This window comes from Anabrus simplex, chromosome 1 (genome assembly GCF_040414725.1).
Source record: "Anabrus simplex isolate iqAnaSimp1 chromosome 1, ASM4041472v1, whole genome shotgun sequence".
In the NCBI taxonomy this organism is placed as follows: Eukaryota; Metazoa; Arthropoda; class Insecta; order Orthoptera; family Tettigoniidae; genus Anabrus; species Anabrus simplex.
The window spans coordinates 1,590,234,466-1,590,306,554 of record NC_090265.1 but is presented as its reverse complement, the minus strand read 5'-3'; positions in this window follow the sequence as shown (position 1 = coordinate 1,590,306,554).

Below are 72,089 nucleotides of genomic sequence, written 5' to 3'. Positions count from 1 at the left end.
GGGCTTATCTCCAGGCTCTATTAGGCATTTCTGCCCCATTAGGTGATTTTATTATGTCAGGCTTTGGGGATTTCATGAAGTATTGAATTCCTATTTTTTCTGTTTTCGTCCTTTTTCTAAAAACCATTATTTCTTCTGGTTTGCTGTTAAATGTTCCTGTGGGAAGTAATGTTCAACGAGATTAGCTCTTGTGTCTCGGGCAGAAATCCCAAACAGGTTTCATTTGTTCTGGTACTGGTTTCATAAGTTAGTTACCTCTAGAATCTACTGAGAACCTGATACAAGAACCTCCTTGATGGTGTATGCCTGTACTAGGTCTATTATTGTCTCGACCACGAAATTAGGCGGGTCAGAGAAATTACGCTGTTGCCAAGGTTATGTAGCAACTGGCGAAGAAATGTCTAACTGAACTCATAATTTCGGAGCGCGAGGCAGATTGTTCTCACTCAAGCTCCTGATGTTACTTCATACAATGTTTCAAAACAAATTATAGTGCAAGCTTCAGAAAAGACTGCTGATTTCAGTGGTACAACTATTTTTCATATAAACCACTTTAAATAATTATTAAAAATAAAATCTTGAACGAGTAAATTTAAATGCGTGGAATCATGTATTGAAAATGTCAGTAAGCGGCCAAGTTTTTATTTCTTCAGCCAATAAAATTTTGTCTGCGGGAAAAATGTAAAAAAATGCCTGTCTTATATTTTTTATCTGAAACATATTTCCGTGAGTCTTGTAGTTCGCCTGGAAAATGGCTCGAAAAGCGATCATGTAAATATCGGTAGCTACGGCAGTTCGGGGCGCGCGCGCCAGCACAGGCTGCAGAACGCCGTAAATACTTTCTGGTTACATATTAATCTGTATCAGTTTTATTACATTATAACTTTAAATATTTGAATACTGTATATTGAACTGAGTAGAATAGGTTTACATTAATTTACAAAGAATTAAGAATCGGTTTCTAGCTACAAGGCAGTCTAAAATTTTTTAGTCACTGTTATCACTCATCTCACTATCTGTCGAGTCGTCATTTACACTGATGATGAATGGATCCATTCTTTCGTCCCTTACTATTTCCTTGGCCCAGTCGTCTGTTTGAAGATTTTTTTCGGGCGATTGAAGCACTTTTCCCAATCTGCAGCAGTCACACGGTCGATGGCTTCTGACGTGAGTTTTTCTACGTCCTTTATTTTGAATGTCTTGTTCCTCTCTGCCACTTCTCTCTTGACTTGAGCCCAAATGAATTCAATTGGGTTGTATTGGCGGTGGTAGGGTGGCAACGTTACTACCTCATGGCCCCAAGAGAGAGCTAATTCATCAAGTTTTTCCTTGGAGATGAAAGTATTTTTTGGTTGGGTGAATGTTTCGCTTCATTTACACATCTCTGGACTGAACGAAGGTTAACATTACACACTGTTGCAGTCAATTCTTGGCTTTTCTTGAAGTTCACAGTCTGCAAAATGTTTGATTCAGCGAACTTCTGCACGTATTGCAATACATTCACTATTACGGATTTTGTGTGGCTGGCTAAATTCTTCTTCTTACGCCCTTCCAACCGACGACGATTCAAAAGAGTTTCTTGTTCGTTTCTTGCACTTACTTTGTCCTCTTTAGATGATAGACCCGAAGAAACACCAGGCTGAACACATTCACTATCCATCTTTAACGCTGAGAGCTCAGCAGCTGCATGGCAGGGAATGACTCGGGTTAAGGTGGCCTGGAGCGGATGGGCTTCAACTAGACAGCACTGCACGATCAGCGTTGCCAATCCGTGCTCGGAGGTAAGCGACTCTCGACCATCTGTCGCTTCGCCGTTCCCATATCTGACGACAGCGCAGTTTTCCTCGCCCGCCTAATTTGGTGGCCGCGACATAATAAGTAGTAAAATGTGACTGTAAACCCAAACTTGCGTGCACTCACTCACCTTATAATCAATTTTTATTTTTACAATTTGCTTTACGTCGCACCGGCACAGATACAGTAGGTCTTATGGCGACGATGGGATAAAAAAATGCTAGCAGTGGAAAGGAAGCCACCAGGGCCTTCACTAATGTACAGCCATAGAATTTTCTTGGTTTAAAAATGGGAAACCACGGTAAACCATCGGCAGGGAGTTCGAACCCACTATCTCCCGAATGCAAGCTGATAGCTATGCGACCCAAACCACGCAGCCACTAGCTCGATCTTTAAAAATGTATCATTAATCTGAGAGCATGAATCTTATTAACTAAATTCCAAATGTAATATTTGATAGGTTTTCTAGTTTTATTTATTGTTAATTACATGGCGTTTATTCTTCATTGGAACTCCCTTTACGTTCGTTTTCTCTTGCAGATGTTTAATTAATTCTTACATATTTCTTTAATTGTTTTCAAAAAGAAAAGAAAAAGCATCAAAATTGTTAAATATATGGTAAAATTGAAGTGTACGCTTCTCCTCGCAGCTACCTCGTCCAGCCCGAGGTCTTCGTGCTCCCTTTAATCCCACCTCTGCTGCAATAGGAATATCTAAGGAACTAGATGAATACTTTTATTAGAGCAATAGGAGTGAAAAATCAGAATATTTTGAAATGTAGACTAGTCCAAGTAAGGAATTTTCTCACATCAAGCTTACATATGTATATCTATATATATAAAATAACTTGTCCTGACTGACTGACTGACTGACGGACTGACAGATTCATCATCGCCGAGCCAAAACTACTGGACAAAAAGAAATGAAATTTTGGGGATAGATTCATATTAAGATGTAGGTGCTCGCTAAGAGAACATTCTTGGATATTCCGTCGCTAAGGGGGTGAAAAGGTGGTTGAAATTTTAAAATGAGTGTATCCATATCTCAAAACTTTGAAAGTTTACAGATATAAAAATTGGTACTTAGAATCTTCTTTAAAAATAAGGAAATACGGATTTTCTTGTTTTCGGAAAATCCCCATAGGAGGGGTGAAAAAGGGTGAAAAAGGGGGTTGAATGCCTTTAATCAGGATACCGGTACTTATATCTCAGAACCTGAGGATATTACAGACTTGAAAATTGGTAATGTTGACCTTTTAGAAATAAAGAAACGTCCTTTTTTTTTTTTTTTTTTTTGAAAATCCATTTAATGGGATGGTGAAAAGGGGGGTAAATTTTTAAAATGAGTGTATCTATATCTCAAAAGTTTGAAAGTTTACAGATGTAAAAATTGGTATTTAGAATCTTCATTAAAAATAAACACCTATTTTTTTGTTTTCGGAAAATCCCAATAGGAGGGGTGAAAAGGAGTGAAAAGGGGTTGAATGCCTGTAATGAGGATACTTATATCTCAGAAACTGAAGATATTACTGTGCCCGTTGCATTTTCGGACGTGTTCCAAAATGGCGCCTAGGAAAGGTATAGACCACTCAAACTAAAGAGAGTATACAACGAAGTCTTAATATTTAGATACAATAGGAGGTCATGACTAACTTGGAACAACAACATTTCAAAGGCGGTGCAGAACAGAGCAAGGTCAAGCAAATTGTTTTAAAAAACAAGTAAAATAGAATAGATTATTGTAAAAAACTTGAAAAACTGAACTCGAGGGGATAAGAAGTGAATTGCTGCTGCTCTGTAAAAATAAGAAGATTGTCAAGATTTTGGTGGAAATTTTTAGGAAAAACGACTATAATTTAGAAGAAGACGGCAAAACAACCTGTTAAAACACTGTGGAGGATATAAATACGGCGAAATATACGAACATTTATTCAAATACGTATACTCATAATCCCGAGGCGCAAGATTGGCGATACTTCGGAAAACGTAAACTGGAAGCCGTAAGAAGAGGAAAGGGATAGGAGATAATTACTCCATTAAAAGAAAAGAAGAGGAAGGAGTAATATTTTTGAAAATTAAATAATATAAATTTGAAGATTTTCCCAAGATAAGGCGAAAATATCTTACGCGGACTTAGAGAATTGGTCGATAATAACGCAAAAGAGGGAGATATCATCCGAACAGCTGAACCTACCCGAGATGAGAGGAGGAATTCGCCCAGCCGAACCAACCTGAGATGAGATGAGGAGTCCAGCCGAAGCTCAAACCATGGCCGATGAACAAGCGATGTGACGAGCAGAAGGAGAGCAACTGACGGCTGATATGATGAAAGACGAGATAAGTGTTTACGATAAGTAACATAATTCTTAGTTTAATTTGGCATATTCCGTAGAATAGAATATTCTAAGTATGAAATATTTATGTGTGCAAGTGAAACAGTGAAGTGAAGTGCATTACATTTAAGCTGCTAATGCTATATTAAGTCAATGTAGAATTAGATAGATATCTCGTGAAGTATGATTATGTATGGACAGGTGATTCAACGAGGTAGTTGAGAATACGATTAGGAAGGAAAGTAATATAACGGCTGGTCGCAAAGATTGTCATATGATGAGGAATATCTATGAATCTCGCGAAGCCATTCAGGTGGATCGCGTGAGAGAAGTGATTATAAAGAGTCGAGTTATTCCTTGTAAAGCAATATTGTTAAATGTACAAATACGGTATTTTAAGGTTATGCATCGTAATTTTTAGAATAGAATTGATCAATGTAAAGGAGTATTTAGGTACAGAAGAATGTTATGTCTCAATAGTTGCAAATAATATGAGGAAGGTTATGAATGATAAAAATAGATATTCAGAAAGTTGAGATGGAATTAATTGAAGGTTGTATAAGATAATAGGAAGTTATATGAGTGATTTGAGTATTATAATGTGCGTCGTAGTAATTATGAGACATATATATGGATGATAGGCGTTAAATATGAATGATATTGAATCAGTTAGACGATGCAAGTACTGGAAAAGAAATACGCTGCGGGAGTGACTTGAAATAAGGTACGGATGGTGAATACTCGTATATGGTTGAGATTTACGAGGTGATATAGTAATTAATACAGCTGTTAATATACAGGTATATGAGTTTTGTGACGTATTCTCAAAATGTACGAAATGTGAGGTAGGCCAGAAGTTATATATAGTGGAACCGACATATAAACATAGTATTGAGATATCATACCGCAGATACTTGTTGAAATTACTTGCACACACGATATATTTAAGTTAAACCTAACGGATGAAGGCATATCGAGCCAGATTGCAATGAATTAAGAATTATGTAGATAGAATAGGGAAATAGATTATTTTATATGATGAGCATTGTTTTATAATTCATGATATAATTTTAAATGACAAGATAGTAGGTTAGGAGCCGTGATTTATGAGGCAGTAGGGTCGAAAACCTTAGCACGTCAGTCGTCATAATACAGTTCTCCAGAACGATATTCTACGTTAAGGAATTCAACACATATACATTGTATAAATTATGAGGAGGAATTCAAAATTTTCCGAATGCTAATGGAATTGTGTCACATTGATGTAAATGTAAATGATTAATTCGATTTTTCAAGGATTACTATAGATAATTTGACTTCATTTCAGAAAGACTGAATTCATAATATTTATTAATATTGAATTTCACGATTTATTTATTTGAAACAACAATTGTGAAAGTTCATAATGATTTCATTTCTTTCAAGATTTTCTTAGTATAATAAATTTGTTTCTTCATTATTTTATAATTCAGTGAGTGATAATTTATAGTAATAGTAGATTGGCTTAGTTTGTAAGGTGATTTTCATATGATTTACGTTAAGAAATTATTGTTGGCGATGAAGTTATATTTTATATGTGATAGGATGGAGATGTTCATCGGTGATTATCGCTTACGGTCGCCTCGTCTTTCTCGGAATTCACGTAAAGCCTGACCTACAGAAAAATTAAATATTTTTCCTATTCGATGAGATACCCTGAGATTACATTTGACTAGCGGGAGTGATAGCTGTGTCGTACCTGGACGAGGGAAGGGCTCATTACAGGCCTGAAAATTGGTGTTTGTGATCTCCTTTAAAAATAAAGAAACATGTATTTTTTCTGGAAAATCCAATTAATGGGGGAGGGTGAAAACGGGGTGAAATTTTAAAATGAGTGTGTCTATATCTCAAAACTTTAAATGTTTATAGATTAAAAATAGGTATTTAGAATCTCCTTTAAAAATAAATAAACACGTGTTTTTTGTTTTCGGAAAATCCCAATAGGAAGGGTGGAAAAGGGTGAAAAGGTGGTTGAATGCCTTTAATGAGGATACTTATATCTCACAAACTGAAGATATTACGGACCTGAAAATTGGTATTTGGGATCTCCTTTAAAAATAAAGAAAAACAATTTTTTTGTTTTTGGAAAATCCAATTATTGGGGGGTTGAAAAGGCGGGGTGAATTTTTAAAATGAGTATATATATCAAAACTTTTAAAGTGTACAGGTGTAGAAATTGGTATTTAACATCTTCATTAAAAATAAAGAAACGCGTATTTTTTGTTATCGGAAAATCCCAATAGAAAGGCTGAAAAAGGGTGAAAAAGGGGTTGAATGTCTTAAATGAGGATACTTATATCTCAGAAACAGAAGATATTACAGACCTGAAAATTGGTATTTGGGATCTCCTTTGAAGATAAAGAAACACGTATTTCTTTTTTCTTTTTTAGGAAAACTAATGGGTTAAACAGGAGTGTCAAATTGGGGTGAATTTTTAGAAAGACAATATCTACAGTACATCTCAGAGACGTAAAATGTTACAGACGTAAAAATTGGTATTTGGAATCTCCTGTAAAAGTAAAGAAACATACTGCAAGTGATTTGTTTTTTGATACGGCACTTAAGGGGAACTAAAACGTGTGTGAAATTTTAAAATGAGCATTTCTATAGTATATCTCAAAAACTTAACATATTACCGAAGTGAAAAATAGCATTTTTTATCTCTATTGAAAATAAAGAAACATGTGTTTTTTGTTATCTGAAAAACCACTTGGGTGGAGGGGTAAAAGTGACTGAAAATGGGGTTGAATTCTTTTAATTAGGATACTGGTATCTCAAAAACTGAATATGTTACAGACGTGAAATTTAGTATTTGGAATTTCCTTTAAAAATAAGGGAATACGTCTCTTTTGTTTTCGGAAATCCACCTAACGGGAGGGGGGAAATTCAAAAATTATTTGAATTATTTGTATGAGGATACTATTATCTTAAAAACGAAAGACTTTGCAGACGTGAACATTGGTATTTGGAATCTTCTTTAAAATTAAACAAACACGTATTCTCGGAAAATCCAATGAAGGGGTTGGGAGTGAAAGATTGAAAAATTAGTTGGAATTAATTGTATGAGGATACTTACATCTAATAGGAACTAAATGTGTTACAGACGTACAAATTAATATTCGGATCTCCTTTAAAAACGAAGAAGAAAGCGTTCTGGAGCGAAATTATTTTGGGGGCGGGGGTGAAAAAGAGTTGAATTCCTTTTATATGGCCACATATCTCAAACACTGAAGATGTTAGAGTCGTGATAATTGGTATTTACAAGATCCTTTACTATTAAAGAGACAAGTATTTTTAACGGGAAATTCACTTAAGGGGGGAAGGGGAGTGTGAAAGGAAGTAAAAAAATGTGAATTCTTTTTATGGGGATACTTATATCTCAGAACTGAAGGTAACAGACGTGAACATTGGTATTTGGAATCTCCTTTAAATATAAGGAAACACACCCTCTTTTTTGGGAGGGTGGGGGGGAGTAAATCAACTTAACGGCAGTGGGGTGAGAAAGGAGTGGAGACCAATTTATTTTACTGTTCATAATGTACTTATTCTGATCACAAACTGATCATTTTTAATCTTTCCTGGGTTCGTTTTCAAGAAGCACCTTTTCCTTTGGAGTACATAAAGTTAGATTGCAGTAGATTCTCCTGGCATGTAAATAAAAATTTTAACACATTTGAAATAAACGATATGAATGACATTGACCGTGAAATTGTTCACCTCTATAACAAGGTCAATAATTCACGGAAGTATATCATTCGTGTCGCCAGAAATCTTGCGCACTTGCCTACGCGCGACGATGGTGCTGGTCACATTGTCAGCAATGACAATGGCAGAGGATGTAATTTACCGCCCAGTAGCGGCCTTGCTTCTTGATGTGGGTTTTAGACTAATAATAATAATAATAATAATAATAATAATAATAATAATAATAATAATAATAATAATAATAATAATAATAATAATAATAATAACAACCGTGCCCGGTCAGCTTGCGTGGGGGTCTAGCTGTGAACTGAGTAGGAGTTAGGCATAACTCTATGTAAGACACTGGGGTGGGGGCCCTCAACCCCGACACGGCGCGTCCCAATGGCTGATAGGGAAAGTTCCTGTAGATATGCAGGACAGGTGCGAATAAGGCATACTCAAATAAGCACCCGCGGATCAACTGAGGGAACAAGGAAAATGGTCAACGGCCTCGACGGCATAAGAGGATTCATCCCGATGGCGGAGAGGGCGGAAGAACTGACTGAAATCCACTTCGCGTCTGACTTGCAGCAAGCGGCAAAGTGGTCAGCGTCTGTTCACCAGAGGTGCGGCTGGAAATGTATGTTCTGGAACTATCCACTCAAGTCCTATGAAACTGGACTACGGTCCAATACTTGGATAATCAAGTACCATGAGGCGTGGCAGAAAACAAATTTGTACCCCAGGTGGTAACCAATCCACTGCTGACATTAGCAGCACAACCAGACTATCGGATTCTGGGGAGTCTGGCTGGACACGCAAACAGAGGGAGTCGGAGACCTCTGGCCAACTTCGCCCAAACAGCAAAACATTTTTCGGAACACTGAACATAAATTCTCTCTTGCGGGCAGGGAAGTTGTACGAACTAGAGCAAACCCTAAATGATCAAAAAATAGAAATACTGGCACTCCAAGAAACGAGGCTGACTGACTAACACGCAATGGATTTCGGGAACTGCAGGCTCTTCAAAAGTAAAACAGACAAACGGATTCTCAAAAACATTTGCAGTCAAGAAGAGCATACTTAACTCAGTAATAGGTGTGAAATGTGTAAACAATAGGCTAATGACAATCACCCTAAAGTGTGCAAACAAATCATACACACTGATCAATGCACATATGCCAGTCAATGAAGACAATAAAACAGATCGCGAGAAGGTAGACAAATCCTGGGAAATACTAGAAGAAACAGCATCAAAAATTCCTCAAAACCACGTCAATCTTCTGTTAGGAGATTTCAACGCTCAGCTAGGCAAGGAAAGGAAATACAGGAAAACAGTTGGAAAATTCCCAGCACATAAATGGACGAACCAAAATGGACGGAGATTAGTCGAATTATGCAGGGCATTCAACCTTAAAGTCATGTCGACTCACTTCAGGAAGAAACCTTCTAAACAAATGACATGGTGATCACCGAACTCCCTCTTGGGCGAGTTTCAAATTGACCACGTGGCAATTTCGTACCCAAACCACAGAGAAATTATGAATGTCCAAGTAAGGAAGGGTGCAAACATAGACTCAGACCACTATCTGACAAGAGTCAAACTACAGTTGATACCCCAAAGGTTCAGAAGAAGGAAGCAAATAATTCCGAAATTTGATACTAGTCGGATCCAGCCATCTCTCACCGAAGAATTAGAGAAAAAGCAGTCCAACAATTGGCAGCAACTCAAGACCAAACTCATTGAAACAGCACAAACACTGATTCCTCTGCAGAAAAGATAAAAACACCCTTGGTGGAACGCAGACTGCGAACAAGCCATCCAATCCCGGCAGAATGTATACAATAAGTGGAACAGCAAAAAGACCGATAAGAATCACAAAATGTTTTTGGCAGTCAGGAAAGAGGCAGCGTAATTAATCCGACAGACCAAAAGGAAGATCGAGAAAGATCAACTACTGGAAATTGAAAAGGACTTCGAAAAAAACCACACACGAAATTTCTACAAGAACTTCAAAACAAAGCTAACAGGGTATCAGCCACAAAACCTTTGCTTTATGAAAGTAAATGGGCAATTTGCACTGAACAATCAAGAAAACTGCACCGAACTTGCAAGGTATTTTGAAGAACTGCTTAACTGCCCAGAGCCAACACAAAGATTTCCACCGCAGGAACCTGACTTCACAAACCCAAATTCAGTACCACCGGCTGAAGAAGAAATTACCAGACAGATAAAACGACTTAAAATGAATAAAGCTGCAGGTGAGGATGGGATCATAGCAGAAATTCTCAAATCAGCAGGCCCAAATACTAGAAAAGAATTCACCGGTATCATCCAAGAGATTTGGGAAACAGAACAAATTCCAGAAGATTGGAAACGTGCACTAATTCATCCTTTACATAAGAAAGGAGACAGAACAGACGTAAATAAGTACAGAGAAATCTCATTGGTATCTGTTGCCTACAAAATTTTATCTCAGTGCCTTATCGATAGAGCCCAACAGCAACTAGAACCAAAAATTGAAGAATATCAAGCAGGTATCAGACCAGGCCGTTCATGTCCAGAGCAAATTTTGAACCTAAAGTTAATCCTAAGGCATCAGAGAATTTGTAGCAAAAATGTAGTTTGTACTTTTGTTGATTTCAAAAAGGCCTATGATTCAGTTGATCGTCAATCACTGTTTCAGATATTAAAAGAACAGGGTCTAGACCGGAAAACACTCGCAATTGTAAAAGAGACATTGACAGACACAAAATATAAAGTTAAATTCATGGGGGAAATCTCAGACCCTTTTTCGATCAAAACAGGAGTAAGACAGGGAGATGGGCTCCCTCCACTACTCTTCAACTGCGTCCTTGAAAAGGTAATACAGGAATGGCGCAAACAGAAGTCTGCCCTCAAGATTGACCAACCAATCACTCTTGGTAGGGGCAAATTAGCAGTAGACCGCCTGGCATTTGCGGACGATCTGGCAATCTTAACGCGTGACGTTTCAACAGCCATAAACCAGATCGAACTCCTGAAAGAAACAGCGGAAAAAGTCGGCCTCCAAATATCGTTTGAAAAAACTGAATACATGACCTGCAGCAAAGAAGCCCGTAAATTCATGGAGACAAAATATGGCAAAATAAAACGGGTCCAGCAATTGAAATATCTCGGTGAAATAATTCAGGAGAATGGAATGGAAACAAAAGCCAATGAAGTTAGATGCCAAAAAATGGAAACTGCGTATAGACTCACCCAAAATATCTATAACAAAAAGTGTCTCTCCAAGCATGCTAAACTAAGACACTATAATACAGTTATAAAACCAGAATGCCTCTATGGATCCAAGACACTAATTTTGAACAGGAAAACTGATCTAGAAAATATTCAGAAAAAGGAACGCAAGATCATTAGAAGAATTTTAGGCGCAAAACTCGTAGATGAACAGTACCGCCTTAGAGGGAAACAGGAAATCAAAGAATTTTCTAACATTCACACCGACATCAGAAAACGCAGATTAAGATTCTTTGGACATATAAAAAGGATGAACCCAGACAGACTTACCAAGCAAATAGTTGAATTTTATGAAAACCGAAGTAAAGCTGAAACGGACACAATAAAATGGATTGGCGAAATTAAAACAGATCTCAAACTGGCAGGAATTACACCTGAAGACATCCAAAGCCGGGTTATCTTCAGAACGAAAGTTCATAAGTGGCAAGTTGACCAAGAGGAAAAACCAAAGAAGAAGACCGGAACAACATGGTCTCAAGAGAGAAAAGAAGCACACAGCAAACGAATGAAGGAAGTGTGGGCGCAAAGAAAGGCAAATGCCTGTCTCTAAGTACTTTGCGTAGTCCTAATGGGCTCATTCGCAGAATAACTGCCCAGAGCCAACACAAAGATTTCCACCGCAGGAACCTGACTTCACAAACCCAAATAGTTATAATAATAATAATAATAATAATAATAATAATAATAATAATAATAATAATAATAATAATAATGTTCTGGACCGTCGTCAAAATGTGCGCACCGTGCTGGAAACGCGTCCTGCCCGGGTAATGACTACGATTGCAGTCCGGCCGCGGGTTCAGTACCGCCAAGGCACCCAAGACGACACCACGCCGGATCTCCTCAAGGATTTGATCCATATTAAAATACTTATAGAAAGAGATGGCAAACCCAACTGGCCGGGTGGAATACCTGGACCTAGCCCGTGAAGTACAAAATCGATTGCTGGAATGAAAGATTGAAAAATGGGAGGAACATTGCCGTAATCTCTCAGAAAACGAGTTAGATCACGAATTTCAGCGGATTATATATAAAACGTTAAGCATTCAATATTATAAATTTCATTATAAGACCGTAGCGAAGCACGGGTATCTTGCTAGTTATAAATATATTTCTGAAAATTTGTACAGACTTGAGTTAAATTTGACAATTACTAATATAGAAGGAAAGAAGGAAAAGTAACAGCAGTCTTTGAAATGCGGTGTTACCAAAACATGGGGAAGAGTGGATCGGATAAGAAATTAAGTGTTCTAGTTATTATTTTTGTTGTAGTTTCTTTATTGTTGTGTGTTCAAAGACTGGTATCATGTCAAGTTAGTAATATTGTGGTTTTATAAATTATCACCATTGTTGGAATAGTATAATGACGTTACTGCAAGATGAGGAAAGAACAATTTCGTGTTTTTACCAGCTACAAGTGTAATCCCTAGCATAAAAGATATCAACATCACTTTTTCAAATGAGGTGAAGAGCTATCGAATGAAATTGGCGAAAGGAAAACGATTTAATGAAATTTGACCAGAAGAGATCTACTTATGCGATATGAGAAGCTCAGAACTTCATGAGTTGATTCTTGAGGGAAGTGTAAAGGTAAGAATATTAAGGAGAGTTAAAGATATGGATATGACGAAGGTGGCGTGGTAGATGTAGGGTGTATTAAATCTATACTGATGTAGAAGTTAGGGACAACAGCGACGACAGATTGACTAGCAATAACATGACTGAAAACTGATAACCATGATGGGTAAGAGTAGCAGATGTAGACCACGGTCACGATCGTTGGACTCTCATTTTAAAATCTTAATGAAAAGAGGTGTGGAACTAAACCAGGCCACAGAGCTTATTACAAATAGAGGATTGTAGAGGCATTCAGTTAATTTACAAGGTTTTGCAGACTGAACGCTGGAAGGCATAATATTCTATAATAAACATATTGTGTGATGTACACACGTACACGCACGTCTCATATCCGAAGATACTTTACTGGATGGTACGATAACTGAAGTGCTATAGTGACTGCGTTGTCTCTAAGCGGCTGTGGATGGAATAAGGAAATTAAGAATCATGATCCTGTTGTTCGGATTCCATGTAAATGCGAAGATCCCATTGATGTGATCACGATATCAACAGTTACGTAAAACTACAAATTGCCAGGCTGATTCGCTCAGACGGTTGGGGCGCTGGCCTTCTGACCCCAACTTGGCAGATTCGATCCTGGCTCAGTTCGGTGGTGTTTGAAGGTGCTGAAATACGTCATCTTCGTGTCGGTAGATTTACTGGCACGTAAAAATAACTTCTGAAGGGCCAAATTCTGGCACCTTGCCATCTCCGAAAACCATAAAAGTAGTTAGTGGGACGTAAAAATTAAATGGCGTATGGCTTTTAGTGCTGGGAGTGTCCGAGGACAAGTTCGGCTTGCCAGATAGAGTTCTTTTGATTTGACACCCGTAGGCGACCTGCGCGTCGCGATGAGAATGGAATGATGATGAAGACGACACATAAACTCAACCCCAGTGCCAGCGAAATTAATCAATTAAGGTTAAAATTCCTGACCCCGCCGGGAATCGAACTCGGGATACCTGTGACCAAAGGCCAGCACTCTAACCATTTAGCCATGGAGCCGGACAGTGGGACGTAAAGCCAACAACATTATTAGTAACCTAAATTCGTTTTTGCTTTTCAATTATTCACCAAAATGTTATTACCAGGTACAAGTATTACAGTACATCAATAACCTGAGCAGGGGGGATGACGGTGAAGATGGGATCTATATTGCGGCTGAATACTCCCGTCACACTTGACAATAGAGCGAGCATGTCGCGTGTGCAGGGTGCAGGGAGCCAAAGGAGTAAAGACAAACATTGAGTCGCACCGTCAGCATCGTGATTATGTGACAGTTCAGCTGACATGTATTAAAACAAAAGAATGGAGGGGAATCCAGCACGCGTAAGACGAGGGAGTCATTTGGCGAGGGGAATTCTGTTCCTGTCCTCCGCAGGAAGTTTTAATTTCTAGGGAGGAATCTTCTCTTTTGCTTGGAACAGAAAGAGAAGGTAACTGAACAACATCCAAGTATTTTCTTAATCGCACTGTACTAATACACCTACCAGTCCATGAGTCCACATTAATATGCTGTCTCGCTTCCCTACTGTTCTGTCCGGTTCCACGGGTGAATGGTCAACACCTGGGTCTTTGTTCGATATTCAATTATCGGGATCCCGGGTTTGATTCCCGGCCGGGTCGGTAAATTTTAATCTAAAGCGGTTAATTTCTTTGTCTCGGGAAGTGGGTGTTTATCCTGTCTCCAAAATTTCTGCAACGCATACACAACACTATTCTCCAACAGCCTGACGCGCAGTTTTCTATACATACCTAATTGCAGGTACTACCTTACAAGGGTTGCACGAGGCGGTCAATAGTCACACGAAGTTATATGCTTCAATTCTGGCACCACAGAGTACCATATATTGTTGAACGAGTTGGCTGCACGGCATGCTTTGTATACCTGTAAAGTTGCATCTGGGAGATGGGTTGTTTTAACGCCACTGTCGACACCAATGAAGATAGTTTTCCGTTAGGTGAGTGTGCCCAAGCTTAAAGGCATAGTTACTGGCTACTCAGCAAAGCGACCGTTGTTCGAATTTTGGTCAGTGCATGTGGGATATAGTCCGCCTCTGTGGTGTAGTGGTTAGCGTGATTAGCTGCCACCCCCGGAGGCCCGGGTTCGATTCCCGGCTCTGCCACGAAATTTGAAAATTGGTATGAGGGTTGGAACTGGGTCCACTCAGCCTCGGGAGGTCAACTGAGTAGAGGTGGGTTCGATTCCCACCTCAGCCATCCTGGAAAAGGTTTTCCGTGGATTCCCACTTCTCCTCCAGGCGAATGCCGGGATGGTACCTAACCTAAGGCCACGGCCGCTTCCTTCCCTCTTCCTTGCCTATCCCTTCCAGTCATCCCATCCCTCCACAAGGCCCCTGTTCAGCATAGCAGGTGAGGCCGCCTGGGCGAGGTACTGGTCATTCTCCCCAGTTGTATCCCCGACCAAGAGTCTGAAACTCCAGGACACTGCCCTTGAGGCGGTAGAGGTGGGATCCCTCGCTGAGTCCGAGGGAGAAGCCGAACCTGGAGGGTAAACAGATGATGATGATGATGATGATGATGATGATGATGATGATGATGATGATGATGCATGTGGGATTATTTGAAATAAAAATTCTTGTCCCCGTGTTTCGGATTCCATGTAAAACTGCAGGTCCCATGACTATATTGACTATATCAACAGTCACGTAAATCTACTAACTTGCTTTGCTTACTTTGCCATTGTTTCTCATTTTCACTTCAGGCTAATATCAGTTTTATACCTTAATAGAAGCTACGACTTTTCCTTCCTTATTCTAGGTCTCTCTTATCGATCATGCCCGAATTCCTGTGTCAGTGAGATGTTAAACCACAAGCAAAAAGGAAATAATAATGCTATTTGCTTTACGTCCCACTAACTAATTTTACGGTTTTCGGAGACGACGAGGTGCCGGAATTTTGTCCCGCAGAAGTTCTTTTACGTGCCCGTAATTCTACCGACATGAGGCAGACCTATTTGAGCACCTTCGAATACCACCGGACTGAGCTAGGATCGAACCTGCCAAGTCGGGGTCAAAGGCCAGTGGCTCAACCGTCTGAGGCACTCAGGCCGACAGCAAAAGATAAAAGTCTTATACTCCGTCTCACGCTGTCTAAAGACAAAATAAACTAAAGATTCCTCGATATCCCATACTTCTTTACCTTGTCTTAGTGGTATTACAAGTTCTTCAGGAGTTCAGAGTATTGTACCGGGTGAGTCAGTTGCGCCTGACTTTTTCTCTTGTTGGCTTCCCAACGAACTGATAGAAGACGTGCCTTTGTGAAGTGGAATTTGTTGAGTATCAAATAGGCTTTCCATTAAACTACTGCTTGAGTCGGCGTGATGTGATGGGTTAAGTGGGGTGTTGCTAGTAAAACTGGGTTTGTTAGGTAGGTTCAAATCCCAGTTGAGCCTGATAATTTTATTAGCATTTTGTACTTCGAGAATGATCCACAACGCCATTGTATCCGAATGCCCTCACGTCATGGGTTATTAATTAATTCACCGGGCGAGTTGGCCGAGCGGTTAGGGGCGCACAGCTGTGAGCTTGCGTCCGGGAGATAGTGTGTCCCAGCCCCACTGCCGGCAGCCCTGACGATGGTTTTTCTATCCCATCGTCGCCATAAGATCTATCTGTGACGGTGCGACGTAAAGCAAGTTGTAAAATAATAATTAATACTGCTTTCTATTTTTCTTTGTCTGTTTACACTCCAAGTTTGGTTTTTCCGTTGGACTCAGCGAGGGATCCACCTCCAACGTCTGAAAGGCAGTGTACTGGAGCGTGATACTTTAGGTCGGGGACACATTTGGGAAGGAGGACCAGTACCTCGCCCGTGACCTTAAGTCAGGTACCATCCTGGCATTTGCCTGGAGGAGACGTGGCAAATGACGGAAAACCACTTCGAGGATGGCTGAGGAGGAAATCGAAATCCCTTCTACTCAGTTGACCTTCTGAGGCCCGTTTCAGCCCTCGTACCAGTTTTCAAATTTCGGGGCAGAGCCTAAAATCGATCCCGGGCCTCTCGGGGTGGCAGCCAATCACACTAACCACTACATCCCAGAGGCGGATATTTATTTATTTATTTATTTATTTATTTATTTATTTATTTGTTTATTTATTTATTTATTTATTTATTTATTTATTTATTTTCGCACTGCTCTAGGCCACCAGGGCTGCTTATGTGGATGTTTTATAAGCACGGCTGGACGAGGACAGAATGTACCGCACGCAGCGGTAGCAACCCTCTAGGACGATGCCTCCATTCCTGTATAAACATCCGACTAATTCAGGTTTGGGCTGATAAGTGGGTTGGTTGTCGATGGGCAAGTCTAAAAGTCGAGTTTCTCACTTAATTATAAGTAAATGACAGGAAAATGGAGGTATGACTCGAATGAGAAACAATAATATGGGGTAGGATGAGTTTATTCACAAAATAACCCCGAATCATGCTAACATAAAACAAGAAAATCATATGATAAAAAATGATAATAACATTATCTCAAATTGAAAAGAACTGGACATTTAACGTTAATTATTCCAATAATTAAATGTAAAATGAAAGTTCAAGCACAACATTGAATACTTGTGATCTTTAAAAATATTCTTCAGATAATTGTCCAAAGTTCATATATATTGTACCATTCTGTTAATTATAAGATTGGATATTTAACGCTGATAAAATAATGCGCAGCAGGACGCTAACTGTAAAGGCGTGATGCTATACCAAGCGCGGGAACTGAAGGGGATTCCCGAGGCAAGGCGTGGTCATGTGTGACGAAGAAAGAATATGCGAGGGAGAAAGAAAGAGAGATGGGATTTTGTCTGGGGAAGAGACCTGCCATCTTAACAGAGATTTTCAGCGGGAACAGACAGGCTCACCACGCTACGGAAATTGAGTCGTAATTCCTATGTTTGAAGGTTTTACATGAAAGTAATAGGATGGAAATCAGTGCCAGAATTTTACGAAGCCATAGGTACCTCAAAGTCTATTAATATATAATCGAATAAATAACTACGTGGGAGGCCGACTGCCGTGAGAAAAAGTTTCGAGGCCACATGCCAATCTCAAATTGTTTCCCGGGACTTCCCAGCGAGTCGCGTGGGTTCCTGGATTCTATAAGAGCAGAGAAAGGTGGAAGGAGGTATCCAGTCCATGATAAGATCGCTGTCCGTGCGCGTCGCGTTTCTGCTGATATTCGCGCCAGAAACCTTTGTCTAAGACAAAGATTGTAACTAATAAGTGTTGTGGCGATAATTTGATTCAGTAGCTTCGAGATTTGTAAAATTCCCGGTAGCAATTTAAGTAAATGACAATATGTAGACGTGTGCGGTGAGACCGCGAGTGTTTAAATATGTGACGCAAAGTGTGCTACCTGTGTAGACTTTCAGTATGAGGCGATGAGAGAGGAGTGGCGACGGGCGAAAGATACCAATAACAATAAGCTAGGATAGTTGGTATTATTCCGGTCAGAGGTAGAAGACTAGATTAGTGGAGTGGAGTCAGTTTCGAGATTCCAGATATCCAGTACTGATTCCCATGTCAAAGGGAATAAATAGATCGGGAGGTGCTGTGCTGTGAATAAACTGAGTATTTCATTTTAGTGAAGAGCGGTGAGGTGTGCAGGAGACTGGTGTTACGAACTGCCGTCCACGACCCCAAGAAGATGACCAACGGGCTACCCAGGCGGAAAAGGACATCATGAACATGGTACACTGGAAGACGGGACCTAAGGGATCGATCTGGGACAACGCTGCCGCCATGACTGCTTAAACATCCGCAGTCAACCCGGACGGTGAGGAAGAGGTCTCCAAGATGATAGATAAGTGAACAATAATTAATATATATGTGTAGGGTTGGGGGGTTGTTATGCAGAAATACGGTGATTAATTTGTAAATATAGTAGGTAATATGATTACGGCCCATTAGGCCATTTATTGAGGTATTTTCTTTATATATTTTAGGGTAAGGCATATACATTTTTATTTTATATTTATAGAAAGCAAGGATTAAGGTAGTTTAAATGATAGTGTTGCTGTACACATAGTCGTAGGGAAGCTTAAGTACGAGCTTAAATCAATGTTTCTTAGTGCCCGGCATCAGACGATATCTGCTTGTAATTATGGGTTGTTAATGATAGAGTACCCTTATGTTGGGAAGTGAATCTGTCTGCATAATGTAGAGCACGCATGCGGCCTGGATGTAATTGTTTACTTCGTGTTTGTATTGAGTTTGATTGACTGTGAGTGTAATGAAACTACACCGTAGGCTATGTCACGTATATTCGCGACCCCTCGTACTCTGCCAAGTAAGGGATTGAACCCTAGACTTGAGGGTTAATAGGAACACGTCGCATTGGGTTGACGGCGAGGTTGATGTGTATAACAGAGTGCAATACTCCATATGGTATAATCGAGACCCAGGGCGGTCTGTCACGGGCGTTGGACAGTTAAAGAAATGTATGTGATTCCTCACTCATTATGTGGCGATCTTCGTCATGTGTAGAGACAAGGTTGAAGCAAGAGCAAAGCTCTGCATGCTTGGAAACTAGGCTATGTTTTTATTTTTGTTTGTTGTGAGGGTGCGTTTCACGGCCAAGACTTGGAGGTCGTTTCCCCTGCCCGCACAGCAGGGAGCCTCGCCGCCATTTTAAATAGACGGTGGTGTGAGGAATTCCTTCTCGCAGGCGAGACAGGCATGCGACGGCGGTTTCATTCATTCATTCTTTCTTTCTCTCTTACTTTCTTTATTTTGTTTGTAAATTGTGATGCGTTAGGTAGAAACTTGGCACTAAGAAAACTAGCTTAATCAGTACATTTTGTAGATATAACGTGTGTTTTAATGGACCTTGGTTCATACCCATAATATATATATATATCATGCAAGATTAGAAAGGATATGCCTGTAGTTGTAGGTTCAAACTTACTATTTTGGTTGTATGCATTTTCCCAAATATGAGTGGGGACCTTTTTGTGGCTTTATTTCTGCAGGACAATTTCTCACCCTGGCATCATATACTCTATTTGTAGGTACAGCGATGCTGTTCCGTGTAAGGACACATTTGTTTCTGTGGTTCACTTATCGACTTCCGCACGACATCAACCAGCTAGTGTATATTTTTTTGATGTTTATCTTTGGATTTATGATGTGAGCCTTTGGGGCATCCATTTTAGCACTATTAGTGCAATCAATTGTAATATAAAAGAAAAGAAAATGTTGGTTTAAGAATACACAACTTTGGCTCAAAATGTTAGTAAATGCGTTTGTGTTCCTCATTTCGTAAGCATACATTATAGAACAATTTTTTTTATCTCCCTACTCTCGTTCGCAAGAACCCTGTAAACGACCTTTCCTTCCGACTGCAGTTGGGCTGGCGCATTCATCAAATAACAGGTAAGACGGTAAGATCGACCTTGCAGTGTTGTTTATGCCCTATAGGGTACATTAAAATGGCTCCCAATGGCGTGTGGCGAGAGTATCGTGAGGGAGGATAATAATATCGACGGTAACGTACTAAATTGCTTTTAATTGTGTGTGATGAGAGTATTAGATGCAGACGCTACGAATATCCAAGTTAGGATACAAAACGTGGCTGAATGAGAGTGGATTATTAATTACGAGTTTTCTTTGATAAATGAGGAACTAGGATAGAGAAGCTAGAGTTTGGCATTGAATCTGTCCGAATCTTAGCGCATATTTAGCAATGGCGAATATAGGTACAGAAAATTGTTGTCAAATATAATGATAGGTTTTATTGATCTTTGTGAGGATGATTTCTTTCAGATAAACCATTTTTACCAGATTACACCGTTATTTCGGTTAAATTAAACAACGTGTTATTTGCATTTGTTCAAAATTGGTCATTTTTGTGGTTCATATGTGAAGTGACAGAGCATAAGTTGATGGATAGAAATTTAATGAAACTTGGAGTTATGATGTCGTGCGGAGGAAGACCTCAGATTTCTCTCCGGAAGGGTTGGCGTATTCTCATTGTAAAAAATGTCGCTGACGTTAGAAAGTTTTCGGGAGTTATTGATGGAGGAGTTAGGACAAGTCAAAGCGCAGATCGCTGAAGTCAGGGAAGAGCAGAAAGTGGAGTTAAAGGCTCAGATGGCCGAGATAGAAACACAGATAGCTGCTGTAAAGTCGCAGGTTATTGACGTAAGTGAAAAACAGATGAGCAAAATTGATGAACAGAAGGTAGAATTAGAGATGCAGATGGACGCTGTAAAGTCGCAGGTCATTGACGTAAGTGAAAAACAGATGAATAAAACTGAGGAGCAATTAATAGGACTAGAAGCCTGTACGAAAGAACAATTAACGGCTTTAGAAGAACACACGAATGCTAAATTAGACCGTTTAATGGCGGACAATCAGCAGACGCAGACGCGGCTCGGAAAATTAAATGAGAAATTAGAGAATATACGCATTTGCTGCCGGAAAAATACAGAGGAGTTGAAGAGGCAAGTGTCAAACTTGAAAGAGGAAACAGGAGAGCAAGTTGTTACGTTAAAGAATGCGGTCGATATGCTAGAAGGAGAGACGATTAGTAATGAAATTATAGTTGAAGAGACGAAAGCGAAGGTGGCTGGTTTAGAAATTCAGGTAGAACAAACTGAGGTGAGAATAACTACCAGGATGTCAGAACTTCTAGCAGGTCAGAAAATTGAGAACGCGCGTCCAAGCAGTAAGGCCAGTGTGAGGAATGTTGAGAACATAGTTGAGATGGAAAGGCAAAGCGGAGCGACCCTAGCTTCTCAGATAACCAACGAGGGGGAGAACAGCGCCAGTATGTCTGAGGCGACTAATGCTGCAACGGTGACAGATGAAGGTAACAGCCTCCACGGAGCAGAATTGGAAGGGAAGTTGAAGGCCGACGGAGTTGATTTAAGGCGTGAAGGAAGTCCAGCTGAACAGCGTACCCAACAAATGACGGCAGACTTTAAAGCGAATCCAAAACAACCCACCCTAAACAAAAATGTTAGCCGACGGAAGAAAAGGAAGAAAGGTCTGCAACTTACGATGAAAGGATATGCCTGTAGTTGTAGGTTCAAACTTATTATTTTATTGTATGCAATTCCCAAATATGTGTGGGGACCATTTAGTGGCTTTATTTCTGCAGGACAATTCCTCACCCTGGCATCATATACTTTATTTGTAGGTACAGTGATGCTGTTCCGTGTAAGGACACATTTGTTACTTTGGTTCACTTATCGTCTCCCGCACGACATCAACCAGCTAGTGTATATTTTTTTTGATGTTGTGCCGGTGGGCACACGATTTTAGCTTTCTCTACAACATTTTTGGCCTGGGCGAAATGCCGTTGGAAAGTGTATCACCTGGGAATTTTATCCCTATTCTGTTTAGTTTTTATTTCCTGTGCGACTTACGTCGCTATGTTTTTTGTATCTTCTCAGCCCGCGTGGTAGTGCTCCATCGTACATTTACGTTGTATTCTGCTCTTATCTTTGTTATTTCATGGTCCGGTCTTGGACCGGGTCTGAAGCGAGTCTATCGCTCGAGGCTCGTCGGCTGTCCGGCCGAGTTCGGCTTGGCCTAGATTATTGGTGGGTGGCGAGTTGATTGTCGTCCATCATGGAGCTTCGACGTGTTTTGCGTTGGCTCATGGCTAGAGCATTGAAATACCACAAAATGCCTGGGTAATTCATAACATATGAGGGGATTATGCCCTCAATGTTGTTTTGATTCTTCTGGGAGTTGACGTCCGCAACGTATGTAATGTTTTCATTCTTTTGGAAAGTTGTGAGTATAAGATCCCGGGCTGACGCCATGCGTTATCTAATGTGCAACGACCAAAAGTAAGTTATGTTTTTCAAGATTATTCTAATGTTCTTTCTCCTGTTCCTGGATTGCCTCGTCTTAAAACTTGGTTAAATTTGGTGGATGTTACTCCGCCCTACGAATTACATTCTGTTTTATCTCCTTCGGAGTGAACTTCGAAATTTGGTATTGTGGAAAGTTCTCGGCTTACTGACTGCACCATTTCAAACTCCGTACCGCAGGAAGATCTCTATCGAACCTTGTATATCTCTCTGCATCTTTCTGGGACAAATAACTTCATTGTAAATCTTAATTTTTTTGGATCATGTAATAGATAAGGGCAAGAAATCCTGTAATTTTATGTAATTAATGTTCTGGAAAAACTGTTTACTTTAGATGCTTTCTGCCAGAAGATAATTTTTCAAATTAATTACTTAATTCTTTAATGTCAATTTTAGTTTTTAACTTAGAGGGCGTCTCTCTTCTCAGAGGAAAATATTTTGACTTAATCTTTAATTATATTTAATTAATTTCTACCTTTTAATTTTATCTTGTCATAAACGGTGCACCGTAGGTTTTAAAGAAGAAGAAAAAGGTATGATTTTTAAAAAAAGGGTAAAGTTTTGCAAAGGAATTATTAATTAAATGATTTAATTGTTTTGAAAGAAATTAAGCAGTGTTTTTCTTTCCTTCATACTTCAAACATTGCCACCGCAAAAACCGCTAGGTTACGGTCCGAATTGCCTCTGTTTTATGGTCCTGTTCCTGATTTGGGTGAGTATCCACGCTTCCTGTTTAATTTTGTTTTTGTTTGAGTTTTTTTTACCTTTGTTTACTTGTACCAGTAATTGCCGGTACGACCTGGTACAATGTTTATGTTTGGATTTATGATGTGAGCCTTTGGGGCATCCATTTTAGCACTATTAGTGCAATCAATTGTAATATAAAAGAAAAGAAAATGTTGGTTTAAGAATACACAACTTTGGCTCAAAATGTTAGTAAATGCGTTTGTGTTCCTCATTTCGTAAGCATACTTTATAGAACAATTTTTTTTTTACCTCCCTACTCTCGTTCGCAAGAACCCTGTAAACGACCTTTCCTGCCGACTGCAGTTGGGCTGGCGCATTCATCAAATAACAGGTAAGAAGGTAAGATCGACCTTGCAGTGTTGTTTATGCCCTATAGGGTACAATATAATAACATACATATTCGATTCTCATGGAGTAACACGATGTTAAGTATCACATCGATACGGGTTTTAATTTTGGAGAGTCGTCGCAAAGGCTAACAAAAAGAAAATTAAGACGCAATGGGATACGATATGAATTATGAAAAATACTAGTGGCATTTCCCTACGCTATATTTACAATGAACACAAAATAAGCAAAGTGTCTCAAATATTTACATCGGATAAGGAAAGGGAAATCTTACATACTACACTGACTGGACGTGAAACGCGGTTCACCGAAACATCTAGTGAAAACTACATCGACCATCAACATTCAATCAGCACTCGGGCTGTTCCCCATTAAACAACACGACAAAACAACATGAAATATCACAAAACATCATCCTGTAAGAGAAAACATATTATTATCCTTCATTAAACATGTGGAAAGCAATGGGCAACATTACATTTCTTTTGCTGCATTTGCGCACCCAAAAGCGCGTTCATCCGTCACATATTTCCTGCTGTGCTGTAGGCTGAAAGAAAATGTAAAAACTCAATACTGCACTGAGGCTTGGTTACTGTTCGCCAAGACTGTATCACGGAAATAACATCTCCTTCACGCTGTCTATGTAAACACGGCTAATAAGTAAACCTGTAAGTCGATCTCATATTTCCTCAGCTGTACGGAAACTCACATACAATCGAGCTTCTTACTAGCATGCTACAATAATTTATCACACACATCAGACTCGCTGGCCTGGCATCAATTTCCCGTCAATTCCGATTCTCAATATTCTCTCAGAATACAATAGCAGGGACATATTCACTGCACATCATTCTTTTCACTTCATCACGCATGCAATCGGCCTGCATAATCAACTTCATAAATCAGCATGCATTAAAACCTCTGATATTTCTTACAATCTCATCAGCCTTTCCCTTTATGATTCCAGGTTCGATTCCCATACAAATCATTGGGCGAAACAGGTTCCAGCCTACATTGAAAGACTCCTTTCTCATTCAACGTTGCGATACTGCTCCACACGTATCAGCTCCTAAAATAACATGCGTCATGCAATTTAACTGTTACTAACTTTCTAAATGACCAAAATTAAATTGAATTTACTCTCAACGGAGCGAGTGTTTAACTCGGAAATTGGATGATCTTGTCAATCTAATCCTCCTAATATACACGAATATCGGAATAATACTAATCTAATTATCATGCATAATGACACAACAAAATAAATCCTAACAACTCCCACAGTATCCCATCTAACTAATCGTAAAGTAAAATAAAAATATAAAAATCGTGCATTCCTCTTTTATCCGTATTTACAACATTACAAATGTCAAATCGCTCAGTCTAGCAGGCCAGATGACAACTCCTCCTCTTCCTATCCATAGAGCGGGGTGTGTAACATTCAGGTAGTTGCGAACATCTGCTGGCATGTGAGGTGGGAGCTGCGTCGTGTTGGTACCACATGGTTATACGTTCACCCAGTGGTACATCCTCTAGCAGCAATAGTAGTTGGTCTTGAAGAAGCTGTAGGTACCTGGATCCTGTCAAATGATCCTCAAATAAATACGTTCCAATTAGGTGATCACCCAGAAAAACACACCAGACATTTACTCCCCATCGTGCCTGAAATGCTGCCCACCTTACACAGTGGGGATTTTCAACACTCCAGTAGTGCATATTATGATGACTCACAGAGCCATTGTTAAGAAATCGTGAATCGAAAGTTAAATGTCTGATACAAACGCGGGATCATTTGCAACTTGCATCTGTATTGCACCGTATCCTGATACGAATTCGGCCTAGCTCAGGGTAAAAGCGCGTGGTACGTTCAGAAGTGGACAATAAAATCTCTACTTACTAAATATATTAAAAGTATATGGACAGGAAATACGTACATATATCACTAGAGAATGAAAACGCAGAGTTAGATTTGTTAATCTAAAAACATGAACTGAGCTCATACTCATCAAATAACAAATAAATAAATAAACTTAAAATCAACCACAAAATTGGTCAGGAAAGGTGATACGCACATTTATATAATTCACATTTTAGCAATTGTTTGTACATAAGAAACACGGGTAATGACCCGAAAATTACGATTACAAATTTACATGGAAATTGGAATGTATTATATTGTTTGGATTGTTTGCCTGCTTCATTAAGTCCCTAGGTATTTTGCCCGTAGGATCGATCTAAAACCGTCCATTAAATGCAAAAATAATATTCGATATATCAATAATTTGTCTATCTGGCAAATGTACATTCCGAATACTCGGACACAAATATGTAAAAATACTTGTTCGGGACTGCACCGAAATTACCCCTCCAAAATAGCACAGACTCTAATCATATGGGCCCGTACCCATGTGCAAAGAATCAGGGCAGAACCTGCTTCCCTCAAATTAGCGGACGGGCTAATGTGTTCCTGTTACACAACGAAGGTAAACATCACAAGACAAAACAATAAATACACAGGACAATAATAAACAACACAAGGTACACATACAAAATCACACCTGCAAAATAAAATACACACAATTATGCACAGAAGTTCATAGATGTGTCGGGATTCGGTTCCGACATATTCAGGCCCCGAAGATTTATGTCTCAACAAGACACAGCTCTGCCGTCTTTTTCCACATGGCATGGGATATCAGCTGGAGAGCAACAAATATTAAAATAACTGGGACAGGTAGACAGTAGTTCGTGGAACTAACGGGATCTCCCATTAATATACGTTCACCCATAGTGAGCTCGCAGGGTACAGCTGACTTGGGGGTTCTAACCTGGGAGCTAATAATTGGTCGGGACCACGTCGCGCCATCTCCTTATCTCTGCACCATGGCATAAATTCTAATTGAAAAAATTAATGCACAGCCAACACATTCATGTGCATAGTCACAGGCTGGCTTATTAAAAATTAGTGCTCCCATTAAACAGTATGGCTTGATCGCCTTTCTCTCATTATTTCATCACTGTCAGCATCTCACGGAAATTCTAGACTCTCACATAATATATCCTTGGTTCAATACTCTTTACATTTCTGAACTTGCCTGGCCCCAAAGTTGAAGACCCTGCTCTGTATTCAACGGTGAATATAACTCTACCGTACAACTCATCGTAGCTAAAAACGCCATGCTTCATGCATAGAAAACATCCCGATCTAATGCTCTCTCTAATGTACTCAGTAAAATCTCGCGACTCCGACGGTGTGCAGCTCATTTGATACTGTGAGTTTTCTGCCCAACATCTCTATCAAAATAAACTCATACGGAATAAAACACTATGAAAACGGAAGAAACACATACCTATAGCTAACCTACAGTATGTTACTCTTTGTTCCCATCTGATTAAAACATAAACACTTAGCTCGGGGCTTAAACATGCATTGTAGCCCAGAACGTATTTAATCTCACTAAAATAGAGCAAAACATATGCTGCACTGGCTTACATTCAACCAGTAATTAACCGAATTGAAAAACCCAATACTATGCCCGAGTATCAATCTGCATGCTTATAGAACTTAAGGACTTAACTTAGCATCCATCTCTCCATCAGCGACGAATCACATGACCACAATGTCATGCGTGCCTAGCCCATAGGAACTGCAATCATCACGGGCTTGATGGTCCTCGCCTCGGGTCCCGGATAAAACATTGTTGACGTCTGTTTGATCCTGGAATAGTCTGCAATTTGTCCTGATTTGTGGGTCACTAATTTACGGGAACTAACCCGGTTGAAATCAATCTTTCGCTGCGGTTATATCGTTATATGGTTCGTACACGTTACCATCGCGATCCGCGAACGCGTTAGCAAACTTTATGCTACTTGATAGCGTCATCAGCTCTTGCGAGCTACTGCAACTCACAGCGATCGAATAATAGTCTTAAAAAGCTCGCAAATATGTGTTTAAAAGGTTGTGAATTATGCCATGCCGCAGTTGTAGTTTCATAGCAGTGAATAAAAATCAAGTGAGAACTAACTATAATTGATTAGTGAGATTCACAAAGCGCTGAGTATTAATAGGTTTCTGCAAAACGACTAAGCGACTGACATGCACTGAGCGAGCAAATGAGACTGATCACAATAAGCGAATGAATTGAGTTCGATTAAGCAAATACGTATACAACGAGCAACTAAATTGGAATGAGCACACACTAAGTGACTGAGATCGAATGAGAAAGCTTCCCTCTTCAAGTAAACTTGTATAGCCTTGGAAAGATGCCGAACTCAAGTTAAACCTCCGGCTAATAGAGAGTCCTTCATTGTAACGGCCTAGCAGATGTCAACGGCCTCTCCTGTAAATACGCTCTTCTCTCATTTGAGCACAAGTAAACAATATTATCGACTCCTGGCATACGATAATTCTGTTCTTAATTATGTGTAGAGTCAGATCTATGGAATTTAGCTTGGTGACGGATTTAGTGACTTAAATTTAGATGATTTCAGACCTGGAAAAGCAATGTTTGTCAACCTGAAGCAATTGTTTTGTGGATCCCAACGTTTAAATTTCATCCCCTCCAGGTTACAGCGGTTGGGCTTGGTATTATAATAGGGGTCTCCATGAATGAAATCACGGCTTGCGGCTCAATTCCAACTAGAGAAATCCGTCCCTTCCGGATCAATACGGGGTTCCCATGGCCATCCACAGTTCCTCTCTTCATTCACTGTGACTCCATGACGCGTTAAATAAAATTATGCAACAGTGTTCTAATAAATAAATTGAGGTATATTATGATATGGCTCAGTATCCACCCACAGAAATCAGCACGAGTTTCGAAATCTTGTCCGTGCAGCTGTTGATGTAGTTGCAGATGATACAGACGAAGCAAACTGGAATGCGAGATCCGTACAACTGATGTTGGCCTGTTGTGCTACTGGCTGGGCACTCGTACGAGGATTCCCCCGGAAAGTGTCCAAAACAATCTCAGCAGTTTCACCGGACGTAACTGGTGCCTCCCTAACAGGGACTGTTCGGGAAAGTGATGACGTTATACGCAAACGTCGCTCCACCCTCCTAAACATATTTGCGAATGGTTATTGTCTTCGTTGAAATCTTTCGTGGTACAGGCGTTGTGCTTCTTGTGCGTTCTGTCTTGCTTCACCGTAGATGAGGAGGATTTCAACATACTCATCTGGTGAATACATAGCGTAGAAATGACCAGCACTGCCAGGCTAAACCAAGTGTCAGGCCAGTACACATTAAACATGCAAGCTGTTGGTCGAATGTGACACGAATGGCCTTGTATTTAATGCTCAAAGCTTGAAATATGAATAAAAATATTAAGCACTCATGGGATTAGAACACACCACGTCTGTGCTTAGCTTGTTACACCACGGTGACTGCTGGCTCGAGCTTATCAGAAGCGTAGGCCTATTTAGTGTAAAACTACTTCCCGCTTCACAAACTCTCACACGTTTTCTGTCAGCATGCCATCGCTTTCAGCGTTAATTTCATATCCAATCGAAAGCACAGCGGACTCACTCGGTATATAATTGCTAATGGTTTAAGGTCGCACTAGCACATCGAAGGTTTTCGGCAGGGGCGTCTAGCCGTAAGGGTCACTGGAGCACGTGAACTCCCTGGTAATCCCAAAAATCTTGAGATTCTATGATGAGAACAAGATTTCTGTACGTTGAGAACGTATTTACGAAGTAAAATGAAATGGCCTATTTCTTTTTGTACCGGGATGTGTCCGAAGACTTCGGCTCGCAGGTTTCTGCTTTGATTCCCGTAGGCGACCTGCGCGTAATAATGAGGATGAAATGACGATGAAGACGGCACATATATCCAGTCCCCGTTCCAGGAGGAATTAACCAATTATGGTAAAAATTCCCGACCCGGCAGGGAATTGAACCCGGGACCCCTGTGACCAAAGGTCAGCACGCTAACCATTTATTTCAAACCCAACAGATGGCATCACGTATCGCTTAATCCATGGCAGTGGTTAATACACAGAGCAGTTATTCCGGAGTAGTTAATTGACCAACCGCATGGCGCTGTTGACAGTCGCACGCGTAACATAATATTGCTTAATGAACCAAAGAGGCGCCACAAAATAGGCTTACTGAGCTCCTGTACACGTATTGACCGACTGAGGAACAACTTAAGTCTATAGGTCGGATTTAAAAAAAAAAACTCTCACGTCTGTGTGAATATCCAAAGGTTTTAAGCAGACGACGCCACTGGTTTTCGGCGAAGGTATTTGGAGAAGGGCTAGAACTGGAAAGGAAGCGGCCCTAAGCGTAATTAAGAGATAACCCTTGCAATTTCACTGTTTACAAATAGAAAACCACGTGAAATCATTTTAGAGCAAACGACGGTGGGATTCGAACCTACAATCTCCTGAATGAAAGCTCGTGAGCCAAAACAAGATGCCACCTCGCTCGGTAAAAAAAACTCGCTTGGGCAACTCGCTCGGTTTCAGCGGTTCTATTTCACCTATTCTTTTTCCTGAGGTCATTTTACCAAAAACTGGAATATACCTGTAATATGGGCTCCTGCATCACCTGACTTCGTACGACTGCACTCGATTACTTTTGTTGTGGACTTATTTATTTGATATAGGACATAAAATAAGGATAAATCACGTAAAACATTATTCTTTATTTACCCTGTTCTTCACAGCTGCGCTGATAAAAAAACCTTACTCCCCTTAGCAGATACATGCTTCATATAAATGCATATTTTGACAATTTTTATTGATTTGGTCATATTTTTCTCATATTAGTGACTAGCAAGATACCCGTGCTTCGCTACGGTATTATACTGAAATTTATAATTGAATGCTTATTGTTTTAGATATATAATACGCCGAAATTCGCGAACTGACTCGTTTTCTGCGAGAATCCACCAAAATTCCCGATCTGACTGGTTTTCTATTATTTTACGGCACGTTTCCTCCCATTTTTCAATCTTCCTTTTCAGCAATCGATTTCATACTTCCCGGCCTAGGCTCAGGTATTCCTCCCGGTCAGTTGGGTCCGTAAATATTTGCCATCTTTTCCTATAATTTTTTTAAATATGGATAAAATCCTTCAGGAGATCCGGCGTGATGTCATATTGGGTGCCTTGGCGGCACTGAACCCGCGGCCGGACTGCATTCTTAGTCATTACCCGTCCAGGAGCCGTTACCAGCGCGGTCCGCAAATTTGACGACGGTCCGGATTATTATTATTATTATTATTATTATTATTATTATTATGTGTTGCTGGAATGGCTGATGACAGGGAAAACCGGAGTATCCGGAGAAAAACCTGTCCCGCCTCCGTTTTGTCCAGCACGAATGTCACATGGAGTGACCGGGATTTGAACCACGGAACCCAGCTGTGAGAGGCCGGCGCGCTGCCGCCTGAGCAACGGAGGATCCTTATAAGTACATTAATAACAGTAAAATCAATTGGATACATCTCCTTCTACACCCCACCGCCGTTAAGTTTATTTACCGCCACCCCCCTCCCCCGCAAATATTAAAAGAATGCTTGTTCCTTTATGTTTAAGGGAGATTCCAAACACCAATGATCACGTCTATTACCTTCAGTTTTGAGATATAAGTATCCCCATAAAAATAATTTACTTTTTTCACTTCATTTCACAATACTCCCTCCCCTCCCCTCCCCCAAGTGAACTTTCCCGCAAAAAATACTTGTTTCTTTAATAGTAAAGGATCTTCTGAATACCAATTATCACGACTCTAACTTCTTCAGAGTTTTTGATTTATGTGTCCTCATGGAAGAAATTCAACTCCTTAAACTCCTGCCCTCCAAGATGGTTTCCCCACCAAATGCGTTTTTCTTTGTTTTTAAAGGAGATCCAAATACGAATTTTCACGTCTGTAACAACTTTAGTTTTTATTAGATGTATGTATTCTCATACAATTAAGTCAATTAATTTTTCAATTCTTTCACCTCCCCCCCCCACCCCGCCTTCAAGGGATTTTCTGAGAATACGTGTTTCTTTACTTTTAAAGCAGATTGCAAATATCAAATTTCACGTCTGTAACATCTTCATTTTGAGATATCAGTAGTCTAATTAAAAGAATTCAACACCGTTTTCAGTCACTTTTACCCCCCCTTCCACCCAAGTGGTATTTCCGAAAACTAAAAATACACGTTTATTTATGTTTAATAGAGATAAAAAATACCATTCATCACTTCTGTAACATGTTAAGTTTTTTAGATATACTGTAAAAATTCTCATTTTAAAATTTCACTCCTTTTGAGTTCCCCTTAAGCGGAGTTTCCAAAAACAAATCACCTGTGTTTCTTTTCATTTACAGGAGATTCCAAACACCCACTTTTTACGTTTGTAACATTTTACGTTTCCAAGATATTCTGTAGATATAGTCTTTCAAAAAATTCACCCCAATTTGTCACTCCTGTTTAACCGCCATTAATTGGATTTTCCAAAAACTAAAAAATACGTGTTTCTTTATTTTTAAAGGAGATCCCATATACAAATTTTCAGTTCTGTAATATCTTTCGTTTCTGAGATATGTGTATCCTCATTAAAGGTATTCAACCAATTTTTCACCCTTTTACATCCCTCCTATTAGGATTTACAGGAAACAAAAAATACGTGTTCCTTTATTTTTAGAGGAGATTCTAACTACCAATTTTTACATCTGTAAATTTTAAAGTTTTAAGATGTAGACACTCATTTTTAAAAAATCACCCCTCCTTTTCACCCCCAATATTTGGATTTTCTAAAAACGAAAATATACGTGTTTCTTTACTTTTAAAGTAGATCCAAAATACCAATTTTCAGGTCTGTAATATCTTCAGGTTCTGAAATATAAGTAGCCTCATTAAAGGCATTCAACCCATTTTTCACCCTTTTACACCCTTCCTATTGGGATTTTCCGAAAACAAAAGAATACGTGTTTCTTTATTTTTAAAGGAGATTCTAAATACCAATTTTTACATCTATAAACTTTAAAAGTTTTGAGATATAGATACACTCATTTTAAAATTTCACCCCCATTTCAGCCCCACCATGAATTGTATTTTCCAAAAACAAAAAATACGTGTTTCTTTATTTTTAAAGGAGATCCCAAACACCAATTTTCACATCTGTAATATCTTCAGTTCCTGAGATATAAGTATTCTCTTTAAAGGCATTCAACCACTTTTTCACCTCTTTTCATCCCTCCTATTGGGATTTTCCGAAAACAAAGAAATACGTGCCTCTTTATTTTTAATGAACATTTTAATACCAATTTTTACATCTGTAAACTTTAAAAGTTTTGAGATATAGATGCACTCATTTCAAAAATTCACCCCCCTTTTCACCCTCCCATTAATTGGATTTTCCAAAAACAAAAAAATACGTGCTTCTTTATTTTTAAAAACGAACAAATGTTCCAATTTTCAGGTCTGTAATGTCTGCGGTTTCTGAGATATAAGTACCGGTATCCTGATTAAAAGGCATTCAACCCGTTTTTCACCCTCTTTCACCCAACCTATTGGGATTTTCTGAAAATAAAAAAATATGGGTTTTCTTATTTTTAAAGAAGATTCTAAATACCAATTCTCACATCTGTTAATTTTTTAAGTTTTGAGATATAGATACACTCATTTTAAAATTTCACACCCCCTTTTCACCCCCTTAGCGACGGAATATCCAAAAATCCTCTCTTAGCGAGCACCTACATCTTAATATGAATATATCCTCAAAATTTCATTCCTTTATGCCCAGTAGTTTTGGCTCGGCGATGATGAATCAGTCAGTCAGTCAGGACAAGTTACTTTATATATATAGACTAGCAAGATACCCGTGCTTCGCTACGGTATTATACTGAAATTTATAATTGAATGCTTATTGTTTTAGATATATAATCCGCCGAAATTCGCAATCTGACTCGTTTTCTGCGAGAATCCTCCAAAATTCCCGATCTGACTCGTTTTCTATTATTTTACAGCACGTTTCCTCCCATTTTTCAATATTCATTTCCAACAATCGATTTCGTACTTCCCGGGCTAGGCTCAGGTATTCCTCCTGGTCAGTTGGGTCCGTAAATCTTTGCCATCTTTTCCGTTAATCATTTTTAATATAGATAAAATCCTTCAGGAGATCCGGCGTGGTGTCATATTGGGTGATTTGGCGGCACTGAACCCGCGGCCGGACTGCATTCTTAGTCATTACCCGTCCAGGAGCCGTTGCCAGCCCGGTCCGCACATTTGACGACGGTCCGGAACATTACTATTATTATTATTATTATTATTATTATTATTATGTGTTGCTGGAATGGCTGATGACAGGGAAAACCGGAGTATCCGGAGAAAAACCTATCCCGCCTCTGTTTTGTCCAGCACGAATGTCACATGGAGTGACCGGGATTTGAACCACGGAACCCAGCTTTGAGAGGCCGGAGCGGTGCCGCCTGAGCAACGGAGGATCCTTATAAGTACATTAATAACAGTAAAATCAATTGGTCTCACCTCCTTCTACACCCCACCGCCGTTAAGTTTATTTACCGCCACCCCCCCCCCCCAAAAACTTAAAAGAAGGCTTGTTTCTTTATGTTTAAGGGAGATTCAAAACACCAATGTTCAAGTCTATTACCTTCAGTTTTGAGATATAAGTATCCCCATAAAAGTAATTTACTTTTTTCACTTCATTTCACACTACTCCCCCCCCCCCCCAAGTGAACTTTCCCGAAAAAAATAGTTGTTTCTTTAATAGTAAAAGATCTTCTAAATACCAATTATCACGACTCTAACTTCTTCAGTTTTTGATTTATGTGTCCTCATGAAAGGAATTCAACTCCTTTACACTCCCGCCCTCCAAGATGGTTTCCCGCCCAAAACGCGTTTTTCGTTGTTTTTAAAGGGGATCCAAATACGAATTTTCACATCTGTTATAACTTTAGTTTTTATTAGATGTATGTATTCTCATACAATTAAGCCAATTAATTTTTCAATTCTTTCACAACCCCCCTCCCCCCCGCTTCATTGGATTTTTAGAGAATACGTGTATTTTTACTTTTGAAGCAGATTGAAAATATCAAATTTCACGTCTGTAAAATCTGCATTTTTGATATATCAGTAGCCTAATTAAAATAATTCAACACCATTTTCAGTCACTTTTACCCCCCCCCCTACACCCAGGTGATATTTCCGAAAACTAAAAATACACGTTTCTTTATATTTAATAGAGATAAAAATACCATTTTTCACTTCTGTAACATGTTAAGTTTTTTAGATATACTGTAAAAATTCTCATTTCAAAATTTCACCCCTTTTGAGTTCCCCTTAAGTGGAGTTTCCAAAAACAAATCACCTATGTTTCTTTACATTTACAGGAGATTCCAAACACCCACTTTTTACGTCTGTAACATTTTACGATTCCAAGATATTCTGTAGATATAGTCTTTCAAAAAATTCACCCCAATTTGTCACTCCTGTTTAACCGCCATTAATTGGATTTTCCAAAAACTAAAAAATACGTGTTTCTTTATTTTTAAAGGAGATCCCATATACAAATTTTCAGTTCTGTAATATCTTTCGTTTCTGAGATATATGTATCCTCATTAAAGGCATTCAACCCATTTTTCCCCCTTTTACACCCCTCCTATTGGGATTTACAGGAAACAAAAAAAATATGTGTTCCTTTATTTTTAGAGGAGATTCTAACTACCAATTTTTACATCTGTAAATTTTAAAGTTTTAAGATGTACACACACACATTTTAAAAAATTCACCCCCCCCTTTTCACCCCCAATATTTGGATTTTCCAAAAACGAAAAAATACGTGTTTCCTTACTTTTAAAGTAGATCCCAAATACCAATTTTCAAGTCTGTAATATCTTCAGGTTCTGAAATATAAGTAGACTCATGAAAAGCACTCGACCCCTTCTTCAACCTTTTCTTCCCTTCTTATTAGGATTTTCCGAAAACAAAATATACGTGTTTCTTTATTTTTAAAGGAGATTCTAAATACCAATTTTCACATCTATAACCTTTAAAAGTTTTGAGATATAGATACACTCATTTTAAAATATTACCCCCTTTTCACCCCCTCCTTTAATTGGATTTTCCAGAAACAAAAAATACGTGTTTCTTTATTTTTAAAGGAGATCCCAAACACCGATTTTCAGGTCTGTAATATCTTCAGTTTCTGAGATATAAGTAGCCTCATTAAAGGCATTCAACCCTTTTTCCACCCCTTTTCACTCCTCCTATTGCGATTTTCCGAAAACAAAAGAATACGTGTTTCTTTGTTTTTAATGAAGATTCTAAATACCAATTTTTACATCTGCAAACTTTAAAAGTTTGGAGATATAGATTCACTCATTTTAAAAATTCACCCCTTTTCACCCTCCCATTAATTGGATTTTCCAAAAAAAAAAATACGTGTTTCTTTATTTTTAAAAGAGATCAAAAGTACCAATTTTCAGGTCTGTAATATCTTCAGTTACTGAGATATAAGTACCGGTATCCTGATTGAAGGCATTCAACCCATTTTTCCCCATTTTCACCCTTTTTCACCCCTCCTATTGGGGTTTTCAGAAAACAAAAAAATACGTGTATCCTTATTTTAAAAGAAGATTCTAAATACCAATTTTTACATCTGTAAACTTTTAAAGTTTTGAGATATAGATACACTCTTTTTAAAATTTCACCCTCCTTTTCACCCCGTTAGCGACGGAATATCAAAAAATCCTCTCTTAGCGAGCACCTACATCTTAATATGAATATATCCCCAAAATTTCAATTCTTTATGTTCAGTAGTTTTGGCTCGGCGATGATGAATCAGTCAGTCAGTCAGGACAAGTTATTTTATATATATAGATATATGCTCGCATTCTACTATCTAAGATGCGGGATAGAATACCGGTACTGTCGAATAGCTTACATGAGCTTGACAAATACAAGCCACTAGTCATATTATTCCAGCTAACACCTAAATAATCCACTGTTGTGACAGGACTAGCTATATCATAAGCCCGTTTTGAGCTTTACAGTTTGACAATTTATTTCTCGATATATATAGGCAGGAGGTTTAGAAGTCATGAATCAGAGAAAGAGATGCTGTACAAAGGTACCCCGACAGATACCAAAAAAACAAGCTAATAATTCGTTTTCTTGGTCCTGTTTTTTAGGAAAGCAGAGTGAGAACTGCACCTCAGGGCTATGACAACTTACTGTGTGAATGTATTACATTTTAACGTACCTACTGTAGCTCTGACAGTTTGCATGATTAAATGTCTCTGCTGTACTATTGCCAATCACTAGGGCCCGGATGTTTATGCAGTAATAGGTTAGAATGCAAACTTACTGAAGCGAGTAATAAGTAGAGTGTACCCGTACGACGGTTTGTGTAAGCAATAGAGGTTCGGCCCATTAGAAACCCTAGAATTTATGTTACTCCCACTACATGATGTTAGAGCGGGCTAGTCGACATTTCCTACTTAAAATTATTTAGTAACAAAATTACTTGTCCGCCTCTGTGGTGTAGTGGTTAGCGTGATTAGCTGCCACCCCCGGAGGTCCGGGTTCGATTCCCGGCTCTGCCACGAAATTTGAAAACTGGTACGAGGGCTGGAACGGGGTCCACTCAGCCTCGGGAGGTCAACTGAGTAGAGGTGGTTTCGATTCCCACCTCAGCCATCCTGGAAGTGGTTTTCCGTGGTTTCCCACTTCTCTACCAGGAAAATGCCGGGATGGTACCTAACTTAAGGCCACGGCCGAGTCCTTCCCTCTTCCTTGCCTGTCCCATCCAATCTTCCCATCCCTCCACAAGGCCCCTGTTCAGCATAGCAGGTGAGGCCGCCTGGGCGAGGTAATGGTCATTCTCGCCAGTTGTATCCCAGACCCAAAGTCTGAATCTCCAGGACACTCCCTTGAGGCGGTAGAGGTGGGATCCCTCGCTGAGTCCGAGGGAAAAACCGACCCTGGAGGGTAAACAGATTACGAACGAACGAACAAAATTATTTACAAGGGGGCATTCCCTACTCGTCCCTACCGATTTCGCTCAAATTTATAGAACATGCAGGGCTTGGCTAGAAATGAAAGTACCCAAAGTGGGAACTCCAGATGGCAAAGCGTATAGAAAATAAAAATAAAAATAAAAATGTTGACGCGGCTCTCGCACCGTATAAGCCACTCACTTCAGGGCACACCCCGAGCAGTGGTTGGCGAAGCGGTAATAGCTCGGACTGGTAATTCGATGGTTGTGGATTCAACACACCGTGTGGAGACTGTTTTTTGTCAACTTTTATATTATTCATTTTCCAGTTAAGCAAAGGAGTGAATAATTCATTTTATTTATTTATTTATACGCAAAAGGCATAGAAAAGGTAAAAAATATGGATTTAATTATCAGACGTTTTTCTACTTGGGCCAAGAATCTATTGTTTGTGTACAGCCGCCAGGAGCAACCTTCACTTGTCAGGTGAAAACAAATCTTACAGCGAAACGACTATTCACGTTTATGGCACATTCCCCAAGGAGGGGAGATAGCCAATAAAGGAAAAAACAAGAAGAATTTCTGTTTGAACACGTCGGGAAAGTTCGCAACTCCAAATTTTCTACAATTGGGCGCTCTTTAAAAAATGACGACCTATATGCCTTTTGCATACAAATAAATAAAATGAAATAAATTAAAATAAAAGAATAATATAAAAAATTGAAAAAAATATTCTCCACACTGGGAGTCGAACACACGACCATCGAATTACCAGTCCGAGCTCTTATCGCTACGCTAATTATTGCGCGGCGGGCGCACTAACGTAAGTGGCTTATACGGTACGAGAGCCGCATCAACATTATTATTTTTATTTTTAATTTCTATACGCTTGGCCATCTGGAGTTCCCACTTTGGGTACTTTCATTTCCAGCCAAGCCCTGCATGTTCTATAAATTTGAGCGAAATCGGTAGTGACGAGCAGAGAATGCCCCCTTGTAAGTAGTTTTGTTACTAAATAATTTTAAGTAGGAAATGTCGACTAGCCCGCTCTAGCGTAAGGTAGTGGGAGTAACATAAATTCTAGGGGATCTAATGGGCCGAACCCCTAATGTTTATGCAAACCTCATAGCATTACCGTCGTGCGGGTGCACTTTGCTTATTACTCGCTTCAGGAAGTTAGCATTCTAACCTACTACTGCATAAACATCCGGGCCCTACTAATCACCTTTTGGCACGTTTAATGTTAGTAGTACTCTAATATCTTGTCCCTATCCCTAAAATGCTTAAGGCATTTTTTTTTTCAATTTTAGGTCATAAACTTCCGAACCCTAGTGGTCAGTAAGCCACCAGGTGTCATAAGAGAATCTTATTTAGGCTTGAAGTACTGTTATCCACAACTGCACTATTCTCCTAACGTCACACCATACATCGCCCGTTGTGTTGCTTAGCGAGCCGTGCAGCACGTAAAATGTGCCACTTAGTGTGCTCGTGCCTTGAGAGTCCTCGAGAGCATAGGATGAAGAGCTAAGGGGAGTAAGGATGTCTTTTATCAGCGTCACTGTCAAGAACAGGTCATGGAGGCAAGGGTGAATAATGAACAACGTGTTACGTGATTTATCCTTATTTTATGTCATATATCAAATAAATAAGTTCAAAACAACAGTAATCGAGTGCGGTCGTACGAAGTCAGGTGATGCAGGTAATATTAGACTAGAAAAGTCTTAAAGGAAGTAGAGGAATGTTTTAACATGGGTAGTAAAATAACTAACGATGACAGAAGTATAGAGGACATAAAATTCATGCTAGCACAAGCAAGGAAGGCCTTTTTTAAATTTGCTCACTTTGAATATTTATATAGCAATTAGAAAGACTTTTTTGAAGAGTTTCGTCTGGAGCGTGGCATTGTGTGGAAGTGAACCATGGACGATAACTAGCTCAGAAAGAAAGAGAATAGAAACTTTTGAAATGAGGAATTACAGAATAATGCTGAAGGTGAGATTGATAGATCGAATCATGAATGAAGAGACTCTGAATCGAATTGGTGAGAAGAGATCTTTGGGGCTAAAGTTGACGAGAAGAAAAGATAGAATGATAGGACACATTTTAAGACAATCAGTATTTGACCAGTTGTTTTTTGAGGGGCGTGTAGGGGGTAAGAACGGTATGAATATGACAGGTGTAGGATGCAGCAATTATGTAGAAGTTAAAAGGTTAACACATGATAGGGTGTCATGGAGAGCTGCATCAAGCCAGTCTATGGACTGATGAATCAAAAACATATCAATTCCTTATATTCTCATTGATTCCCTCTGTGAGTCCCGCCCTTTCTTTATTTCTGTTCATTTAGGGAGCGAATTGGCTTCCTGGTTCGAGCCACGTAGCTGTGAGCTTACAGTCGGGAGATGGTCGGTTTGATCCCCACCGTCGACAGCCCTGAGATGGTTTTCCGAGGTTTTCCATTTTCATTCTGGACAATTGCTGGTACTGTTGCTTAATTAAGGACACAGCTGCTTCCTTCCATTTCATCCCTTTTCTATACCATTGTGACCTATGCCCTGTCTAAGCAGATGAGACGTAAAACCAATATAAGGAGAAAATAAAAGAAACAGCTTTTTTTCATTTCGAGGAAACTTGCATGATTTCACGCAGTGTACTGTCAACTAAAGCTTCATATCCTGGCAGATTCATGAAGAACATGTTGAGTATTGTCCAAGAAGTTCATGATGAAACTTCATTTCCAACGGACAGAAGTATGGTATGTATGCTTAGGACAGAAACAGGTTCCAGGAAGGACATTCCAGAGATCGTTTATGAACGAGACGAGTGCATATATGAGGACTTGTATAAGGTAGAAGCACGCAATCAGCAGTAAGTAAAGGTAGTTGCGTATAGGGATAAAGTTCAGGTAGAGGAGGTAACTAAGACTGACGAATTAGTCTACTAAAATTTACGTATGATTAAAAAATAACATAAGTTGAAAGAGAAAGACAGTTAGGATTGATAAGATTTTTGGGGATGGCAATGGGTTGGGATTTATTGCCATGTAGGCCTATGTATGTTCAGTCCTCAGCCAGAAGGCTGGTTGAATCCTCAACAGCTCCACCATTAGCTGTCATAGATAGCCTAGGCATCACCGAAGAGGCGTACTAAGGAAATGAGGAGTATCGGAGATTCCCGTTACTTCTCTCACTGAGCCAGAGTTGCTATTACATATCAGTCTGCCAAGCCCATGAAATGGATGCACCAACCGACCCTATAAGCAATATTTTCATACCATTCATAGCAGGGACTGGCTGCATAAGGAATGACACACAATTTGTTTTTGGTGATTTTTGATATATGAATAGTGTCACGAAAACGTTGCAAACTTTGGGCTTGGAGACATTGGTGTAAGCCATAAGTTCTGAGCTGTCAGTGCAGAAATGGCGTGGAGTGACATTAGTAAATCGATTAGCTACAATGGAGATTTGAAAAGTAGGAAAGATCACAACATGAATATAAAGTATTCATTTTAAGTAGAGGAATAATGTATCTGGACAATTTACAAAGACAAATTTACGATAAACTTCGGAGTTCTTTGTAAACATTTAACAAAAGACTAGATAAGCAACTGATAGGGAAATGTCACCTGAGCAGATCATTGATGACCTATGAGCTTTTGTGTATGAAGAAGAGAGAGGGTTGTGGAAACTCTATTACTTTCAAAGCGCACACTCAGTTAGGGTGACTCTTGGTGTGGTGAAAGTTCTGAAATAATTTTGTACATTATAACAGCTCAGTATTGCACCTGCCAAGAATAAGTAATAGAAATATTTCAGGAATTATTCTTTATCGACGCTTCAATAAAAAGATAGAACGGCTAATTCTACTATATTATCAGTAGTACGCATAGTAGCCACTTGTGTTTCTTTATTTTAGATCAGAGTTACCTGTAACAGACAGTGTGAAGTTATTTTCCATTCTAGCGTTCAAGGGAGAATACTAATTCAGTAACGTTAAACCATTAGTAAAAAGAACATACCTCTTCAAATTTCACAGTAACTTCCCGTCATTTAGGCATTAACATACTTCTTCCTCCATCCTAGTGAGGTCGCGTGTGCAAACTGTGCAATTCATATGGCGGATGACCCTCCTGCCACCTGTCGAGAGTATGCACTCTTGTGTGTTTCTGTGGTGATTGAAGGTGTGGTGTGTTGTGTGTAAGAGAAGAGGTGTGTATAGAGACAAATACCTCATCTCAAGCCAAATAAATCAGACACACCTCCAATCCCCGACCCAGCCAGAAATCGAACCCATTACCCTCTGAACCAAATGTTACGAAGCTGATCATTCAAACTAAAGGCGTCTGACTATGTATGTATAGTTAATAAATATTCATATTTTCTTTTCGACTATTTTGTGAATCATGGCAATTGCTACCAATGGACGTTGAATTTATCTCCTATGCATCTTGCCTATCCTCGATTTCGTACTCCTAAAATGCACAAAACTGTGATTTCAACTTTCCTGTATGTCAGTGTCATTCCTTATAAACGCCGGAGTGTTCAGAATTCGTGCTATATTCAGTTTCAAAGTATTGTATACATTTCGACGGATATCGAATATTTTTTATTTTCTTTACCTGTCGGTGACGAGTTTCTTTTTTTGTTTTACCATTTCTGCAATAATACCACCTAGCTGAGATGAGTGGCGCTTGAACAGACAGGGAAACCCGCAATTATAGTTGGTAGATCATCATCATCATCATCTGTTTACCCTCCAGGTTCGGTTTTTCCCTCGGACATAGCGAGGGATCCCACCTCTACCGCCTCAAGGGCAGTGTCCTGGAGCTTCAGACTCTTGGTCGGGGGATACAACTGGGGAGTATGACCAGTACCTCGCCCAGGCGGCCTCACCTGCTATGCTGAACAGGGGCCTTGTGGAGGGATGGGAAGATTGGAGGGGATAAGCAAGGAAGAGGGAAGGAAGCGGCCGTGGCCTTAAGTTAGGTACCATCCCGGCATTCGCCTGGAGGAGAAGTGGGAAACCACGGAAAACCACTTCCAGGATGGCTGAGGTGGGAATCGAACCCACCTCTACTCAGTTGACCTCCCGAGGCTGAGTGGACCCCGTTCCAGCCCTCGTACCACTTTTCAAATTTCGTGGCAGAGCCGGGAATCGAACCCGGGCCTCCGGGGGTGACAGCTAATCACGCTAACTACTACACCACAGAGGCGGACATAGTTGGTAGATTCCGTGCCAAAAGCCTAAACATCTCCGCAGTTTTCATATGGGGTGAGGGTATATGACGTTGTTGATGTTGATTCGTTCGTCGGATAGCGACGTTAAGTCTTGAGCAGACCCCTTGATGCCATTCTACAAGAGTAGGCTATGTGCCAGAGCAGTGCTTCACCCTCTCCCTTTCTACTATAATATATCACGTTAACATTTCATCTCATTAACTCCTCTGACGAACTTAGAAAACAACTCGCTACGAAGATTCATCTCAATGTATACTCAACCCCGTAGAGAAACGGGACAAGAGATGGACACTCACATGCACCGCAGTATAGCGGATATCATTTTATGTTAATCGTTAAGGAAGTCACCTTATTATTTCTCATTATTACTGATACAAATTATTTCTACCGTAATTATTTTCTAATTGTTGGATTCCACTCTGCGTTACCACCAACACAGTGAAGACACTTTGCTTGCCGATACGTCTTGCTGCTATAATTCGCGTGTCGGCAGAATTTTTCTTTATTTTTATTGAGTACAGTACATACATTATTTGTCGAAGAGATGTTTAGTGTAGAGAAAAAGTGGACAATATAACACCGGTGGGAATCCAACCCAGAGAGTCTGTTTGGTGTATAATGGGGTTATAAAAGCTGCATATTCAATTAAAATAGCCCACAATTAGTGACTAAGGCACGTACACGCGGTACTGCAAATAGTGCCAGACAAGTAGCTAAGATACTAACCAATAGAGTAGAAATTACAAGGCCATTATAGCTCAATTGATAGAGCACCGGTCCGCCTCTGTGGTGTAGTGGTTAGCGTGATTAGCTGCCACCCCCGGAGGCCCGGGTTCGATTCCCGGCTCTGCCACGAAATTTTAAAAGTGGTACGAGGGCTGGAACGGGGTCCACTCAGCCTCGGGAGGTCAGCTGAGTAGAGGTGGGTTCGATTCCCACCTCAGCCATCCTGGAAGTGGTTTTCCGTGGTTTCCCACTTCTCCTCCAGGCGAATGCCGGGATGGTACCTAACTTAAGGCCACGGCCGCTTCCTTCCCTCTTCCTTGCCTATCCCTTCCAATCTTCCCATCCCTCCACAAGGCCCCTGTTCAGCATAGCAGGTGAGGCCGCCTGGGCGAGGTACTGGTCATACTCCCCAGTTGTATCCCCCGACCAAGAGTCTGAAGCTCCAGGACACTGCCCTTGAGGCGGTAGAGGTGGGATCCCTCGCTAAGTCCGAGGGGAAAACCGAACCTGGAGGGTAAACAGATGATGATGATGATAGAGCACCGGATGCGGAATACGCAGGCTACTAAACATTTTTGCTTTCCTTGTTAGCTACTTCATTCTTTCGTCGCGATCTATAGCTGAAGCCTTCGTATTCTTCCTTTACTTTTTATTATTCTTCTCCTAACTATTTCCCGATGTATTTTAGGGGCAGCACTATAGCTGAATTTCGCTCAGTTTTTTTCCTGAGGACAACCTTATGTGGAGGGATGTATCATAGGTTTACAAGCAAAACACATTACGTCAGTTTTTATTGTGTTTGATATTTTCACAGTACCCGCTGTGATATTTGCCGATGTGTTTGCAGGTAATGACCTTTAAATCAAACGAGGTCCTTTGGTTCCTATATTTTCGAATTTTAATTTTCAGGTAGAATACAAAGTACTATTTCAGCTACGCAGCACTATCCTCGATAATCTAACAACCCCATCGTCTAATTTTAAATAGAGGTATGTTGAGAACACATAAGGCAGTGAAATTTGTAGAAACCATCAAACCTGTTTTTCTTACAAGTAAGATTCTTGACTTCATTCACAGTGATATTAAATACTCCTTACATCTGTGGTGGTTGGTATTATGCTGCGTGTATCTTAATAGGTGCATATTAAGACGAACATAATCACTCAGTCCCCGAGTTAAAGGAATTAACTAGACGTGTCTAAAACCCCTGGCCAGATCGTAAATCAAACCTGAGCCCCTCTGAACCGAGGACAGCTACGCTGACAATTCAACCCAAGAACCAGAACTGACCTATAGCTGAAGCCTAGTGGTGTAATTTATGTGTTCACCTATCTTCTCATGTTTCACGTTGTGGGACGAGGTCTCATCAACAGAATTTTACGTTTGTGTTTAACATATGTTGTCACACACTACGACGATAGCGTGCAAGTTCCCTTAGAATCGACAGCATCGTTAATCATCTCACGAGGACAATGCCGCCACAGAAAAAAATCTATTTCCTTCTCGTCTGTTGCCGTGTCTAATGGCGTGAAAAAGACGACACTATCAGACTGCGGGTATTAGCGAGGAGACGTGTTCGCTTCTTCTGCCTCAGAGCTTTTAATCATCAGTGAGCGCGGGCTAGCTCGTGTCGCTGGACAGTGGGGAGCAGCGTCAGCCGGTGCTCACATCAGAACCTCGTATTATCAAAATAATAAACACGATTTTAACGAGGAGTGTGGAAATAAGTTCATCTACACTTTGCCTGCTCTTCTTGTCAATTCTTGGTTTTGAGTATTGATTTGCTAATAGATGTAAAGAGAAAACCTTCCAGTCAGTTGAACACAGTTTATTACAAAAATACACCGTTCAGGTAGGCAACATCCCAGGGATATGAGCTATGAAGTGTGACTGCTACTCACTTATTTAAAATGTGGAGATGAATTGAAATGAAATACGTATACAATATTAAAATATTCATCAAATAAAATGCTCAATCGTCGGACTATGTACTCACACTTAGCACTTACCTGATTACTTACACATGCAATTGTTGATGGGCACCAACTACAAATAGATGTAACGATAATAGAATGAGAGTCTTGAATATCTCTAGAGTGTGAGGTAATAAGCTTATTTAGACACCATAACATATCGGTTCTGGGAAAAGGAGTTTGACGTTCGGTTTCCCCATTAAAATGTGAGGTTATCTGATCTACTATAGAAATGAAACAATCAATTATATTTGAGATTAAACAAAATATATCCTTTAAAATTGGACTTTAACGAGTGATACCTACTGCGATAATACAAAATATAATATAAAACTCTGACATTATAACAGAATGAAACTGTAGGCATTAAATTTGAAATCTTCTTGACCGGACATTTAAAAGTTATACTTGACTGTACCTCGAACACTTTGAGTGTTATTACGACGTATTCCTTTGAGTTGGTATCAGCTGTAGGTATCTCAAGCCTACTTTGGTTATGTATCCCTTTAGTTTCACAGACGAGATACAGCATGACTTGAAATTATATTCACACTTCACAATCAACTTTACAAGTAATTCACTGATAACTGTTAGTCTGCATTACGACTACTCATTATTCGGCTGTCACCTAACTGACACATGAACTCAACAGAACAGATGCGCGAAACACACTCCTAACATATAATCCATTTGGTCACTAACGATTACGTATCCATATCACTGTTCCCAATTCGTCTCCTTCCAATTGACTCCAATTGACTTCATGGCAAGTCTCACCATTCATCTTGTTCCAACCAACTGCTTCGAAGCAACTGAACTATCCCACTGACTGACCGACTAAAGCCTCTCCATCCAAATGATTATCCATCGGCCAAGGCTCCATCCATCTGACTCAATAAAAGACTGGTCCTTGTATATAGAGACACTAGTTGTCACACATACGCAATCAACAGAAACAGCAATGATGTCACCTCACCCAACTCAAAGTGTTACAGGTTGTGTTGCCGTAGCCCAAGGCGATCTAGGGACTTCCTAAATATAATCTTATCGCTAAATGCATACAATGATAGAGCGATGGCTCGACAGTTATGGCAGAAGTACTGCAACATGTGTTGCAATATTTTAAAAGGTAGTATCATAAATAATATATCCTTATGTGATATTAGGCATTAAGTCTCACTTTACGTTATTTTGATGCTAAAATACATAAATATACCGTACAGAATAAATTAAATACTATATTGCAAGCGATAATTAATACATAGCAAAATCAGATTATAGAACTGAATCAAACAATAATAATAATAATACAAACACAATAATAATAATAATAATAATAATAATAATAATAATAATAATAATAATCATAATAATAATAATACGGATGTATACTTGCAACGGGATTTGAACCGTTATAGAAATTTAGTTAAATAAAATATGAGAATATATTCGTTATATATTCCCAAAAATTACAGTCCTTTTCTTAATCATCGAATAAAAAGTATGCCGTACGTGCATGCACGATCTTCACATTGAATAAACACTTCATTTTAGAAGAATATTCCATCTCGAACAGCGGCAGAAAAGTACATAATGATTCAGTATTGACTAATTATACTTTTCATCATCTATATCAGTTTTCGTCTGTTTACTGACTGGAACCTAGTTCATCAGTGAATCTTATTTTCTGTGCATTTGTAGTTAATTTTCGTTGTTTCCTCCTTTCCTCCATTTTTTTTCAAACGAAAATGGCACACTAAACGTTTCTTACTATGTGCCGGTCGATTAGATTAGCGGTTTTCCTTTTCTACCACTACGAACGCTAATGTGAGTCAATGCAGAGTTCCACTTAAGTCCTTATAACTACATTAGATGTGGAAAATTTTTAAAATAAAAAATGCCTGAGGGTATTGAACCAAGGAACACATTATAAAATAATTATGTGCGTAAGTTAATTTGACTAGGATTTGAATAAAAAAAGAGAACAGGTAATGGATCAAGTGATTTTACGCTGTTTTTCTGAAACTGAATTTAGACCGGAAGTGAATTTCGAAATTTGGATTTTTAGTTTCATAGAGCTACCCAAGAATTACAATTTGAAATCTTTCCGAGCTCCTTAGCCCTTCAAATTTTTGTACAATTGAGGAAATGGCTTAGTTTCACGTTTTTCGTAGCATGGAGATCCCTACCTTATCTGTTAAGAACTATTTTCAACATGAAAACAGAAAGCTCATACGTACGGCAGTCCTGAAAATGACTTCCCACATTTCTTTGACGCAGAATACGTCTTTAGATATGGAACCGTAAAGTACGCGCAACTTTTAGTGATACCTAGGCTCTCTACTGCTGAATCGGTAGATCTCAGTTATTTTCGAGATTCGTATTGGCAACCTTTGAAATACAAAATCGATTATGCATCGCCATACGACATAGGCGTACACTTTAGGTACTAGCGCTGTTGTTGTTTACATAGCAAAGCCAAAATATAGGTTAGGATTGAACATGCGTTCAAATGTATGCTGTTGACATCGTGGCTGGTGAAACAGGTCACGTCGACTTCGTCTTCCCCCCATACTACTGTGATCTGAACGCGATTGAATTGGCATGGGCAAGAATAAAACGCGAATTCAAACGACGCAATATTACGGAAGACATGTCAGCTGTTAACTTACGACGACTGACCATCGGGGCATTCCATTTATTATCTACCGCAGATTGGGAGGGCTATTCCAGAAATGTGAAAGAACTGGAAGAGGAATACTGGAGGTACGACGGTGTCATGGAAATAGCCATCGGCGAAATATAATAAATATTACTGCAGATAGCAGTGACGATTGTGAAAGTGGTATTTCAGAGAATTCATGCTAAGATAATAAAGATTTAGAAAATTCATATCGATCAATTATACTATCGATTTTCTTCATTTTTTTTTTGCTATGTGCTTTACGTCGCACTGACACAGAGGTCTTATGGCGACGATGGGATAGGAGAGGCCTAGGAAGTGGTAGGAAGCGGCCGTGGCCTTAATTAAGGTACATCCCCGGCATTTACCTGGTGTGAAAATGGGAAACCACGGAAAACCATCTTTAGGGTTGCCGACAGTGGGGCTCGAACCCACTATCTCCCGATTACTGATACTGTCGATTCAATTCAGATTCCACTTCCATTCAGTTGGCAGTATTACCGGAAGCGGGAGAGCTCCCTCATTACTCCTTACCCCCGTAAAACCAGGTATCACTAAAAGTTGCGCGTACTGTACTTGGATGACTAAGCGTTACAAATGTATGAAAGTTTTAAAATAGAACTAATTTGTAGGTAAAACTTGCGACGTCATCTCACTGTTAAGAGGAAGTCCAATATACCCAGGAACAAAAGTCTGAATTACGAATTACGTCATCGCGTGATCCGATAGTGCCGCTATCTTGAGGTATTAAAGTCACCATTCCGCATGGTTAACAAGTTAGTGTAGCTTTTGACTCCACGTCGTGTCAGGTGTCGATTTATCTCAGTGAGTTCTAAAATCGTAGGGCAAAAAATAAATAATCAAAAAGTGAACATATGAGAAAATTATGGTGTGAAAAAGTATTAGAAAAAATTCTTCCTTTCGCAAAATTCAGCAAGATATGGATAATAAATTGTTTCAAAATGATCGAAAACGTATTCTAGGGGTAGAGTGGCTTCTGAAAATGACAAAATGTTCGTGTCGAGCGTCGAACGGCTTATCGGGAGAGACTCAAAGTTAATAAATAATAATGTTATTGTTTTTACGTCCCACTAACTACTTTTTGACGATTTTCGGAGACGCCGAGGTGCCAAAATTTTGCCCCGTAGGATTTCTTTTAAGTGCCAGTAAATCTACGGACACGAGTCTGACGTATTTGAACATCTTCAAATACTTCCGGACTGAGCCAAGATCGGACCTGCCAAGTTGGGGTCAGAAGGCCAGCGCCTCCACCATCTGAGCCACTCAGCCCGGCACTCTCAAAGTTAAGACGGCCGAACATCCTGAGGCGTTTTCCACGCCACTGGAGCCCCATTTGAGCACAACTACAGCCCTAGCGACGGAAAATTATTTGGAACTCATGAGGATACTAATCACCCTGGTCATAATGAAGAATGTCCGGTGCGCCTACCGGAACTCCCAGGACTCTGTTAAGTACGATAATCTAGTTTTAACTTTCGCGCGTGTTAGTAATATTGGAGTCGATCTCATTCCATGTGCTTTACATGTCACAAACTCATTGTGCTTTGACTTCGTCTTGAAGATGTGTAAATTTGTACAGAATTAAGACATGACATGTCAACAGTTACATTTCGAACCCATTCTGACTAGATATTTTATTTCTACAACACCCTTCACACGATACGTATTTTACGTCAAAACTTGAGACCGTGATGTAACACATCTCCGTCCGACATTTTCCTTTCTTGCCTTTTGTTTTACGTCGCAACGATATGGGCAGGTTTTATGGCGACAATAGGATAGGATAGGATATGCCAACGACAGGAAAAGAAACGGAGACCGTAAGGTGCCGGAATTTTGTACCTCAAAAGTTATTTTACATACCAGCAAATGTACCAACAAGAAGCTGACGTATCTGAGCACCTTCAAATACCACAGGCCTGATCCTGGATCGAACCTGCCAGCGCCTCAACAGTCTTGAGCCACTCAGCCCGGCAGATTGCGTTTCAAGCACTTCCGTCTTCTGAAAGCAAGCTGCATGGCCCGAACCGCGCAGTCAACTCAGTCGGTAACATTTCCTTCAACAAAATAATATTTATAATAGTAATAGCAATACTAATAATAAAAATATTAATAACGTCCGTTGAAAATGATAATGGTCTAAACAGACGCCGAAATGCCAGAGTATAGTCTCGCAGGAATTCTTTCACATACTTAAAACGAAGCTGTTGTATTTTAGTATCCTCAGTTGTGCTGACCTCAGTCGGGATCGAGCCTGCTATCTTCGGGACAAAATGCCAACCATGAACTGACTGCACTACCGACACTGACAACTTGCTTTTAACTCATTTACAAAAGCCTGTTGATAAATAGGACTCACACATTTCTATTCACATTTTCGTCTAGGGATACCTGACATTCAGCCGTGCATCATGAAGCTGTTATTAAGATTAATTACTAAATTAAACAATATTTGTTGAAGGACACGGTGTGATCTGATTTGGGAAAACAACGTATAGTTACACTTTCAACTACAGAGTTCCCATGAAGTTTTGTCATGTCACCGATTACTATCATTGACTCATTTGGCCATTACGCCGGTGGTGTAGCCCTCTTCCTCCACTGGCAGTGCGGTAGGAACAACGGGCTATTGATCGCAGCCCCTCTGCTTCACTGCAATACAGAGCCAGTGATTCGGAACATCGCTTCTTTATTCTTCCCAACCATTACGGTAAAGCCCAACTATTATGTAGTTTAGGATACGTTCACACCACTACTTCATTGACTATCCAAGTGTCTATACGGTCATCGTTAATAAATTGATATACAAAACATTTTTCACGCGGAGATTATGTTTCGCGTATTTCACGTCTACTAATAAGCTTACAAGAAAGGACTACAGACTGTTCAGTTTATCACTCAACCTGGGAAGTAATCTCTGTACAGTACTCTTACCGTAATTGACGATTTTCTATCAGGACCGCGGCATCGTAAGCAAATACTTACGGACTCTAATTTACCGCAGGGAATGACTTTTTGTACGCCTCTGTGGTGTAGTGGTTAGCGTGATTAGTTGCCACCCCCGGAGGCACGGGTTCGATTCCCGGCTCTGCCACGAAATTTGAAAAGTGGTACGAGGGCTGAAACGGAGTCCACTCAGCCTCGGGAGGTCAACTGAGAAGAGGTGGGTTTGAATCCCACCCCAGCCATCCTGGAAGTGGTTTTCCGCGGTTTCCCACTTCTCCTCTAAGCAAATGCCAGGATGGTACCTAATTTAAGGCTTCCTTCCCTCTTCCTTGTCTATCCCTTCCAAACTTACCATCCCCCACCAAGCCCCCTGTTCAGCATAGCAAGAGAGGCCGCCTGGGTGAGGTACTGGTCATCCTCCCCAGTTGTATCCACCGAATCAATGACTCACGGTCCAGGACACTGCCCTTGAGCTGGTAGAGGTGGGATGTCTCACTGAATCCGAGGGAAAAACCAACACTGGAGGGTAAACAGATTAAGAAAGATATAGTGGCTTTTCTCTTTGTAGTCACTTCGTCGAATGGTCGACTGTGTACGAAGGAACAATTTGAAATAAGTAGAATTTTATTGAATCATTATTTATTAAAATAGAAAAGAATAAAAGAAGAGTAAATAAATTTAATTAATTTCAATGAAGCGAATACACAGAAAAACAAACATAAAAATATAAAAATTAATGCATTTTTTCCTTACTAATTAACCCAGTGGCCGTCTGAGGTTGCATTACATTAACACCACTGTTAATTGAAAGAAAGAAACCTGAAATCTAAATCTTGATTTCAAGTTAGACTGTAGATTAAATTGATTGAATGTAAAATAAAATGTATCTAACACCCGTTGTCTCCCAATACTACTTAGTTCCGTTCAAATAACCAACACTGAGTATAAACCTTAGCAAAGTGCATTCTCAGTCATGGATAAAATGTTAATATTCTTTACAATTTGCTTTACGTTTCACCGACTCAGATAGGTCAGGGGCAGGAAAGGGCCAGGAGTGTGAAGGAAGCGGCGTTGGCCTTAATTAAGGTACAGCCCCAGCATTTGCCTGGTGTGAAAATGGAAACCACGGAAAACCATCTTCAGGGCTGCCGACAGTGGGGTTCAAATCCACTATCTCCTGAATGCAATCTGACAGCTACGTGACCCAAATCACGTGGCAGCCTGTTCGTTTATGGTAATTGAAGGAACTGTACGGAGTTATAATACTAATAATAATTATTATAATTATTGTAATAATTATTATTAATATATCATTTTTTGCTAGTTGTTTTACGTCGCGCCGACACAGATAGGTCTTACGGCGACGATGGGACAGGAAGGGGCTAGGAGTGGAAAGGAAGCGGCCGTGGCCTTAATTAAGCTACAGCCCCAGCATTTGCCTGGTGTGTAAATGGGAAACCACGGAAAACCATTTTCACGGCTGCCGACAGTGGGGTTCGAACCTACTATCTCCCGAATACTGGATACTGGCCGTACTTAAGCGACTGCAGCTATCGAGCTCGGTATTAATATATCTAGGCTCAATGAAGATATTATTCACATGAAGGATGATGTTGGTTATGTTGCCGCTAACCTCTTAGATTTAAAGAAATTGAAGAGTAGACATAGAATGTTCTAAAGTGATTCATTAGAATCCAGAGTTGGCACATGTTCGCATATCTCAACAAATTTGAGCGTATTTGTAAAGAGCAGAATGTGAGCTCTGCTCCCTTGTAACACAAGAAACTAGGAGCTGTGCTGTAATGCGTCAGATTACGTTAAGCTGCGTCTTGATTGATGCGAACGCGCCATATTATACATCTGCCAGCCCCCGTGCGTATGTTGAGGTTCCAATATCACTCCCCGACTGGAAATATGCTTCGTGCCTTATTCGTTCTCGTGAAACAAGAAACACTAGCCGCTTGTTAAGTTCGTAGGTATATCTTGACGGATGAACCTTCTACGAAGTTCTGTAGCACAAGAAACTGTTCACTATCATGTAAGATGAAATTTCACCCTATAATTACATTTCTTTGATATTTAGGAATCTTTTTTTTTTTTTGCTAAGGGCTTTACGTCGCACCGACACAGATAGGTCTTATGGCGACGATGGGATAGGAAAGGCCTAGGAGTTGGAAGGAAGCGGCCGTGGCCTTAATTAAGGTACAGCCCCAGCATTTGCCTGGTGTGAAAATGGGAAACCACGGAAAACCATTTTCAGGGCTGCCGATAGTGGGATTCGAACCTACTATCTCCCGGATGCAAGCTCACAGCCGCGCGCCTCTACGCGCACGGCCAACTCGCCCGGTAGGAATCATTTTATCATTTTATTGAATACCACTGAAGAGCGGAGGTTTTACATAAAATACTAATTTACCTGACTTAACAATAGCAAATCCAGCATTTTATTATCATTTTTGAAATTTGCTTTGAAAACTGTTAATTTTCTTATAAATTGACCTAAATGCTTGAATGCTTTTTCTGTGCTTAGCATGAACTTCAGAAGAGAATCAAGTGAAATATCACAATATTTACTAAACAATATATAAATCCAAAACGTAAAATATCGTTAAGAATACACTGCAATATCAAAGAGATTAGTCACAGGAAATGCATTTATCATATCTTCTTCTTCTTCTTCTTCTTCTTCTTCTTCTCCTTCTTAATCTCTTTACCCTCCAGGGTCGGTTCTTCCCTCGGACTCAGCGAGGGATCGCACCTCTACCGCCTCAAGGGCAGTGTCCTGGAGCTTCAGATTCTGGGTTGGGGGATACAACTGGGGAGGATGACCAGTACCTCGCCCAGGCGGCCTCACCTGCTATGCTGAAGAGGGGCCTTGTGGAGAGATGGGAAGATTGGATGGGACAGGCAAGGAAGAGAGAAGGAAGCGGCCGTGGCTTTCAGTTAGGTACCATCCCGGCATTTGCCTGGAGGAGAAGTGGGAAACCACGGAAAACCACTTCCAGGATGACTGAGGTGGGAATTGAACCCATATCTACTCAGTTGTCCTCCCGAAGCTGAGTGGACCCCGTTCCAGCCCTCGTACCACTTTTCAAATTTCGTGGCAGAGCCGGGAATCGAACCCGGACCTCCGGGGGTGGCAGCTAATCACGCTAACCACTACACCACAGAGGAGGACATTTATCATATTTCAGCTCAAAATGTTCGTTTCGGACCTGTCTCAGAGTGGAGAATATTTAAAACTGATTAATATTGATGTGATGTGTTGATAAACAGCTTCAGGAGCTTAGTGTGAATATTTTTTACGTATGGATGAAAAGTTCCAATAACTAGTGTAGTGTGAATTACGTACAAACCAGAGACATGACAGTAGTGATTGTTGTTATAAGGACTCTAACTTCAAGGTCGTGACCCCAAGCCCGCATCTGCAAACACCGCTATGTGATAATTTTTTGGGAGAAATACTAACCTGCAGCACATGTAACCAAGAGTGAAAATTCTTTGATACAGTTCGCACAATGCTAAACCCTAGTGGACAGAATCTTTCCGGTCAAAGTTCTAAGCTGAAATATTTCACATAGCGGTTTTCGCTGGTGCAACGACGACATGTGTGGAGCTACAAAGTTCACAGTAGTGCTTAGGCGTGGTCTGGTCCTAATATCATGGGTATAACTAGAGTTGACGTAAATGAATTTTGACGGACGTGAAAAATAGTCTTCCTACTCAATGTCGTAATTCTGAAAATACCGAGCTCGATATGTTCAGTAGCTTAAGTGCGGCTAGTATCGAGTATTCGGGAGATAGTGGGTTCGAACCCCACTGTCGGCAGCCTTGAAGATGGTTTTCCGTGGTTTACCATTTTGCACCAGGGGCTGTGCCTTAATTAAGGCCACAGTCACTTCCTTCCCACTCCTAGCCCTTTCTTGTCCCATCGTCACCATAAGACCTATCTGTGTCGGTGCGATGTAAAGCGACTTGCAAAAAAAAAAAAAAAAAAAAAAAAAAACGGAAAATTAAAGACCCATGGTGGTGCACTGTGTGCCCACCGAAAAAAATTACTGAGCTTTAGGAATCGAGTTTCACTTAGCTACTAGATGGCAGCAAATCGAAATATGGAAATTGCTAAGCTAAATAACATCACTTCAGAATACCAGCAGTTCTGGAGAAGAAGTCATGAGGTTATTATTATTATTATTATTATTATTATTATTATTATTATTATTATTATTATTATTATTATTATTATTATTATTATTGTTGTTGTTGTTGTTGTTGTTGTTGTTACAAAGGTCTGTAATGTAATTTAGCATCCTAACAAACATAACTAAACATAACTTAAGGGCGAGTAAATTGCACAGTTCGAATATTAGGTGTATATCATATCTCACAATGCAAAGGATGGCTCTTAGGATATGACTATGACTAGATGGAAAGCTTACCGTGTTTGAAGTCTCCGCACATCACATCATTCTGCTTGTGTGGGCCTTCCGCAATATGGAGCCATTGAGGTGGCTTCCGTCCTGTTACGACCGGCCGTAACCATAGAAACCTACCTGTCTCCTTCCCTGACCGCCTCAAGAGATGGAGAAAGACGTCCCGTGAAAGGTCCAATGAAGAACTTCAGAGAGTACAACTGGGGTTCTCATCAGTCCTATAGTCTGAGCAATACAACCTATTCAATCGTCTAGTCAAAGGGCGTTGAGTGAGGATGATGATAATAATAATAATAATAATAATAATAATAATAATAACAATAATAATAATAATAATAATGCCGGGATGAGTAGCACAGATAGTACAGAGCTGGCGTTCTGTGCTCAAGTGGGCGGGTTCAATCCCAGATCATTCCGTAGTATGCCAGCCAGGTGCTCTTCGTGACTTCTACTCTACGTGAAGGGACATAATCACTGCTATGTGTTTCTGTGGTGGTTGTTAGTGTGGAAGTTTGAGTGTATATGAAGAGACGTGTATTAAGAAAATACAAACACCCGGTGCCCTAAGTAGAGGTATTAATCAGACGCGGCTAAACTCCCCAGTCTGTCCGCAAAACAAACCTGCGTCCCTTTGAACCGAAGGCCGTGACGCCAACCATTCAGCAAAAGAGTCGGACAATAATAATAATAATAATAATAATAATAATAATAATAATAATAATAATAATAATAATGTCCGACTCGTTGGCTGAATGGTCAGCGTACTGGCCTTCGGTTCAGAGGGTCCCGGGTTCGATTCCCGGCCGGGTCGGGGATTTTAATCGCTTCTGATTAATTCTTCTGGCTCGGGGACTGGGTGTACATGTCCGTCCCAACACTCTCCTCATCATATTCAGACAACACACTACACTACCAACCACCACAGAAACACGCAATAGTGCTTACATCCCTCCATAGAGGGTTGGCGTCAGGAAGGGCATCCGGCCGTAAAACAGGGCCAAATCCACATGTGCGACGCAGTTCGCACCCGCGACCCCACAGGTGTGGGAAAAAGCGGCAGGAAAAGAAGAAAGAAAAAGAATAATAATAATAATAATAATAATAATAATAATAATCTTCCACCACTTCCCACTTTCCCAAATCTATGAGGTCGCGGGTGCGAAATGTGTCGCAAATATAGAATTGGTCCTGTTTTACGGTCGGATGCCCTTCCTGACACCAACTCTATATGGTGGGATGTAATTACTATTGCGTGTTTCTGTGGTGGTAGGTAGTGTAGTGTGTTGTTTGAATATGTAGAGGAAAGTGTTGAGATAAACACAAACACTCAGTCCCCGAGTCGGAACAATCAGACGCGATTAAAATCCCCGACCCGGCCGAGAATCGAACCCACGACCCTCTGACTGAAGGCCTCAACGCTCACCATTAGGCCAATGAGTTGGACAATAATAATAATAATAATAATAATAATAATAATAATAATAATAATAATAATAATAATAATAATGTCCGCCTCTGTGGTGTTGCGGTTAGCGTGATTAGCTGCCACCCCCGGAGGTCCGGGTTCGATTCCCGGCTCTGCCACGAAAATTTGAAAAAGTGGTACGAGGGCTGGAACAGGATCCACTCACCCTCGGGAGGTCAACTGAGTAGAAGTGGGTTCGATTCCCACCTCAGCCATCCTCGAAGTGGTTGCCCGTGGTTTCCCACTTCTCCTCCAGGCGAATTCCGGATGGTACCTAACTTAAGGCCACGGCCGCTTCCTTCCCTCTTCCTTGTCTATCCCTTCCAATCTTCCCATCCCTCCACAAGGCCCCTGTTCAGCATAGCAGGTGAGGCCGCCTGGGCGAGGTACTGGTCATTCTCCCCAGTTGTATCCCCGACCAAGAGTCTGAAGCTCCAGAACACTGCCCTTGAGGCGGTAGAGGTGTGATCCCTCGCTGAGTCCGAGGGAAAAGCCGAACCTGGAGGGTAAACAGATGATGATGATGATGATAATAATAATAATAATAATAATAATAATAATAATAATAATAATAATAATAATAATAATAATAATAATAATAACCAGACCTTTACCTTTAAAGATAAGAAGACCCAGCCAACTTGGTTCAAGGAGGTGGAAAGGAACCTACAGGAGATGGGGATCACTTATGAAGATATAAAAGAATGCAATCCTATCAGTGGGAAAATAAGTTGAAAGCGGAAAGACGTGGACGGAGGAAAGAAAATAGCAACACCGGCAACGAATGAACGAGAACTGAGCAACGATCAAGGCCCGGAGAAGACAGCTGAAATGATGTGGTTCTTCGGCCGATACGACCACAGAAGTCTCCGTGACTTAAGCGGCAACGCGCCGGCCTTTCACCAGTGGGCTCCTGGTTCAAATCCCGGTCACTCCGTGTGTGATTTGTGTTGGGCAAAGCGGAGGCGAGGCAGGTTTCTTCCCCGGTATTCCGGTTTTCTTTGTCATTTCTTATTCCAGCAACACTCTCCGGTATCATTTCATCTGTCAGTCATTAATCCCAGAGGAGTGCGACAGGCTTTGGCAGCCGGCACAATCCCTATCCTCGCCGCTAGATGGGGGCTTCATTATTCCATTTCTGACTGGTCAAATGACTGGAAATAGGCTGTGGATTTTCAATAATAATAATAATAATAATAATAATAATAATAATAATAATAATTACGGGTATACTGCACCTTATGAATCACGGACACGAATTTCTCCTAAGTAATTTGCTCATAATGATAGAATTCTCCTCCACAGTATTTGGAGAATGTTTTGTGCCATCGCCTGATATTCAGGATAGGACTTCCCTGTGATAGACGACTTTAAGGTTTATGTCAGATGCAGTTATAGAGTCTACTGAGACGATTCTTATTCCATGATACGGTTAGGAAGCTACACATTCGGAGACAATACTGTATGTTGTAACCCATTAAAGCCAACTCTCTTTTTTCAGATGAGAGAACAATTTGGGAACTACTAAAATCCACATTCCTTTCTAAAAGATGGTACGATGATCGAAAACTGGTTTTGAAAATGCATAAAAAAAATTAATAATTTCAGTATATAAATAGCCGCTGTGTGACTACGTTGTTTTGCCCTCAGCTCCCATACACTTACAAATTTACTTTTGGTCGATTGCATTTTCCATTTCAATTTCCACAATGTTTACTACATTCCAGTTGGGTGATCCTCATGACACGTGTGGACTTGACACAGTTTTACGGTGAGATGCTCTTTCTGACGCCAATCTAATGTGGAGAGTTGTATATAACAATTAAATGTTTTTATGCTTGTTGGCAGTGTGATATGTTGGGTGTAAATGAAGAATGTTGTATAAGACAAATACAAACACCCAGTCCACTAATCTGAGCAATTAACCAAGAGCAGCTAAGTTCCTTCAACCTGGCCGTGAATCGAACCCAGCACAATTTGAAATGGAGGCCACCGCACTGACTTTTCGATCTAGGAGATGGACTTCTCACATTCTACAAGTAATAATAATTTCAAAAATGATGTTCCCAGAACGAAATCATAATTTAATTTCATCGATTAAAAATGTAGATTCAAGTTGTTAGGCCTTTTCAGTCGTAAAATTACCAGCAGTGGGCTAATCAGATCCAAGACACTGCTGCTGCTGCCGAGCTGAGCGGATCAGACGGTTGAGATGCGGCCTTCTGACCCCAACTTAGCAGATTCGATCCTGTCTCACTCCGTTGGTATTTGAAGGTGTTCAGATACACGAGCCTCGTGTCGGTAGATTTATTGGCACGTAGAAAGAACTCCTGTGGGACGAAATTCCGGTACCTCGGCGTCTCCGAAACCGTCAAGAAAGGTAGTTAGTGGGAGGTAAAAGCAATAATATTACTAAAATTGTTTTAATTCTGTACCATGAAGGTGGTACCTTTTCTCAGGTCACGGAGATCTGAAAGGGATGCGCGGTGAGGGTGACGGGTTGGCGGTCTTAGCCTATGCTAGGAAATGTCCCGGGATTCCCCTTGGTGCAGGAGAATGCAAAACCACGGGAAGCCATTTTCAGGACAGCCGACGCCACTGCAAGCCTCCTTTGTAGGACAAAGAAGTGACAATGCACTAGAGGAAGTATGTACCTTCACATGTATAAATGCCTGAATTTGGCTTTTATAAAAATAAATTCCCAGAAGGAAACCATAATTTAATATCAACGATTACAAATATTAAAAATATTCAAGCTTCCAAGCTCAGTTGGATGAGCCCACTGCCACACTGGGGCGAAACGTTGATAATTTCACGAAAGCTTGAATGATTTTTTAATTTTTTTAAATTTTTTAGTCCTCAACGATTAAAACAACTGCACGTGTTTAAAATGTGAATGGTATATAGTATTCAGGAGATAGTGGGCTCGAATCCCACTGTCGGTAACCCTGGAGATGGTTTTCCGTGGTTTCCCATTTTCACACCAGGCAAAGGCTGAGGCTGTACCTTAATTAAAACGACCGTCAATTCCTTCCCAATTAAGGCCAAGGCTGCTTCCTTCCAACTCGTAGGCCTTTCCTATCCCATCGTCACCATAAGAACTATCTGTGTTGGTGCGACGTAAAACAAGTTTGTAAAGAAATAAAATAAAATAGGAATGTATCACAGAATATTGAAGATGCCACAGGTAGGCCACATAACCAACCAGGAAGTATTCGGTCGTGCCGAATCATGCAAAGTTTAATCCACACAAAACTCTGCAAAGCAACCTATTTCGGTCACATCTTCCGAAATGACGAGTACAGCTGATTATAAAAGACAAGACAGAATAGAAACATGAACATGGGCTGAGAAGATTATCGTGGACGTGGTACCTTCCACTGTGGTTCGATATCCACAATAAGACTACTCTCATATGGAAAAAATTGTTCCACATGTATTGCCAACTTTCTGTGAGGAGATAACACAAAAAGGAGTTCTGAACTAGTCCTAATTTCTTTTTGCTAGTGGCTTTACATCGTACCGACACAGATAGGTCTTATGGCGACGATGGGATAGGAAAGGCCTTGGAGTCGGAAGGAAGCGGCCGTGGCCTTAATTAATGTACAGCCCCAGCATTTGCCCGGGGTGAAAATGGGAAACCATGGAAAACCTTCTTCAGGGCTGCCGACAGTGGGATTGAACCCACTATCTCCCGGATGCAAGCTCACAGCCGCGCGCCTCTAATCGCACGGCCAACTCGCCCGGTAGTCCTAATTTCTGTCCAAGAAAATATTCTAATGTGCTGGTATAATAAATAGTATCATCGTGCTATTCCATCTTGAAGTAATGGCTGTATGGTAGTAAATTTATGGTCTATTTGTATCTGGGCAAGAGTCCGATAGGAATAAACTGTAACTGTTTTAGTGTTCTATGGAGCGAAACACGCAATAGATGGGCTGATAAGCGAAAGGTGACCGATTCCCTCAACACATCAATCAACCCTCCCCTCGTGTTTAAGATGGAGATAGCAAGCCACAAATAAGGGAGATGCTGGTTGGCTGGACCCTCGGGAGTTGTTGTCAACGTTCCCTAACGGCACACGTTATCTGAAAGCATTGCATCGCGCCACGAAACTGCAAAGGTAATCGAACGTGTTTGGTTAGGTGAATGATGTCTTAGAAAGGCCAACTGACCACACGAAACCTGGATAGTACATCAACTGAGTCGTTTAAAGAGGATGCCCACTACTTAACACGAACAACTTAGGGTATACATCATTCCATACATACATACATACATAATGTACCCTTTTGATGTCGCCTTATGGGTGCGATACGTACATACATACATCCATACATGCATACATACAAACATACAAGATATTCACTGACAATAAAATAACAAGAGACTCATTAAAATGTAGCGACTACAATTACCTTATTCACCAAATCAAATGAAAGCAAAGATTCTTGAAAAGGAACAAGTGGAAAATCGAGTTCACCAGGATTAAAGCCCACGCTGGGAACTGCGGTGACGACCTCGCAGATCATCTGGTCAAAGAAGCAGCGCACGACAGTGAAATTAGTGAGTGTTACAGCAAAATTCTAAAAAGCGACTTGGTTAGGGAACTGAGAGATGAGAGCTTAAGTAAATGGCAGAGTGAATGGGATCAAACGGCGAAGGGTTCGGTAACAAAACAATTTTTTCCAAGTGTAATTGACAGACTACCTCAATATATTTATTTAATGCCAAATTTAACAGCAAGGTCATGGAAAGTTAAGAGCTTATTTTCATCGTTTTAACATTTTGCAATGCCAGTGATCAAGCTGTTGACCATTTATTATTTCATTGTGAATTACTTGAGAGAGAAAGAAGCCTTTTTTCATTTAAAGATACTTTAAGTACAGAGTTATGGCCAGTGAGCAAAATTAGGTTAGTCAAAATGTATTTTAAACAGTTCTTACTTTTCACGAACTCAATTGTATTTGAACTATGCTAAAAGGATATAGTTTTGTTTAAATTTTTTACTTATGTACAGTACATCATAACAGCCATCGAATAACAAATGTATTTCACATGTATTTATAAAATTAAGTTACACTTGAGTCCACCTCTGTGGTGTAGTGGTTAGCGTGATTAGCTGCCACCCCCGGAGGTCCGGGTTCGATTCCCGGCTCTGCCACGAAATTTGAAACGTGGTACGAGGGCTGGAACGGGGTCCACTCAGCCTCGGGAGGTCAACTGAGTAGAGGTGGGGTTCGATTCCTACCTCAGCCATCCTGGAAGTGGTTTTCCGTGGTTTCCCACTTCTCCTCCAGGCAAATGCCGGGATGGTACCTAACTTAAGGCCACGGCCGCTTCCTTCCCTCTTCCTTGTCTATCCCTTCCAATCTTCCCCATCCCCCGCAAGGCCCCTGTTCAACATAACCGGTGAGGCCGCCTGGGTGAGGTACTGGTCATTCTCCCCAGTTTTATCCCCCGACCAAGAGTCTGAAGCTCCAGGACACTGCCCTTGAGGCGGTAGAGGTGGTATCCCTCGCTGAGTCCGAGGGAAAAGCCGAACCTGGAGGGTAAACAGATGATGATGATGATGAAGTTACACTTGTAATTTGATTACTCGAAGCATGTAGTAATACTGGTACGTAATGGGGTATGCTGTGAATAAACGGTAAAACAATACATTCATACATGCCTCTCCGGTAATAGAACAACTAATTCTCTTTCATGATCATACACTTTATATTTTATTGATTTTAGTAGCCTGTATTATAGGTAATATTCAATAAATTTACGCATCGTTACCTCCTTGAAGGACAAACTATTGAAGTAATATGAAAAATTCTACTTGCTGTTACACTCATTTTTATTGCTCTACCATCCCTACGACTTCTATATCTCCTTGATGAATCTATAGACCCACTTATTACGGAAAAGACTGTTGGCCACCAATGATATTGAAGTTATGAATATACAGATTTTATCACCCCTTACGAATTTGACTCAAACATACTCCATTACAATGAAATATCTGTTGACGGTTTCCGGTTATTAGGTGGAGATAATCGAACCATCCTTCCTATAAATACACCTGTTCGCTGCTGACGTTCTCCATTTTTGAACAGTTCCAGCTTTAGGTGTGAAGGTTGATGCTACCCCTGGCCGTCCGACTCGTTGGCTGAACGGTCAGCGTACTGGCCTTCGGTTCAGAGGGTCCCGGTTAAAATTCGATTCCCGGCCGGGTAGCGGATTTTAACCTTAATTGGTTAATTCCAATGGCACGGGGCTGGGTGAATGTGTTGTCTTCGTCATCATTCCATCCTCATCATGACGCGCAGGTCGCCTACGGGAGTCAACTAGAAATACCTGCACCTGGCGAGCCGAACCCGTCCTGGGATATCCCGGCACTAAAAGCCAAACGACATTTCATTTACCCCTGGTCGACTAAACAAAATATGTTCTTTTTAATAAATCGACCAGGGTTATTTTGTGGTCAGTGTTCAGAAGACTGTGGAGCCTATCACAGATTTATACCTATTGTAATCGAAAGAATCAATAGTAACTCCTTTATTAAATGAATTAATAATGACATAAACTCATCATCAGCTGACTGAAAGTAAGTACTAGTCCCTTAAACCATTTTATAGTAATTAACACCTACTTCAGATGAAGAAATTAGTTGATATATAACAATATGTCATACTAAAATAATTAAAGATTTAATATTTCTTTATTCCCAAAACGGGTTCGGCTCGCCAGGTGCTGGTCTCTTGATTTGACGCTCGTAGGCGACCTGCGCGTCGTGATGAAGATGAAATGATGATGAAGACGACACATACACCAAGCCCCAGTGCCAGGGACATTAACCAATGATGGTTAAAATTCCCGACTCTGCTGGGTTTTGAACTCGGGACCCCTGTGACCAAAGGCCAGCACGCTAACTATGTAGGCATGGAGCCGGACTATTCCTCAAATAATACTTATACACTGATTATTTATATTCTTTATAGTTTCGGCTGCTCTTATCTTATTCGCAATCATAAACCATTATATTTTCAATTACAATAATCCTACACCAACTAATAAATCTTTAACACAAAGTCTATAACTTGAAAACGGTACATACGTACACACATACATACATACATACAGACAGACAGACAGACAGACAGACAGACAGACAGACAGACAGACAGACAGACAGACAGACAGACAGACAGACAGACAGACAGACAGACAGACAGACAGACAGACAGACAGACTGCATAGTACGTAAATCATTTTCATTATAGACTAATATGCATTTAGTGTTCAATCTGCAAGATTCCATGAATAGACAAAATCTTCCATAACCTTCTACTTGAAGTACTGTGTCTTCCTATAATTCCACAGCTCTTACCGTGAAATCATTCAATTCTTGGATTGTACCTGACATCCCCTTTGCCTCTATAAGTTTTTCCAAGGAGTCGGATACAGTAATAGAAATAACAATAATAATAATAATAATAATAATAATAACAATAATAATAATATGGATTGTAATGTCCGTTCTAACTGCTAACGGTACTAGCAGGCCCCAAGGTGTCGGAATTTCGGCCTGAGAAAGTTCCTTATCTTGCCGAAAGAAGATAGGTAGAGTTGCCACATTTAAACATCGACATCCAGCTGAAATGGAACTTGGCATCTTAGGAACAGGTGGCAAATAATTAACTGAGTGTCAATGAAGTCAAGCAAATATAACTTAATTGTACCTCAGATAACTCACAAAAAATGATATGGCGTATGGCCTTTAGTGCCGGAAGTGTCCGAGGACATTTTCGACTCACCAGGTGCATGTCTTTTGATTTGTTACCCGTTGACTTGACCTGCGCGTCGTGATGAGGATGAAATGATGATGAAGACTATGCATACTCTCAGCTCCAGTGCCAGCGAAATTAACCAATGATGGTTAAAAATCCCGACCCCACCTAGAATCGAACCCAGGACCCCTGTGACCAAAGGCCAGCACACTAACCACTTATCCAAAAGCGAGCAACTAACGCAACAGAGATCGTGAAAGTGGTTCAGAAAATTCTAGCCGCAGTGGGTTCAGTGATAAAGGTAGGTACATTTGACATTTTTAACATTGGTATACAACGATTTTCATCCAAGTATACTCCCTCTGAAAGATGGACCACACTGACTACAAGTGCTACAACACAGGCACGTGGCAGCGCTCTTTTTCCTATCATTACCTACCATTCTATTTCCCGATTTTTTTCCTTTTCAATTTTTTTACTCCAAATCCACCCTACGTTCTCAACGCGATGTTCATCACAACATTCTCTGAAATTAGTGAAGCGTCGAAAGGAGATAAGTACTTGTGAATAAAGGTATAGAAAAAAGGAGAGGAGAGGAGAGAAGTCGAGAGTAAACCAGAAAGAGTGAGAATATAATTCTTCATTCTCCCGTGTCAGAGCAGAGGAGGATGTGGAAAAAAGCAGGAGACGAGGATAAAGCGAAAGGTTATAAGGGAGAGCAAGCGATAGATTTCACGGCGGTGGGCACACGTACAAGATAGAAATTGGTGGGACGTCACTTAAGCGTCTGATTAGAAGGTACGGCCAATCTTGGAGTTCATTTTTCTTTTTCTCTCCGTCCCCTCATCACGCTATGCCGTATATTGCGCCAACTCTTCTATTATATCGAAAGGGAACTAGAATAAATTGTGTCTCAACAACAAATACAGCTTAACTGACTTACTTTATGAGGTTAAGTTTCCTCGTCGTACATCAAATAAAGTTCATATAAAATGAATTTCACTGCGGTAGCACAAAATGTGTGGGAACAAGTAGGTGACTTTACGATAATGGGGCGTATTCCAAGAGTTCATCATTAAATAACATGCATTTCTATATTGCATGATCAAGAAGTTTCAGACAGCGTCTACAAATAACGATAACAAATAATTTTACTTTCCCCACAGTATCCATCTACATTATCCAGAGCAACGTCCAAGATGTCAGGCCCATTGTACAATAGAACGTTTAGTTGAACGAGATAGATTGCAATGAAACATGATAGGATGGTCAATTAATTTCTACATAATAAACTTAATAGTCATTCTTCAATCAAATAACATTTATGCTGCTGCATTTTAAGTGGAATATGATGCGTCGAAAGCTTCGAATGCAATGAAAGAGTAAGATGATAAATTAAGATATCAGAACATCACTGAACGTCCACACCTTAAAAAAATGAGTGATCCTGAACAGGAATCCTACTTTTCTTCGTTTATACTTATATTTTATTAATAGTATATACCAAGTGGCCCTCTATCGCCGTACTTTCTACTTATAAGTGTCCCGCATGCACTAGTGGTGAATGGGATGACTGATCGCTGGGTTACAAAGGTACGCTACAACGTGCTGTATTTGAATGTGAAACACATAGTAGTCACTTTACTACATAAGTTCTGTAATAGGGTGTATTTGTAAAGATGCCAAAGATGCAGAAAATAATGCTTAATCACTCATTCATAATTTATACACGCACGGACATTCCACTCTAGCAAAGAGTTGCTCGTATGTGTCTTGAACGATCTATTCCCTCTTAACTGTAACTCCGTTCACCGACATACGTGTATAGAAGGCAGGCGCCTTTTTGGAAACTCATGCGAATACCGTCTCCGCGCTTCGGCTGCGTTCCGACCAGACTCTCCATAGATTAAAATTATGTCACTGTATTCGTTATTACTGAAAACACAAGCCATTGTCGATATATTGAAAGCAAGTGTAGTGCTACTGTACCAGATACCAGCATACTACTGAGCGTCGTTCGAAAACGAGGCTTAATAACGTAAAGGGGGGGGGGGCATTTAACGCGTAGCGCTGAGAAACATGCAGCAAACGGCTGGTCCGGTTGTTATCTATTCATATTCTGCCGTAAATAACCTGCAGGCAGTAATACCATTGCGAAAATCTGTTATTAGACATCCCATTCATCATTAGTACATGCAAGACACTTATAAGTCTACGCTGGCGAGTCACATGATATCTTTATGTATACTGTAGATCAGGGCCTCTCAAAGGCCCAAAATCTCACGCGTGCAAATTGAGGCGCAGAGTTCCTGTGCACAGTGCATCGGTCCCACTCGGCTCAGCTCGGACCAACGCTTCGTCTCTGGCCTACTTGGCTAAGCTCGGCTCAACTCGGCTCAACTTGGCTCGGATTTGGAGCTCTACGGAGCAAGTGAGGAAGAGGGAGACAGGCGGAGCAAGCGAGACAGGCGTGGGGAAAGAGAGAGACAGCGCTATTGCTCCATATCGAGGAATGGGGGCCTGCTTTCAGGTTAACCAAGCGAAGTCGTCTTTTGCACCGTGTACAGTGCATGCACCCTGAGAGGCCCTGCCGTAGATGATCATGATTTTGTACTAAGCAATATTTTAGCTGTCATTAGAACGAAATATTAAAACTGTAATTCTTTGACATATTCATGTACGGGTTAGTAGAGTAGATTTGTAAAGAGTAAAATATTGTTGGTGTTGTCAACATCTCATTTTCGGTACAAAGTGTTTTCAATAAATATTTAATACTCACTGTCCCCATATTACTCGAAATATACATTCATCGTACTAGGTCGTGATCAGCACATATAGTTCATATCGGAGAGATGTTGAATACAGAAAAAAATTGCCAACCGAACACTAGCGGCATGCGAACGCTCAGCATTGCGATTTCTTGTCGGATATCCTCACCAATTGAGCTTTTGTGGCCTAGGTCATATTCTTTCTGTTGGAAAGTATCAAATTTAGCAGAAAAATATGATCTAGGCCACCACAGCTCAATTGTAAGAGCATCCGACATGAAATCGAAAGGTTGCTGGTTCGGATCCCTCTGGTGTCCGGTTGGCCATTTTTGTTCTGTATTTGACAAATCCTCGATATGTACTGAACACGACCTAATGCGTTGAATGTTTTATGGAACTTTAAAATGAAAAGTATACTTGCACAGTGTATATGCAAGCTCATTCTACATCATCATTATTAGCAGCAGCTAACTGCTCCGAGCCACCAGCTACTTTTAGCTATTAATTACAACACTGCCGTTAATTTTACGGCAAAGTGATTATTAACAATCGATTTATGTTCATTGATCATTCACCGAATGTCCATTGAAATCTGTCCGGACGATCACAAACAATTCCCTTGGTGGTGAAGTACCTTTATTTTTTGTAAATCAGACAAAAATAGTTATCTTTTAATATCTGCGATTGGTCAGAACTTGTTCAAAGCTCTTTTCACCATTCTTCATGTATAGTCCATTACGATGTCTCCATGCTCTTCTATAAATTATTTGTTTAGGCATTGCGTCATATTACAAACATATTTTAATTTATTCTTTTGTTTTTGCAATGTTTGAAGTCAGGTACAATTTTATGGCAATGGAATATAACCATATTGGTTTATTTTGGGTCGTTTTAAAATTTTGACTGCGTAAAATGGTAATGGCCGCCTCTGTGGTGTAGTGGTTAGCGTGATTAGCTGCCACCCCCGGAGGCCCGGGTTCGATTCCCGGCTCTGCCACGAAATTTGACAAGTGGTACGAGGGCTGGAACGGGGTCCACTCAGCCTCGGGAGGTCAACTGAGTAGAGGTGGGTTCGATTCCCACCTCAGCCATCCTGGAAGGGGTTTTCCGTGGTTTCCCACTTCTCCTCCAGGCGAATGCCGGGATGGTACCTAACTTAAGGCCACGGCCGCTTCCTTCCCTCTTCCTTGCCTATCCCTTCCAATCTTCCCATCCCTCCACAAGGATCCTGTTCAGCATAGCAGGTGAGGCCGCCTGGGCGAGGTACTGGTCATACTCCCCAGTTGTATCCCCGACCAAGAGTCTGAAGCTCCAGGACACTGCCCTTGAGGTGGTAGAGGTGGGATCCCTCGCTAAGTCCGAGGGAAAAGCCGAACCTGGAGCGTAAACAGATGATGATGATGATGATGAAAATGGTAATGACTAGCGGAAATGATGAAAGTTAAAAGGTAAACTAAATAGTTAGAAGGGTTGGTGATTGGTGCGAGAACGATATAGGAATATTAAGACACCAATCCTGTGTGCTACTCACTGTCCGAATTTAAAAGGAATTACGGAAGGTAGGGTGAGCGTTGAATGTAATGTACAGTACTAATTTCTCAGTCTACTCTTTGTATCCACGATGAAGGAAGGACTGACTAAGAGTTACGTAGACATTCATCTGTTGTATGTATGTAAGAAGAGTGGTGTTCAACGTCTGTAAGCTCCTTGGGTTATGGATATGGGCAAACTACTAAAAGTAAAATGAATTGGTGATTAAAAAATAAAATTCTAGCTCGCGTAGGAGAAAGAAAAGGACTAAAATGAATAAGATTGGATATATATTCAGATGGGACAGTTTTTTGACGGACAGCCTGCAAACAACAGTTGAAGGAGGAAGGAAAAGAGGATTCAGGTTAGCCTGAAGGAAGCTGTGAAGCTATACAAAGAAAGGTGTAGGATTGAGAACAATTGACAAATACATATCACACTGGACCTTCAATTATGCGTAATGGTGCTGCTGCTGCTGCTGCTGCTGCTGCTGATGATGATGATGATGATATGGCTACAAGTAATTTGTCTAGAGGACAATACTCCCGAAGTATCTGAACAATAATAATATTGGAACAGTTTGCACAGATTTCAAATAATATTATTGTAACCAAATTGTATGTTGAAAATTATTCGTAGATTTAGATGTGAGTAACCCTACACCACGAAAAAGTTTCAGATGAGCATGTATAAAGTCCACATATAATTCTTCGTGCTACAGATTATAAGTGATTTCGAATTTTTTCAGCGATGTTTTAGTGAAAGGGAACATTGGTATAAAAACGTATCTCATTTGTCGAACAATTCCATGTATGTATGAGATTTAATTGATGATACGTCGCTACCGAATGTCTTACTTGTTAGACATGTTGTACCTACACGTCCATTTGGACTGCATGCGATTCATACACTGTCATGACTTAAAGACAGGTTTCAAGAATCGAAAAAGATAGAAAACTCAGCCTCGAGTAACTGAAAAAAGAAGTGAGCTAAAATTCCACTCTCATCAAACGTTGATGTGTCTTTCTGCGATATTGTGCTTCATTGCCATTCAAACCTCGGGGCACCTGCCTCCATTTTGTTGCAACTACACGCCGCAGTACAGACACTAAAGACGTGTTGTGTTTCGTAAGACTGTGGGCATCACATTGAATTCCATTCAACCAGGAATAAATTTGTGACACTGCATGATTTCCAAAGCCGCCTCTGTGGTGTAGCGATTAGTGTGATTAGCTGCCATCCCCGGAGACCCGGGTTCAATTCCCGGCTCTGCCACGAAATTTGAAAAGTGGTACGAGGGCTGAAACGGGGTCTACTCTGCCTCGGGAGGTCATCTGAGACGAGGGGGTTTCGATTTCATCCCTAGCCATCATTGAAGTGGTTTTCCGTGGTTTCCCACTTCTCCTCTAGGCAAATGCGGGATGGTACCTAACTTAAGGCCACGGCCGCTTCCTTCCCTCTTCCTTGCCTGCCCCTTCCAATTATCCCATCCCTCCACAAGATCCCTAATACTGGGCATCCTTCCCAGTTGTATCCCCGACACAAAGTCTCGAGTTCCAGGACGCCACCCTTGCGGCGGTAGCGGTGGGATTCCTCGCTGAGTCCAAGGGAAAATCCGATCCTGGAGGGTAAACATATTGAGAAAGAAAGTGAAAGATCTCTCTTTCTCGAGCGTCACATTCAATACATTGGGAATACAAACGTAAATAGTGAATAGTGACACCATTGCACTACGGATTTGCTCAACGGGCCGGCTGAAGAGCTTACTTTAGGCAACGAACTCACCTCCAACGAACAAGATCGAGCGCAGCGGGAATGCATGCGTAGAATTACTGCCGGGCTGAGTGGCACAGACGGCTGGGGCGCTGGCCTTCTGACACCAGCTTGTCATGTTCGATCCTGACTCAGTCCGGTGGTATTTAAAGGTGCTGAAATTCGTTAGCCTCGTGTCGGTAGATTTACTGGCATGTAAAAGAACTCTTGCGGGCCTAATTTCTGGCACTTCGGCGTCTCCGAAAACCGTAAAAGTAGTTACTGGGACGTAAAGCCAATAATATTATTATCTAGAATTAATGCAAACTACCGCACCTATTCTAACAAATTCAACTTCATACTAATGAAAAATATCATTTTCTCCTACAGGACGCGTAGTAAAGCTTATATCGAAACATATTTTTGGTACTTGTTTAACGTCGCACTAGCACATACGTTTTCGGCAACGGAGGGAAGGAAAAGGGCTAGGACTGGAAAGGTAGCACCCGTGGCCTTAATTAAAACATAGCCTCTGCATTTGCTTGGTGTGAAAATGGAAAACCACGGAAAAACATCTTCAGAGCTTTCAACGGTGGGATTCGAACCCACTTTGTCCCAAATACAAACTCACACCTACGCAAGCCTAACCGCACTCCCATTTATTCTTTACAATGATACCAACTTTGTAACAGCAAATGAAGTAATGATTTCGTTCACTAAGGCAGTAGAAAAACGTTTCCAGTAGCTTTTACACTATTTATATAGAAATATAAAATAAAACGCACTTGTTTCACTATGGTTATGAATCCCTCATGCATCTCCAAGACGAATGAAGCTCCTCGTCTTACAGTACATGGTTATCGTGACTACACTCATATTATGACCTCATGCTATCCGTGGAATCCGAACCACAGGAATGTAAATTTTCATTTTTAAATCGATAATGACTCGAACCACGGCCAGATTGCCGATGGCTATGTCACGACTGCTTTCAGGAAGAATTTTATGTAACTTACTTTTATCAATCCGACGGTGCTAAATTAATTAAACCATACATGCAATTCTACGTTTCTATTTAGAGAATTAATGTTAATTCTTCCTTTCTTTTCCTCTTGTCTTATTTTCTTTCTTTCATAATCCGTT